The 72,089-nt window shown below is 43.4% G+C and overlaps 2 protein-coding genes across 2 annotated transcripts in view; both read left to right on the top strand.

Annotated features, from left to right (window-relative positions):
- The window catches only part of LOC141086344 (keratin, type I cuticular Ha4-like), a 15,424-nt gene extending 12,764 nt beyond the window's left edge, over nucleotides 1-2,660 (top strand). Inside the window, exon 6 of the mRNA XM_073572282.1 lies at nucleotides 2,448-2,660. Within this exon, the coding sequence (XP_073428383.1) occupies nucleotides 2,448-2,660 (213 nt within the window). The remainder of the gene's footprint in view (nucleotides 1-2,447) is intronic.
- A 60,504-nt stretch (nucleotides 2,661-63,164) lies between these two features.
- Nucleotides 63,165-67,518, top strand: LOC141086343 (keratin, type I cytoskeletal 19-like). Its single transcript, XM_073572281.1, has 6 exons — nucleotides 63,165-63,767; nucleotides 63,926-64,008; nucleotides 66,173-66,329; nucleotides 66,416-66,577; nucleotides 67,054-67,179; nucleotides 67,276-67,518. The coding sequence occupies exons 1-6, from the start codon at nucleotides 63,165-63,167 to the stop codon at nucleotides 67,516-67,518; spliced, it is 1,374 nt and encodes a 457-aa protein (XP_073428382.1).
- Nucleotides 67,519-72,089: the final 4,571 nt, after the last annotated feature.

Raw genomic sequence — 72,089 nt, 5'->3', positions numbered from 1 at the left:
ACATGCTACATACAAACCACATATATACTACATACATACAATACATTCATACAATACATACATAGACATACAGTACATATAACATAGAGTAACATACTTACCAATACTTGTCACATTGTTCCCCGAAGCCATTGTCTTTTCCGGAATAAATATTAACATAACAAACCACAAAAATACTCACCCACGATCCGAAGCAGTCCACGAGTGTGTCCCACGACGATCTTGGGTAGAGAACTGCAGCATCAGATGATGTTGCCGTTCTCTACGGGCTGCAGGAATCCAATGACGGAAGGTAGGCATCCTTCCGCACTGCATTCCTCCGCCACTTAAAAAAAAAAAAGTCCCTAGTCTCACTTTATGCCATTGCTGCGTGGGAAATTCCCACACAGCAATGGCATAAAGTGAGACTAGGGACTTTTTTTTTTTTTTAAGTGGCGGAGGAATACAGTGCGGAAGGATACCTACCTTCCGTCATTGGATTCCTGCAGCCCGTAGAGAACGGCAGCATCAGCTGATGCTGCCGTTCTCTACCCAAGATCGTCGTGGGACACACTCGTGGACTGCTTCGGATCGTGGGTGAGTATTTTTGTGGTTTGTTATGTTAATATTTATTCCGGAAAAGACAATGGCTTCGGGGAACAATGTGACAAGTATTGGTAAGTATGTTACTCTATGTTATATGTACTGTATGTCTATGTATGTATTGTATGAATGTATTGTATGTAGTATGTATGTAGTATATATGTGGTATGTATGTAGCATGTAGTATGTATGTAGTATGTATGTAGCATGCATGTAGCATGCAGTATGTATGTAGCATGCATGTAGTATATATGTAGTATGTATGTAGCATGTAGTATGTATGTAGTATGTATGTAGCATGCATGTAGCATGCAGTATGTATGTAGCATGCATGTAGTATATATGTAGTATGTATGTGGTATGTATGTAGCATGTAGTATGTATGTAGCATGCATGTAGTATGTATGTGTTATGTATGTAGCATGTAGCATGCATGTAGCATGCATGTAGTATGTATGTAGTATGTATGTAGTATGTATGTGGTATGTATGTAGTATGTATGTAGTATGTATGTGGTATGTATGTAGCATGCATGTAGTATGTATGTAGTATGTATGTAGTATGTATGTGGTATGTATGTAGCATGCATGTAGTATGTATGTAGTATATGTGGTATGTATGTAGCATGTATGTAGTATATATGTAGTATGTATGTTGCATGTAGTATTTATGTAGTATGAATGTAGCATGTATGTAGTATGCATGTTGTATGTATGTAGCATGCATGTAGTATATATGTAGTATGTATGTAGTATTTATGTAGTATGAATGTAGCATGTATGTAGTATGTGGTATGAATATAGCATGTATGTAGTATGCATGTTGTATGTATGTAGCATGTAATTTTTTTTTTTTTTTCTTTTTTACATTCAACACATTAGCCGGATGATGGGACTACTACTGTCCCATCATTGGCTAATGTGTCAATCACTGTCATGGTAGCAGGCATCGCCCGATGGGACTTGTAGTCCCATCGGACGATGCCTGCACAGACCCCCGAAGCCTGCACAGACCACCGGCAGGCCGGCACAGCCCCCCCGGCAGGCCGGCACAGCCCCCCGGAGCCTGCACAGACCACCGGCAGGCCGGCACAGCCCCCCGGAGCCTGCACAGACCACCGGCAGGCCGGCACAGCCCCCCGGCAGGCCGGCACAGACCACCGGAGCCTGCACAGACCACCGGCAGGCCGGCACAGCCCCCCGGCAGGCCGGCACAGACCACCGAAGCCTGCACAGACCCCCTGGCAGGCCGGCACAGCCCCCCGAAAGGCCCGTACAGACCCCAGAGAGGCTGTACAAGGCAAAAACAGGGTTTTTCTTATTCCGATACCGGAAGTCCCATAGACTTGAATGGGACTTCCGGTATCGGAATCGGCGATACCGATACTTTTTTTAAAGATCGGCCGATCCATTCCGATCCGATACTTTGAAGTATCGGACGGTATCGCTCAACTCTAGTCACCATGCATACTCTGGATTTTTTCATCCACAGAAGTAATGCTTCCTGGAAAGAGTATCTTCATAATACTTCATCTGTTGGAGTATGCAACATTATGTTTCTCTCTGACTCATGAAAACTTCCATATGACACTTGTATGAACTCATACAAAAGTCCAGAGGTCCATGGGTACTGTATGGCTGCTATGTACAACTAGAAGGTTTTATGGAGGCATATTTCTTTCCATTGTGCGCTTTTGCTGTATTTATAAACAATGTAAAACCACAATGTATTTTTAGAAATTATTTTTCTCTTTGTATAGAGGTAGATGGTTTTACGGATTTTGATAGTTTGGCTTAAAAGAATTTTACTATCTATATTCAAGTTTTTAATTGTTCCTTCTTTTGTATTAATGGATTATTTTGCAGATATCATCTCTACAGGACACCCTAGCTGAGAAGAAAGCATATTTTTCATCAGATATAAATCAAATGCAGATTGCTATCAACACTGTTGAAGACCAACTACAGCATATTCGATATCAACTACAAGACCTTCATGAGACAAATAAACTTCTGAACAAACACAATATACAACAGGAAATAGCCACCTACCATCAACTCTTGGATGAAATCATATAGTATGTGACATACGTGACATAGTGCTCCATCCGAAAAGCAGGAAATTCACTAAACGGAACCTGTCATCAGGGTACCTAGCAGGTATTACGAGCGCTTTATCAGCCTTCTAATACTCACTTTAATGAGGCCTGTGTAAGCCCTAAATGCTAAATGTAAGTGTTTAAAATCAAAGTTTAATTGACTCTGCTCTCAATGCCTAGTCGGGGACCATCATCAATTAATGCCACTGTACGTAAGGAACAAGTTCAGAGCAATGTTATTGACATCCTTGCGTGTGCAGGTAGGAGATGTGGAACAGCTTAATCTCCTCCACCCCTACTTTCCCCGGGATGTAAATCACATTGCCGGCATCACTGCATGGCTTTCCATCTCCCATCAGGCTAATACACCGACTTACTCACCACTCCGGGCCATGCTGTGAGTTCTGTCCTCCCCCTGCTCCATGCTAAAAACCACGATTCTGCTTGATGTGTGCTTACTTGCTGGCTGTGTGCACTTCCTGAGTCTAAGGCTATGTGCCCACGCTAGCGTTTTTAAATGCTCAGGAAACTGATCCCCTTCCCAGAAAACGTGCGTCTCTTTTCCGCGCGATTCTTGCGCATTTTGTGCAAAAAAAGTCGTGCTTTTTTGACGCTTTTTTTGACACGCGTTTTCTGGGAACATTGAGGATGGCTAAAAATGCTCAGCAATGCAGAAATTAATGAGCATGCTGCGTTTTTAGCCGCTAAGCGATTCCTGAGCGGTTAAAAACGCATGCATTGGCACAAAGCCAAAATCGCATGCAAATTAATTTGAAGCATCTTCTAAGCATTTCTGCAGCATCTGAGCCCGCACAAACGCTGCGGAAACACTTAAAAAAACGCAACATGGGCACACTGCCTAAAGAGACATTGTGTGCATTCCTAATGTGTCCCCAGCCTATTGCCAAGAGGTACCGGGTACTAAAGGCATGTCCACTAACAGGAAGATGCCTGAGCAACATTCTCACTCAGTCTGTGTTCTGCCACTGAGTGATCCTGTCCTGTCTCGTCCCATTTTATTTACCCTGGGGGCTGTATACCCAGGCTTGAATCGTTCATCCTGAACTTGTTCCTGTGTCTGACCTTGTCTGAAATAAGTCCTATACCTGAACCGTTGGTATCCTTGTCTGGAGCCTTCCCTACCCTGCTGTGTCTATCCTTGTTCCTACTCCTTTTACTCGTACCACCACTTGTCCCTATCTAGTTGTTGCTGCACAACGTTAATGCCCCTGTTGTATACTTGGTACTTTATTTTAAGTACTTGTGTTAATCTGGTTCTGTTCTGCTCCCGTTTGACAACCTGCGGCTCTGCTCTGCTCCTGTTCCACATCCTGCAGATCTGCTCTGCTCCCATCCTGCATCCTGTGGCTCTGCTCCCGTCCCTCATCCTGCGGCTCTGCTCTGCATCTGTGGCTCTTTGTTAGTCCATTCTGAACTGGTTCCTCCTATATCCCACTCGTTCCTGCCAGTTTTCCTGTCCTTCCCGAAACAGTCCCTGTTCCTCCAGTCTGAACTGGTTCCTACCTATTCCCATATCCTACTCGTACCTGCCAGTGTTCCTGTGCTACCCGAAACAGTTCCTGTCCCTCTAGTCTGGACTGCTTGCCAGAGTGCCAGCCATGCCCGCCTCCCTGCCAGAGTGCCAGCCGTGCCCACCTGTACATCATCTGTGCCGGACACTAGTTACCAGTCTAAACATCAGCTATCCACAGTACTTGCCCGCTCCTGTCATTAGTGTCCTGTTCCCCAGTGGGATCAGCTACTACTGCCAGATGCTGCCCTGGAGTGGTACCTGTCAGCTACCTGCCGCACAAGCCTGACCTCACCATTAGAGGCTCCAGTGAACACCAAGGTTTCTGCTTAGTCACGCCCCTTCAGGGTTAGTCTGGTTTGTGGCACAGTGGGGCCACAATTCTCACTCGTACCATCCAGTCTGGGTGCGAGCATTACACACACTTTTGTGGGCTTGCTTCCCACTGCACAGTGATATTGCTTGACAATGGTCCTGTACTAGATAGTGAAAGCAGGGATGATTCAATTTAGTTTTTAAACACTTACAGTACATCTTATACTGTCCTCATACACGTTAGCACGGTGTGTAGTGAGACACGTAGCTAAACCCTCTGTCTTCTTTAAGAATTAATAGTCTGCAATACACAGTAATATGAGGTAATACAGTAACATGTTTTAATACATAGGTCAAAATTACCGACTTATTACAGCAAGCGTATTGATAAACACAGGACTGTAACACACAGATAGTGCTTACCAACTATGCTTAGAGAAAGTCGTTTAAGGAGCGTGAAGAAAACGAATTGTGAGATTTCTCCTCAGACGCATGGAGGAACAATGGCTGCTGTTCCCTTCACAGTGTCATAATAAGACCACAATGCAACAGGAACAATCCCACAATGCCCTAGGAACTTCCCATAATACATTGCAAACTAAACTAGAATCTATACATTAAACCACCAGCAGATGATGCTGCTACCTTACAATATGAAATATAGGAAGGATTAAAACACACAAAATATACAATGTCTGTAATAACGGAGACATAAAAATATGATTAAACTTTCTAGACAGCAATTATATGGCTGGACAGAACACATCTAGTGCTTTGAACTAATTCAAGCATCATTAAAAAGGGTATAGCAGGCTGATAAAGCGCTCATAATACCTTCTGGGGGTAAATCCCAATGACAGGTTAATAACTTTTTAAGTGGATTAAAGCATTTAAGTGACGTGATTGTGAGGTGGCCAGGGTGATAGTCATGGCGAGGTGCTGTTGTGCTCCTACACCCTGGCAACCCACAAAGAAAACAATGTTCCATCTGATGTGTAGTGTGGGAATATTGCACAAAACTGACGTTTGCGTTTGCAGAACCTGCTGATCTCATAGTCCCATCTCTGGATGATATGACACACTTAGGAACAGACGCTGTATTCCGCTTTACCAGTGTAATTTTACTTGATAACAAACAATCCATGGCAAAATGGATTCAAAACCTGAGCTTACCCTCTCAATGCTGGCTCCTCTACCCTCTGAGATGCTCGTCCTGGCTCTGCGGTCCCATATTCAGCCTGACCTTTTCTTCTCAATACTGGCTCCTCTAACCTCTAAGATGCTCGTCCTGGCTCTGGGGTCCCCATATTCATGCGTCCACTTTCCCGTACTGGGTCCCACTGGGTCCCATTCCGGCTCCCCTTCACTGGGAGATGAAAAAGGTTCCTCTGTCCTAATTCCAGCCATTGGCCACGGATTTTCTATGGGATACCGTCGTACCAAGTGGCGGCTAACCTCATTCTGTTTTTCTCTAGCGTTCCGTGCCTTTCCGTACTGTGTGGCGCTCTGGCTTGTTCTTCCTTCTCCTGAATCACTTTCTACTACTTTCTTAATGCTACAACTATAATACACTACTGTACATTGCTCCCATTGACTGGCTGAGAATCCGGAAGTTTCCTCTAGAAAAACTCACTCACTCTTACCCCTCCCAACTTGGAAACCCCCTACTTTAACCATTCTTATACTGGCATGGTTATTTTCCTGATTCTATTGTGCCCCACTATACTAAACCCAATCCTATTCTAATTTATAGTTACACTCTTATCTTATTCTTTACATCTTTCCCTAATCTTCTAACAATATCTAAACACATAAAACTAGATGTAAAATCCTTATACAATATAACAACCACATTATTGTTAGTAAAGTACACATAAGTATAATATACATTATCACACATTAATTGTATGTACATGAACAGTAAGGGGAGATGCACATGACAGCTTCTGTCACACTCTTACATGATCCAGCCCTGACTATACTTTTGGTGCTCATTGGCATCCTGCAAAGTGATTGCAGGGAGTCAATGGGTCTAGCCAAGTGCTAGATAAAGGTCCCCATGCGTGTCATGTGATTTGTGCCTGATCATCATAGTAGACTGTCATTTTTACATTATACAAGCAATTCAAAGGTATTGCTGTACCTAAGGGATCTAACACATAATGTAAAGAGTAGAAAAAAAGGTATTTAAAAAAATATATAGCATAAATAAAAATATATATATTTAAAAAATATATAAACATTTGAATCACTCCCATTTTCCTCAGTTATCAAAAAATATGTAAAAACTAAAAAAATGTATATTTGGTATAGCAGCATACAGGAAAATTAGATCTATCAACATATAAAATTAATTAAGTCTAACAGGAAATTATGTAAAGTGAAAAAATATCATATTCATGACTTTAATGAGCGGTACCACGTGACCGCTGAAGGCAGGCGCCGGAGACCGTGGGAGAACGGGGCCGCAGAGAATGCGCCAGGAGGGGGTAATATGCGATATTCACCTGTCCCCGTTCCCACGCTGTTCGCCGCTGTCTGCCACGTCCTCTGTCAGTGATGTTCAGGCATCTGCAGCCACACACTCCGGTCCCGAGTGCCGGCGGCAGGGCTGGGTATTGAAGCAAGAGACTCTCACGAATTTCTTGCATTGCACTCGCAAGTGTGACCCCGGCCTTAGTATGAATATAGCGATATCAAACATGTATAGTTGTTTTTTAGTTTAGCAGTAAAAAAAAATCCAGCTTATTTTGCCATTTTCAATTTTTTGTCGATGCAGCTGCTTGAGGGCTTGTTTTTTGTGCCCCAAGCCAGTACTTTTATTTTTACCATTTTGGGAATGTACAGTGCTTTTATGCAGTGTTTCAGCAACTGTAAAAACATAATTCTGTTTTCATTGTTTTTCTTATTACTCGGTTTCCTGGTTACCATAATTAATTTTATATTTTGATAGGTGGGACTTTTACTGATGCAACAATTTCAAATACGTGTATTTTTTGTATTTTTGTATTTTTTTGTTTTTTTATTTCCTTATTTTTGAAAATGGAAAAAGTTGGTGATTTGACTTTTTATAATTTTTAAAAAAAACACATTTTTTACGTGCTAAAAAAAAGAAATTGGACAGCACCTCCCAAAAATAATACCTTTATCTAATGCCAATAGGCAAAAATATATAAAACTGAACATGAGGTTCTTAGTTTAACATTCTGATTACACTGTATGACGATATGGTGAACCTGTAAGTGTGTCAGAACTTATTTATTGCCTTATTTATTGCCTTAAAGGACCGGCATCGTGCGCTAAACACCGTCGCAGCGACAGTGCACCAGCAGAGTGGGCGGCCTGGTGCCTCCAGCACCCAAGCTGCAAGACTGAGTCCCCATGACTCCAAACCACACCACCCCACAAGCACAAAACCACATCAATAATGGCCACCACGCAGCATCAACACCAAATGAAAAGAGCATTGAAACTCATCTTCCTCAAGCTCTCAAGTGAGAGCAAAAATAGGCTCGACCCCCTTTGCAGTCTCATTGAAATTTAAAATCACATGAGCCAAATGGGAGGCGTGCTGGTCCAGAAAATATTTTTTACTTTCTACTGTATTTGTTAATCATTCGTGTAATCACTGCTTTGTATTTCGAAAGTCATGGTTTCCTGTGAATGCCAGCCATAGCCTTCACGGAAGTGCGGTCATGAGAGGCAGAGGGTTCTTCAACTGACCACGGTCATCAAGGCAACCAATAGCACCCCACAATGGCATCACCGGAGCGTTGGTGGTCGCATTAAATGACAAGTCCCACCGCGCTGTGAATGCTGCTGTTAGAGATTGACAGCAGCGTTTAACAGGTAAATAACCCCGTTCCACCAGTGGCTGTTAAAGTCAGATGATGGCTGAAAATCACAGCCATCATCTGCCAGGAAAGAGGAGGCTCATCTTGAGAGCCCGTATCATAGTCAGAGAGCCAACATATAACGTAAGAGTAGGCCATATGTCTGTAAGGGGTTAAACAACTGAGCTCTGCAGTCTATAAGGAAAGCGGTACTAAAAATTGCCGGAAGAGAATTTATAATACTTATATATTAGTAATGGAAACAAATAATGTTACCAACACATTAGTAGAGAAAAAAAAGAGTCAATGAGGAAGGCGGTAATAGTAATTGCAGAAGATGAATTTACGGCTGTTAGAGACAGATGATGTCTGAATATCACAAGTGTAAGGAAGGTGACCTGACGGGCGGACGGACGTGTCAGAATAGAGGAAGATAGGTTTGCACAGTTTAGACAGGTGTCAGTTACTACAGTGGGGAAACAGCTAGGAAAGTGTAGTGGACGTGCAGTACCTTGGGTTGGCCATTAGATGGCAGGGAGGAGTGTGAGCAAAGGACTTGACATCAGCTTAGGGCTTTAGAAACCGTTGGTCATGGGGGCGGAGTTACAGTGACAGGGGACCTGGAGAGATATAAATACTGAGGGAGGGTTCCAGAAAGTTCCAGTCCCCAGGGGGAGCTCCAGTGACAGGAGGACTACGACAGTTTGTGCACTGTGAGCAAAACCAAATCAGGGGGACTGAGGAGAGAGAACGTCAGGGGGGTGGTCCTGACAGGAATACCGCCATGTAGACGAGACACAGAAGTTATTTTGACGAGGCACAGAGGTTACGGATACCGTTTTAAGGAAGATGTTGTGACCAGTAAAATTACTGTTGGTTTACGGGCCTAAGTTGGCCACAGTGACGGACCTATCAAAAGCATCAACAAGAGTGAAGGGACGGGACGTATATACACGTCCCTGGTGAAAGTACGGTGTTCTGTGGAGTATTGTAACCGGTGAGCCTTGAAGGGAATTGCGGAGTGCTGTGAGGCTGTCAGGCGGACAGCAAGCGAATAAACTTGGACCTGTTGTACCCGAAAACGGCCTCTACTTGTCTCTGTTTGTCTCTGCGCGGTATGATGAGGGACCACCCCCCAGCTCGGCCCGCACCTCTACACAACCATCATCTGCCGTGAAATATGCTGCTCGGCATGTGAGCCCAGGTCAAAGTCAGAGAGCCGACATTTAACGTAACTTTGCAAGGGGTTAAAACAGTCGAGCTGTGCATTCTATGAGGAAGGTGGTACTAACAATTGCCGGAGGAGAATTTATAATACTTATATGTTATTAACGGAAACAAATCATGGTTAGAAAAAAAATTAAAAAAAAGGTAAAATAACCATGTCTTAAAAATTATTATAGAATTACTAAGATATATTTATCTTTTTATCTGAGTTGAGATATTTTGGGAATCATGAATGAAAATTATTCTTCTATATGTCTCAATTTCCTGAACCATAGTGAAATTTTAAACAAAGACAACTAACTATTGTTTCCATTTAATTTTCAGCATGGAACCTCCTCCATTAAATAAGGATCATGGTAGGTAGAAAAAAAAACACCTTGACATGCAAGCTCTAATACATTCATTAGTCACAGGAGTGTAATGCGAGTGTCATGCGAGTACAATGCGATTTTTCACACCTAGCATCCAATTTATATCTGATTGCAATGCGATTTTATCATTCATGAGCTTTTATATACAGCAATTCTTTGTCATTTACACATCATTTTCAAACAAAATATTCATCAAAACACACACAGCACGGCAGATGAATTGCCGGCTTTTCTTCTATCTATCTATCTAATATAAATACACACATACTGTATATATATTATATATATATATATATGTGTGTGTGTCACTGACATCTATATATCTATGTATTCTATGTGTATACAGTATATCTTTTCTATCTATTCTATTTTAATCTCACTGTGATTTTCCTGTATGCGGCACGTGAATTGCTGGCTTTTCTTCTATCTATCTACACACGTGGTCAAAATTGTTAATACCCCTCGTTGAATGACAGAAAAACCCACAATGGTGACAGAAATAACTTTAATCTGACTAAAGTAATAATAAATCAAAAATCTATGAAAATGAACAAATGAAAGTCAGACATTGCTTTTCAGCCATGCTTCCACAGGATTTTAAAAGAAATTAAAACTCATGAAATAGGCCCGGACAGAAATGATGGCGCCCTTAACTTAATATTTTGTTGCACAACCTTTTGAGGCAATCACTGCAATCAAACGATTCCTGTAACTGTCAATGAGACTTCTGCACCTCTCGACGGGTATTTTGGCCCACTCCTCAAGAGCAAACTGCTCCACTTGCCCCGTGTTTGAAGGTTGCCTTTTCCACACGGCATGTTCCAGCTCTTTCCAAAGATTCTCAGTAGGATTTAGATCAGAGCTTATAGAAGATCACTTCAGAATAGTCCAATGTTTTTCTGTTAGCCATTCTTGGGAGTTTAGCTGTGTTTTGGGTCATTATCCTGTTGCAAGACCCATGATCTGCGACTGACACCAAGCTTTCTTGCCCATTTCTCTCTAGAATCCCTCAATAGTCTTGAGATTTCATTGTACCCTGCACAGATTCTAGACACCCTGTGCCTGTGGAAAAAAACAGCCCCAGAAAATAACAGAGCCTCCAACATGTTTCACAGTAGGGACAGTATTCTTTTCTTGATATGCTTCATTTTTCCATCTGTGAACATAGAGCTGATGTGCCTTGCCAAAAAGTTCCATTTTTGTCTCATCTGTCCATAGGACATTCTCCCAGAAGCTTTGTGGCTTGTCAACATGTAGTTTGGCAAATTCCAGTCTGGCTTTTTTGTGATTTTTTTTCAACAATGGTGTCCTCCTTGGTCGTCTCCCATGAAGTCCACTTTGGATCATACAATGACCGATGGTGCAGTCTGAAACTGATGCTCCTTGAGCTTGAAGTTCACCTTTAATCTGTTTATAAGTTTTTCTCGGCTCATTTGTTACCATTCGTATTATCTGTCTCTTTGATTTGTCATCAATTTTACTCCTGTGGCCACGTCCAGAGAGGTTTGCTACAGTCCAATGGATCTTAAATTTCTGAATAATATGTGCAACTGTAGTCACAGGAACATCAAGTTGTTTGGAGATGGTCTTATAACTTTTACCTTTAACATGTCTGTCTATAATTTTCTTTCTAATCTCCTGAGACAACTCTTTCCTTCGCTTCCATATTGAGTGTGATACACACCATGTCACCAAACAGCACAGTGAGTATCTGTACCCTCTATACAGGACCACGCACTGATTCCAAGATTGTAGACACCGGTGATGCTAATTAGTGGACACACCTTAATTTAACATGGCCCTTTTGTCAGATTATTTTCAGGGGTACCATCATTTCTGTCCAGGCCTATTTCATGAGTTTAATTTTTTTTTAAATTCCGTGGAAGTATGGTTGAAAAGCAATGTTGTTTATTTTCATAGATTTTTTATTTATTATTACTTTTGTCAGATTCAAGTTATTTATGTGACCACTTTGGTTTTTCTGTCATTAAACGAGGGGAACCAATAATTTTGACCACGTGTGTATATATCTATCTCATATCTATCTATCTATCTATCTATCTATCTATCTATCTATCTATCTCATATCTATCTTTCTATCTATCTATCTTTGTAATACAAATACATATATGTGTGTGTGTGTGTGTGTGTGTGTCATTGACATGTATATATCTACGGTATGTATTCTATGTGTGTATCTATCTATCTCATATCTATCTATTTATCTATCTTTGTAATACAAATACATATATATGTGTGTGAGTCACTGACATCTACATTTATCTATGTATTCTATGTGTGTATCTGTATTCTATTTACAGTATTCTATTCTAACCTGTCAGTGTGATTTTACTGTACGCGGCATATGAATTGCCGGCTTTTCAAAGGACACCGGTGCATAAAAATTGGACAGCACTTGCATGGTCCGAGTGCTGCACTATTTTTTTTCTCGCACCCATAAGCTTGCATTGGCGAGTCTCGGCTGAGTCTTGGTGACAATTGCCGCATGCTGCGATTTTACACGCATGCAGAATATGCCCAAGAAAATAAACGGTGACGTGAGCTGCCCCATAGAGTAACACTGTGTCAAGTGCTATGCGATGTTTTCTCGCATGGCACTCGCCCGAATTCTACGGTAGTGTGACGCCGGCCTAATCAGGCTAAAAACTGTGCATTTGGAAATGTATACTGTAATTTGAAGGGAATGTGTCAAGTAAAAGAGGAATCATGTGTGCTTTGTTCATAATTTTGCTATTTATTTTTTATTCATAAAACATTTTTCCCTCGGGCATGGCCATATTGGGGATACACATTTTTTCTTATCTGTATAGACAATGTGGCGGGGTTAGAGATGAGCAAATTGAATCAATGAAAATTAAAATGTATCAAATATTCGGAAATTCGCTAGACCTTAAAAATTAGAATGATTTGCATTTTGATATTGTGAAATTATTCCCCACACTGCAGAAGATTGCATCAGCCAAAGAAGCAACACATAACCTGTGTGGCAATGCTCACCCATCTGATTCACTAACGGCTTTATGGTATAACTTACTCCAGAAATGTTACTCCAGTCGATCAGCGGAGTGAGATTTCTGGTGAGGCACCCTGCAATTTTAAGATGCGCCTCTTAATGAATTAGACCCCGTTCCTCGTAGTTAAGACAGCCTTTCATAATGAGACGGTTCTTTGCCTATGGGAGAAGAGCATTATTTCAAGACTTTTATGCAAAATCAAATCTATTGTGACTGTAAAATTTTAAATTCCCCAAAATATGTTTAGAATAAAAATCAAATTAAGAAAAAAAATGCCAATTTTGTTGATACATTCCAGTTATGAATTATTATGACACGCACAGACCGAAAATTTGCCTAAAATGTATGTTCTATTTTTTAGGGCAAACCCAAAATGAGAGAGAAGAACATACAGACAGCGAGAACGCGGAATCTTTCTGATGAATCTATGATGTACTTTGCATACAATACACTGTTTCATTTCATCTTCATAAACCATTCACCACTATCCATCTATCTAATATCTATCTATCTATCCCATATCTATCTATCTCTCTATCTATTCATCTATTTATTCCATATCTATCTATCCCATATCTATCTATCTATCCCATATCTATCTATCTCTCTATCTCTTCATCTATTTATTCCATATCTATCCCATATCTATCTATCTATCTATCTCTCTATCTATTCATCTATTTATTCCATATCTATCTATCTCATATCTATCTATGAACATATCTATCTTTTTCTATAGAATATCTTTAGGATTTAAATGGTTCATAGTATGTGAAAAATGTAGTGGGAGTTTGCAAGATCGACATTGTTGTCTTAGGGAACTTGTTTTTTCTTGTTCAATTCAGTGAAGACTAAGTGTGGCATGAGGGCAATCACAGGGTATGCTAGAGAGTGAGCAAAAAGCACTTGATGGCACCTATATGTGGTGCATAAAGTTTATGCTTACTAGCGGAAATGGGGAACATGCAGAAGTTCTCCAGATCTTTCTCCTCCTCGCCTCTCGTTTATTGATGGCCGACACCTGGCTTCCAGTACTCACCAATGATGAAGAAGAGAAGCGGAAGCGTACTGAAAAAAACTATACATCAAGGGACACAGTAACATAAAGAGTGATGCGTCACTAAATTTGTGCTGTCTTCGAAAATAAAACCGCACAAATGACATGCATTGTCGACTCTTTTGGGGCCATTACTGTGAAGCTGATTAAAGGAAAAGTGCACACAAAAACCTGACAGTTCTGTAGTGGACAGAATTTGTTTTATAAAAAATCTTCAAAAATTCTCCACTGATAATCACTGGAAGGGGTCTCTATACCCCCAAGGTGCCCTGTGGCTTGTAATCAGAATGTATATCTGAGAAAGTTAATCCCCGTCCCATATGTTGTCTGGAGACATGGGTGTTCAGTGGAGTTCATTTTTTTGAAGGTGACTACATTTTTGAAAACTTTTTCTCCTTTAACCCTTGTTGACTGCTCGACACAGTATAGCTTTAAGGTAAGTTATTGCCGTACTTTGCAGCCATTATGCCCTAGTAGCCGAACCTTTGGGCAGAATGGAAATATAAAGTACCCATAATAAATGCAAATGATGGATATTTTTAATTATACTCTTTGTGAGGCTTATGATCAAGAGACAATGATCCACGCTGAAGTGGCTTCCCATAACGTATATACTACAGTGTATGATTGGCGGCTTTAAACCCATAGAGTTTTATTTCCTTAATTACATAGGGAAAAGAAGCATGGTTAACAAGGCCAGATCTGATATACTAGGTCCATTGTTTTCTTTACGGTATTGCCCAGTTGGAGACTAGAATGAATTAAAACTGCCTTAGCCTTGCCATATGCAGTATAATACATAGCTGTAACACTTTTTTTGTTTAGTAGTGTCCCAGAAAAATAAAATGATTACGAGTTGTCCTGTAACCAATAGTGATCAGTTGTAATATATAGAGAACCCAACAGTCAGTGTTAAATTCCCCAACAGCGCCACTAGAGGGAAAAATGAAGCATTGAGCCGTGCCCATTGGAATCAAAGGAATAGTCATGTAATGTACCAATAAGTTGTATCCTCCAGAATGCGAGCTGCACATTCTAGACTTATAAATGGGACTAGAAATGGAGGATCACCCTATGAACTCAATCAATTTATTTTTTTTAAAGCCAGACAGCCTATGAGAACTTAAATTGGAGTGCCTTCATGTTATCTCATGTCATGTTGGTGCTCCGACTAGCTTCGTGTTCTTAGGACATTAGTTAGATGTCTAATTTCGAGACCCTGTTCCAGAGAAGCGTTTCCAAATATCTAAAGTGAATCGTTTGATCCAACTGGTTGGTTGAAGAACCTTCTGTGAGGTACCAGTCTGTTTTGTTAGAAGGCAGATATGTACAGAAGAAAATGGCTTTCCTATTACAAGGGCAGATGTTACCTGATATCCATTCGTCCTTTTGAACTTGCGGAAGCAAAATATACAACAGATCCCAATAAGAAATGTTTATGGAGACGTAGAAAACAATGTAAAATGTACCAATGTTTTGAAGAGTTACTGTAGTTTATAATGTTCAACATGAGATCACATCTCCGCTATCTCAGAGACAAGAATGTTTTCTGATTTTTTTTTGTTAGTAATGGACTGGAATGTCAATAATATTCTGTTCTTTCTGGAATACAATTGTTCTTGTTTGATTCTATCATGTTTGCAAATAAAGATTTCTTTTCAGTCTGGATAAAAGTGTGTGGACAAAAAGTTAACTCACCAACATACGTTAATAGCTTAAATTTCAGGAAATAGAATAATTCGAGAAGTCTTGGTAACTGTTTTAGGTTGCACTTCAATTATGAGTCTTGGGTTGTACTTTGATGATAACAGGTTTCACACAGCACATTGAAGAAGTCAAATTTCCGACGGGACTCTAATGATTCTAATTCTCAGGCTGCACTCTGCAGAAATCTGATTTCAGGCTGTACTCTGATTATGTTAGGTCTAGAGTTGAGCGAAACGGGTCGGTCAAATTCAAAAATAGCCGACTTTAGCTAAAGTTGGGTTTCGCTGATCGAAACCCGACCATAACGTGAGGTCGGCCATGAGGTCGCCGATCAGAGCGCCAAAGTCGCGTTTCAAATAATGCTTCCAGCGCCTTTTCTCAGCCAATGAAGGTGGACACACACTGTGGGCAATGCGATGACATGGGCAGCGGCCACCACCATCTTAGAGAAGGGCATTGATGTGATTGGCTGGCTTTGTGAGGCATCACAGTGGGTATAAAAGGCTGTGACCACCGACCTCCACCTTACTTCTGCCGATCTTAGAATAGGGAGAGGTGCTGCTGCTGATTCTGAACAGGGAGAGCGTTAGGCAGGGAAGAAGAAAAAAAAACTGCTTCTGCTGATATCGCTTTTCACTGTACAGTTAGTGTGCAGTGAAAGGGGAGGGTTCTTGTTGTGTGCAGCAGCGCTGGTGGTGATTAGGCTGCCTTTTAAGGCTACCTGCTAGCTGCATTGCTGTTTGCACACTACTGTTCAAACTTTTCAAAGCACTCCAACTTTTATTATTTTGTCCTGGTGAGTTACTGAGAGTTCATTTTTTCACACACCATATAGCGGTGTACGCTCCTTACACACTACCGTGTACCTCCTTGTATCACGGACAAATAGAAGCTGTGCGTGACTCTGAAAAAAAAGCTGAGGAGTTTTTCCAGACCTACACCTTAGAATGCTGTCCGCTTTTCAAACAGTTTCATATATCTGCTGTTTGATGACGGTCAAAACTAGACAGAGACAGCGTGTGTCAGTCCCTATACAAATAGATGGAGATTGACAATTTTCCATACAGACACCGTATAGCGGTGTACGCTCCTCAAACACTACCGTGTACCGCCTTATATCACGGACAAATAGAAGCTGTGTGTGACTCTGGAAAAAAAAGCCGAGGAGTTTTTCCGTTTTTCCATACCTACACCTTAGAGTGCTGTCCGCTTTTCAAACAGTTTCGTATATCTGCTGTTTGATTACAGTCAAAACTAGACAGACACAGCATGTGTCAGTCCCTGTACAAATAGACGGAGATTGACAATTTTCCATACAGACACCGTATAGCGATGTACGACTCCTCACACACTACCGTGTACCTCCTTGTATCACGGACAAATAGAAGCTGTGTGTGACTCTGGAAAAAAAAGCTGAGGAGTTTTTCCAGACCTACACCTTAGAATGCTGTCCGCTTTTCAAACAGTTTCGTATACCTGCTGTTTGATGACGGTCAAAACTAGACAGAGACAGCGTGTGTCAGTCCCTATACAAATAGATGGAGATTGACAATTTTCCATACAGACACCGTATAGCGGTGTACACTCCTCAAACACTACCGTGTACCGCCTTATATCACGGACAAATAGAAGCTGTGTGTGACTCTGGAAAAAAAAGCCGAGGAGTTTTTCCGTTTTTCCATACCTACACCTTAGAGTGCTGTCCGCTTTTCAAACAGTTTCGTATATCTGCTGTTTGATTACAGTCAAAACTAGACAGACACAGCATGTGTCAGTCCCTGTACAAATAGACGGAGATTGACAATTTTCCATACAGACACCGTATAGCGATGTACGACTCCTCACACACTTCCGTGTACCTCCTTGTATCACGGACAAATAGAAGCTGTGTGTGACTCTGGAAAAAAAAGCTGAGGAGTTTTTCCAGACCTACACCTTAGAATGCTGTCCGCTTTTCAAACAGTTTCGTATACCTGCTGTTTGATGACGGTCAAAACTAGACAGAGACAGCGTGTGTCAGTCCCTATACAAATAGACGGAGATTGACAATTTTCTATACAGACACCGCATAGAGCTGTCCGATTCTCAAACAGCATTGCATATCTGCCTTTCGCATTACAGTCACATCTATACAGAGTCAGCGTGTGTGTGTAACACTCCGTAAATACATATACAGAGATTGTTAGTTACACAAAAAACGTATACAGCTGTACACTTCTGATACAGTTCCGTATATCTGCTTGTTGGATTACGGTCCAATACATACTGTGAGAGCGTCTGTGACTAACAAAATATTTACGTAGGTTTAATTTTTTTAATACACAGCTGGACGCTCCTCATACAGTACCATCTCTCTGCTGGTATTTTGGTACATTTTCCCAAACATGAGGAAGTATGGTGGAAGAGTCCATGCTAATACTGCATTGATTAAAAGTGACAGGAGACAGCAGTTGTCAACTATGGTTACAAACTACTTCTCCTCCCATATCGATGGTCTCCCTCACAGGTCATTCCACTTTGACTATTGGGCCTCTAAACTGGATGCCTGGCCTGAATTGGCACAATATGCCTTACAGGAGCTCGCTTGCCCTACTGCTAGTGTGTTATCTGAAAGAGTCTTCAGTGCTGCTGGATCAATCCTGACAGAAAAAATGACCCGTCTGCCTACCCAAAATGTTGATGATGTAACCTTCATTAAAATGAACCATCCATGGGTTTCAAAGGATTTTGTCCCACCTTCCCCTGATGACACATAGGTTGCAAGAAAACTGCCTCGCTTTTGTCCTCCTCTTTCTCGGACTTGTCCAATTCCGCCCTTTGCAGCAGCTGAATGTTCAGCCAACACATCAACATATGCCAGTTTTTAAACCTACCTAAGTGGGCTGCCCACCCCCCCAATGGCTCGAGTCAACACCTGGCGCACCCGGGCAAGTGCCGTTTCTCTGAACAGGTGGATAGGCCCTCAGATGCCCGATGGCACTGGCACAGGGCCCCTTATAGTATGGGGGGGCCCACTCACCGTTAGACACACCAGCGTACTATGAGGAGCTATGTGCCAGTACCGTCGACCACGAGTGTGCCCCCCTGCTTGGTCATGGCCATAGCACTTGCAAGTTGCAATACTTACCTCTCCCTGCTCCACTGCTGTGTAGTCTGGGCAGTTAAATCCTTCACAGGGACGGCCACTAGAAATTTGGTTTATTAATCGATGATGGGTAAGATGTAGCTATGGCCTTTCCTGCTGGCCTCTACCTTCAGATGATCAATGGCTAGCATTTGTAATGGACGTCAACTTACAAGCGGATACAGTGGTGCTTTATGATCACCTTTTACAGTTGTGATAGTCACAGACGTGTGACATTCCTGCCACCATTTTTCAATGTCTCCTCTCATGCCAATCCAATAGAATCACCTACGGTCTATGGCTTCTGTCTTTTGCACTCCAAAATGACCAGACACATCATGATAGGCAGTGAGGATCATGTCTACATCTCTCCCTGTGATCACAGTGTGATGGAGACGAGTAACGGTGATGTGATCCACGCTACTGCGATAAACCAATCCTTTCTTCACAAAGAACCGTTTTCGCTGTCTCCACAGACACAGTAATTGAGGGTCTGCATCGCCTCTGCAACATGTACCGGGAGGTTTTACCGCGATGAGTAATTCCCAAATTTCTGCTAACACTTGACTTTCTGTTTGTACTTGTATCCTTGTAGTTTCCAGTAGCGGAGAGTCTGGACTGGCTTACTGAGATTGAAATATATACGAAGATTTAAAAGTACCACAACACTGTATACTGTTGTGCGCTTCGACTACCTTTCCCTTTTTCTACTTGTTTTGCAGTTTTGGGGTCATGTATTATCATTTTTTGTACCATTGCATTTACTATGCGTGTGCGGCGTATCCATCCCCTTTTTTCTTAGTGTCATGTCCGATATCTGATCATATGATTGTATTTTGAAATGTACACCTTTTTTGCACCTGTACTAATAAAGAGCGAGCATTTTTGATATTATAACCATTTATGTTTTTTGACTCTTTGGCGTTATACTCCGATTTCTATGTAGGTTTATATATTTCTAAGGGAGTTGTCCTTTTATTTATGCCATTATGAACGTCCTTTTTTCTAGATAGGAAAAAGTATTATGTTCATTGCTATGTTGGATTATGTTAAATTGAGTAAGCATCTGAGACTGAGTACGGGACTATGTATACGGAGATTTCAATTGTACCCTATAATATATATATATATACTTGCTATCTTGTTATCCAGTACCTTTTTTTACAACAATTTTTATTATGGTCAAACCCAGACTGAGTGAGCGTCTGAGGGTGACTCCGGAAATATATACTGAGATTTCAAATTTGGCCAACACTGTATACAGCTGTATGCTTGTGTTACATTACCCATTTACAGCTTTTCATATTCTTGTGTAATCCATACTGGGCCTGAGAGCATTTGTGTCTGCCTCCTGAAATGTATACGGAGATTCAGAATTTTTACACTATACTATATATACCTTGTATCTGGTGATACTGTACCCTTTTTCACCTTTTTATTTTATTGGGTAATCCATACTGAGCCTGTGAGCATCTGTGTATGACTCATGAAATATATACGGAGATTTACTGTTATCCCTAGACTGTATAGAGCTGTAAGCTTCTGATACAGTACCATATATCTGCTGGTATTTTGGGTCAATTTTCTAAAACATGAGGAAGTATGATGCAAGAGAACGTGGGCGTGGGGGACCAGCTGGTACTGATGGTGGTGCATCTGCTGGTAGTGCCAAAAACACAATAGCAGCTAAGGCAGGAGGTGTTCAGCCTCCGTCATGGTGTAGCTTTGGAAGGCCTGTAAGGCTTCGTTTTCTGGGAGTATGTAGACTGCTTTTAAAGCCGGAGCATCAGGAACTGTTTTTGGCTTACATTGCTGAAACAGCCTCCAGCTCTATCGCCTCCTCTTCTGAAGTTTAAAAAAATGCAAGCACTGAGTCATAAGTGCGGGCTTCTGGTCAGGAGCATCCACTTTCCTTGTGTCCTTCACCCACACCAAAAGTGAAGGATGCGGCAGCACACCATTCAGATTACTCCATGGATCTCTTCACATACCATGCCTGGGTTAAATATGGGGCCCATCATATACTGGAGCATTCAAAATGGGGGACATCTAACACTGGAGCATCATCCATGAGGCCCATCATATACTGGAGCATTCTAAATGGGGCAGATCAGACATTGGAGTAGCATCTATGGGGCACATGATACACTGGAGCTTTAGAAATGGGGCCCATTATATATGGAGCATTATTAGGGCCCATAAGACACTGGAGCATCATTCATGAGGCCCATCATATACTGGAGCATTCCAGATTGGGGACATCAGACACTGGAGCAGCATTTACGGGGCCCATTATACACTGGAGCAAAATGGAGCCAATTATATGTGGAGCATTATTTGGGCCCATAACACACTGGAGCATCGTCCATGGGGACATATACTGTAGCATTATGTGGAGCTCATTATATACTGTATGGAACATTATATGTAGCCAATTATTCTGTATGGAGAAATATATGGGGCTCATTATTATGTATGGTGCACAATGTGGTGGCCATAATACTGTATGGAGTAATGTACTATCCTTTTTTTGAGCTATTGTACAATTTAAAATAGATCAGTCATGTCATGTAAGCAGTGAAGTATTTGTCATTGTACTATACACCCTTTGGCCCAGGGCCCACGAAAACACCCCCACAACTTTAGCCAAATAACCCCCAGTTTTCAATGCGTAACTGTTATTATGAAGTAAATTAAGGTTGACAAGCTTCAGTAATAAGAATTGATGTTTTTGGCATTGAAATGGGCACTGTAGGTGTGTTTACTGTCCTCCAATCCCTGCCGACTTTGCTTCCCCATTGACTTGCATTGGGTTTCAGTCGGCCTCCGACTTTTCCCTATAGTCGGCCGATTTCGTTCGACCCGACTTTTGAGAAAGTTGGGTTTCATGAAACCCGACTCGACGATAAAAAGGCAAAGTCGCTCATCTCTAGTTAGGTCTTTGGTTGTGCCATTGTAAGGAGGTGGAGAAGAACCTCATTGCCTCCCCTCTCTCCTTGGTGCTGATCTGGTGCGCTTTATGCAGTACCCGGATGTTGTACTTGTGTCTTAATGTTTAGCTGTGTTGTTGTAATGTATTCTTGTGTGAAATTACCTTTAAATTGTTTATATGGATTGCATTAGCTTAGAGACAGCAAAGAGTTAAGGTGTGGGCTGAACTAGCAGCCAGAAAAGGCGGCAGGAAGCTCTAGCTTCCAGTCAGTGCCTGGGCATGCCTGCCCAGGGCAAGGCGTTCAGCAACAACCGGGAACTTGCCAGACCCCTGGAGGGGAAAGAGACTGCTTCTCTGGACCCATGGGCAGTGAAATGAGCACAAGACTGCATGGTGTCCCGCCAAGGACTGAAACGAACTGGGGACTGTTTCTGTGGATTGTCACTGAGGACTGTGACTGTAACTGCTGCTGCCGCCATTGCTGCCGCTGATATGGTGGTGAAGAGTAATAGGGAAAGAGCAGGAAGTTTTATCAGATTTGCTGCAACTACTTTTTCTCCCTTCCTCCTACCTTGTATATTTCAAAATAAATAGTTTTCCCTGTTGGATTATAACTGTGTTCCTGGATCCTGATTCCCTTTGCTGCAGCGATTGTGGAAAAGAGGTAAATTGCCTGGGGTTGCAGCTGTCCTGTCTGTTTCATGTGCAAGGGGCCAGGGTGTTTGTGGACTGCTGTTTAAGTGGACTCAACCTGCGACTACTACCCCGTGCCACCTTGTTACACCATGATGAAGTCAGGTTTCAGGCTGCACTTCTGATTATGATAGAACTTAGGTGTTACTCACATATTAATGGGTTGTTGGCCGCAGATTAATCTCTGTACTGTCCAGCCAATATATATTTATTGTGGAACAAAGATAATACAGCTCACTGATAAGCACTGTTTTTTAAAGACCTATGGTCCAGGATTTTAATTCCACCAAGGATAACAACTGCAAGGAGTTTGTACACTCTCTTCATGCTTGCATCACTTTCCTCCGATAACTCTGGTTTCCTCCCGCAGCCCCAATACTGCAAGGAAATTTAAATTCAAGAAGAGGACGAAATTTAGCTAGTAAATTCTAGTGAGGAAGGAGATGACAATGCCTGTAAAAAGCTGGCAAATATGATGGTGCTATATATGATGATGGTACCATCTCTATGCTGATGACACCCAATTATACGCTTCTTCTCCTGACATCACGCCAGCCTTTCTAGAAAACACTGGCGATTGTCTAAACGCTGTGTCTAATATCATGTCCTCACTATATCTGAAACTGAACCTGTCAAAGACTGAACTCCTAGTGTTTCCTCCCGCTACTAATGTACCTACACCCGACATTGCCGTTTCCGTCTGTGGTTCCACTATTACTCCCCAGCAACATGCCCGCTGTCTTGGGGTCATACTTGATTCCGAGCTTTCCTTTGCCCCCCACATTCGATCACTGGCTCGCTCTCGTCATCTGCACCTCAAAAACATTTCTAGAATTCGACCTTTTCTTACTTTTGACTCTGCAAAAACTCTTACTGTTTCTCTTATTCATTCTCGTCTCGACTATTGTAACTCTCTTCTAATTGGTCTCCCTCTTACAAAACTCTCCCCTCTCCAATCTGTCTTGAATGCTGCAGCCAGGATCATATTCCTCACCAATCGTTACACCGATGCCTCTACCTTGTGCCAGTCATTACACTGGCTACCCATCCACTCCAGAATTCAGTATAAACTTATTACCCTCACCCACAAAGCCCTCCATGGCTCAGCACCACCCTACATCTCCTCCCTTGTTTCAGTATACCACCCTACCCGCGCCCTCCGTTCTGCTGATGACCTGAGGTTAGTATCCTCAATAGTCAGAACCTCCCACTCCCGTCTCCAAGACTTTACACGTGCCGCGCCAATTCTTTGGAATGCACTTCCCAGGTCAATACGATTAGTCTCCAATCCCCACAATTTTAAGCGTGTCCTGAAAACGCATTTATTCAGACTGGCCTATCGCCTCAACACATTAACCTAACCTATCCCTGTGTGGCAGAGCCAAAAGTTTTACCATAACCAGGTTCCCAGCATCATGTTCCCACATGCTTTATGCATCCATTAGCCCTCTGTGTCTGTACTGTTACACACTTAACATTATGGCTGGTCCATACAATCAGGGCAACTGTTAGCACCCACCTTTCGTGTCTACCTCTTTCCTCATAGACTGTAAGCTTGCGAGCAGGGCCCTCACTCCTCTTGGTATTTGTTATAATCTACTGTATGTGATTGTTATGCTGTAATGTCTATTGTCTGTACAAATCCCCTCTGAAATGTAAAGTGCTGCGGAATATGTCGGCGCTATAAAAATAAAATTTTTTATTATTATTATTATTATTATTATTATTATTATATAAGCAAAGATATTAAATACACCAGAACCAAATGGACTTACTGTAGGCTCTGGGACAATAATCAACCAAAAGCTCCTGATAAAAATGATAACATTACAAATTATGATGAAATTAAAAGTGGATGTGCAAATGTTCTCCATAGATAGAGGGGGAGCACTCATAAAATTCCCTCTAGTCCTGCACCGCTACGAATGAGAACACAGAAACTTGAAGATCAATCAAATATACCAGACATCACTTAACACAGCCATACCTGCAAGTATGGATGCATAATTTAAAGGTCTCATTTGGCCGAGTGTAATTTGGAAACTCTTAACATCAGTGAAATGTGATACAGTGACAGTGTATTTCCTCACATAATCACATTAATGTTACTGCTCCCTTTGGGCTGGAGGCCACAGACTATGGTTTAGTCTAGTGGAGGCAATGGTTAAACGTGGCAGTAGTTTACATTTCTTCTTCAATGCGATCTTACAGTCATATGAATCCATTTTAGCAAAATCCTTCTGTACTACTTTCTGCACTATGGCTGCATCGGCTACTTTTTCCAGATGTTCCTGTGGTATTTGTAGGTACACAGGATGCAGTGATGAGGTGGAGACGGAGAAAGATTAAATTTAACTTTTATATATGGGTTGTTTGAGTAACTGGCAAGCTGACAATAGTTGTCCTCACAGGGACTCAAACAACAATACACACAGATCACACGATATTAACTACGCAGTCGGGGCCGGTAACTATATGGCCACGGTATGGCCAACTATGAGTCCAGGAACTATAATTAGCTAACAAAGAAGTGTTGCTTATCCTTCTCTGACATCCTGCAGAGTGGTTGTCCGGGAGGTGTCCGTTCGGCGTCTCAGCCGCTGGGCCCAGCCGACGAGGAGTTGACGTAAGCTTCTGGCGTTCCTACACACAGGTGAAGCGGGGGCACAACAGGCCCCAGGAGAGTCCCTCAGCATTGGGCTCCCTGGCGGGGGGGCGAGAAGTTGGCGGCCGTTGCCCTGAGCGTATAGGTCGGAGCCGCGAACCGTAATGGGGCAGTGGCCGTGGCGGGGTGCAGCGTCTGGGCCGCAGCCACAGTGCGGACCGGGGCAGAGGCGGCCTCGGATGGCAGCACCCAGGCCGCAGTCGCAGGTCGGAGTCAGGCAGTGGCGGCCGCGGGTGGCGGAGGGCAGGCCCCATCCATGGAACGGAGTGAGGCAGTGGCGGCCGGGGGTGGCAGCAGGCAAGCCGCAGCTGCAGGCTGGAGTCCGGCAACGGCAGCCTCGGGCGGCAGCGGGCAGGCGGCAGCCGCAGACTGGATTCAGGCAGCGGCGGCCGCAGGTGGCAGCGGCCGAGCTGCAGCCGCAGTCAGGGGCGGCGGCGGTGGTCACGGGTCTCGGTGTCTGGAATGCGACCGCGGTCGTCCGGTCGGCATCCCCCTGCTGTGCTGCTCGATGCTGTCCTCTCCCTTATACCGATGAGTCCCCGTCCTTTCTCCCTGGTAGGTGATGAATCCTTCTGGCTCTCTGGCGCCACCTAGGCTTCCTGCTCTCTCTCCCGCTCTGTCGAGTGCCCCCTGCTGGTGTTCTGCATTCCTTTTATATCCGCTCCTCCCCCACTCCTTCTAGAACTGTCTCTGGCCCGTCCTCTAATTATGTGTCCCGGAAACAGTTCTCCTAGGAACCTTGGTGACAGCCCCCTTGTTTCCGGCCTGATTACAAAGCGAAAACTCTCCCCCTTACACTCCCCCATCCTGTGTGCTCACCAGTCCTGGGGTGAGGGCTTAGGGGGGCTGGTATTTGTCTTTTGATATTGATGTATTTTCTGCCACACGAACTGATCCTGCTCATAGCGTTCAGGGGGTTTTCCGGCTGTAGACCGCCCGGAGCGTCGCGGTTCGACTGTGGTGGAGTCTTCTGGGGTGGTGGAAGGTGGTTGAGTGACTGGGGTCATCGGGATATTGGTCTTAGAAGTGTCCGCTTGTACTATCGGAGGGTCCTCCTCGTCGTCATTGTTCCATATAACGGGCGGAGGCTCTGGGGCCTAAGGAGAGGCCTCGGACTGCTCGAGGCCTGTGGATATACAGCATATTGCGATGTACTGTTCGGGTGGGGAGATCCTCCTCTCTTTCAGATTGTATCTCATACACCGGCCCATCTGGACTTATTCGTCGCAGTACTCGGTAGGGATTTTCTTCCCAGCAGTGCCCCAATTTGTTTTTGGGGCGCTGGTCTCGTACGAGTACGCGATCCCCTGTCTGGAATTCGGAGGGTTGGGATGGGGTCTTCCCTGGATGTTCCAGGTCCTGAAGTTTTGTTTGGACTAGTCGGTGCAGGGTTTGCAGACGATACCGGTGATTTCGGACCCATGAGGAGACTCCTGCCCATGGTTGCTCCTCCTTTGGGTCCAACTCCACCTCGGTGATGCCCTTGCCTTCGCGGCCGAAGAGTAGCGAATATGGGGTGTAGCCGGTGACTCGGTGTACCCGGTTGTTATATACCCAGACCAGTTCGGGGATGTATTCGGGCCAACATGTCTTTTGGTCGTCTTCCAGGGTACGTAACATTTGAATTAAGGTCTGGTTAAACCGCTCTCAGGCCCCATTCCCCTGCGGATGATATGGCGTGGTTCAGGATTTGTCGATGCCGTATAGACGATGTAGTTCCTCCATTACTTTCCCCAGGAAGCAGGCACCTTGGACTGAATGAATTAGTTGGGGGCAACCGTATACTTGAATAAAGTTCCCACAGATCGCGTAGGTGGCCGAATTCGCTGTTTGATCTCGGTTTGGGGTCACCACGGCAAATTTGGTAAAATGGTCCACCATGACCAGACAGTGCTCGTACACCTGGTGAACCGGACCGATGGTTAAATAGTCAATAATCAGTAGTTCGAGGGGTGCTGGTTTTATTATCGTTTGTACAGGAGCCCATTGATCAGGTGGTTTAGTTAGCTCACACAGGCGGCATGCACGGCAAACTCCTTCCACTTCGGCTTGTAAACGGGGATGGTAAGCCATCTGTTGTAGCCACTGAAAAGTCTTTTGTGCCCCAAAATGAGCCCCTTTTCGTGAGCCTCACAAGCAAGTTCAGTGAGCTGGGTCCCCGTCACCACCTGCTATGCTACGGTTGGTTCTGTGAGTGGCACTGTCTTTCAGTGCAATAATCCACCTTTGATTATCAGTTTCTCCCACTGGCGTAGCATTAGCAAAGTTTCTCTAGACAGCGTCTTTCTTTGGGCGTCATTGGGCAGCTGTCTCATGGCTACCCATCGACGTAGAGGACCGATTTCTCCATCTTCCTGCTGCTGTTGCATCCATTCATCCCAGGACTGTTCTAAGATGCCCCTAGTGGGTCCCGTATGGGACTGTTCTCGTGTCACTGCCGTGATTTAGGCGGGACCTAGGGAAAACGGCGTTTCTTCTCCTTCTAGCTCTTCATATTGGCTCCACCCAGGAGTCATGTGTCAAATTCGGGAGAGGGCATTGGCGTGTACACTCTCCGCTCCCCGTTTGTAAATGATTTTGTGTTTGAACTTGGCCATCCGGGCCACCCACCGTTGCTCCAAGGTCCCCAGTTTGGCATTTTCGAGGTGGGCCAGCGGGTTATTGTCAGTTCATACCACTACCTCAGAGCCTGCCAGGTACTCCACAAACCGCTCAGTCATGGCCCACACTACCGCGAGAAGCTCAAGCTTAAAGGAGCTGTAATTGTTAGGATTGCGTTCAGAGTTGTGAAGTGATCGGCTACCGTAGGCGATCACCTTCTCCTGGCCTTCTTGCACTTGGGACAACACAGCTCCAAGCTCGTGCAAGCTCCCGTCGGTGTGCAGGATGAACGGTTGTGAGAAATCCGCGTAGGCCAACACTGGGGCTTCCGAGAGTGCGGTCTTGAGGTCTTGGAAAGCTTCTTCCTGTGGTTCACGCCATTGGACCTTCCAGCTATTGGCTCGGGCAGGGGTTCCCTTCAGCAGGTCTTGCAGGGCTCTGGCTCGGCCGGCAAAGTTTTTTACGAAGCAACGGTAACATCCGGCCAGCCCCAGAAAGGCCCGCACATCTTTTACTGTCTCAGGCATAGGTCACTCTTGTATTACACTGACCTTCTCCATAGACGGTCTCACGCCTTCGGTGGAAACGATATGTCCCAGGTATTCGATTTGCATTCGAAACAGGTGGCATTTCTAGGGTTTTACCTTCAACTCGTACTTTTGCAGCTGACCAAGCACCTGCCCCAGACGGTGCATCCAGGTATATCAAGATGGCCTCGAAGTTGAGGTCGACCAGACACCGCTCTATCAATCGCTGGAAGGTCCCTGAGGTGTTTGCTAGCCTGAGCGGCATACGATTGAATTCGAACAGTCCCATAGATAAGATGAAGGTGCTCTTGGCATGATCTTTTTCCAACATTGGCACCTGCTAGTATCCGCTGGCCTGGTCCAGGGTAGAAAAGTACGTCGCCTTTCCCAGGGCCGACAGGGACTCCTCTATATGGGGAAGCGGGAATGAGTCTTTGATGGTACAGGTGTTCAACTTTTGGTAATCCACACAGAACCGCAGCGTGCCATCTTTCTTTTGCACCAACACGATGGGGGCTGCCCAGGGGCTCTGGCTTTCCCAGATAACCCCTTTCCACAGCATCTGACCCAGTAGTGTTTTTACCTCTTGGTATAGTTGCGGGGAATCTGCCAGTATCGCTCTCTGATGGGGGCCATTCCTTCAGTGGGAATGTCGTGCGTGATTGCCATGGTGCACACAAAATCGTCTTCATGGCTAGCGAATACCTCTCGGTACCGGCCCAGGAGTGCTTCTACCTGGTGTATTTGGGTCGGTGCTAGGCCGGAGAGTTCTGCTTGCATTTTCTCCAAGATTGCTCGCCCTTCCTGCTCAGGCAGGGACCCTGTGGACTGGATGGAACATACAGTTACAGCCTATGGATCCCCTGCATTCACCTCTAACTGTAACACCGAGGTCGGGAGCACTTCCTCCAGGGGTTTCACCAGTTTCACCATTTCGGTGCGGGGACTTAGGGCGATGTCTCGATCTTCCAGGTTGACACAGCGTACGAGGGCTGTCCCCTTCCTCGCGGTGGCCAGGGCACGGGCCACTAGGATTCCAGGGGGTAGGTGCTCCGAGAAGCATGGCTCCACCTGCACCTCTACTCCCTCCAGAGGTACATGGGCCCGGACCGGCAGAGCAACCACCGTCTGTCCTGGTGGAAACACGAGCTGAGGAGCCCCAGGCACGCTCACTCTTCCCAGCACCTCCCCCTCCTGGTAGACCTCTTGGACCCACGCCCCCCGAACCAGCCGTTGGAAGACTTGCCCTTGGGGAGTGCGGGGGCTCCATTGTTTCAGAGTCTCTTGTCTGGTTCGCTAAGGAGCAGGCTGCCAAATTCTCTCAATATATTCATGCCCAGGGTGACAGTGTGTCTATCGCTCACGTCTCCCTGGGTCAGGACCACACCTCGCCAGTCTAGTTGTTTGCCGCACATCGAGACTTGCATCCAGGCTACTCCGACGACAGGGACTGGTAGATGGTTGGTGGCCAGTAGCTTTATCACGGACCCCAACTGGGGCCTTATGGCTTCGGGAATGTGCTGCCGGAAATAAGTCTCTGGCATGGTTGTAACTTGTCACCCTGTGTCTACCAGGCAGCGCACCGCATGTCCTTCGAACTATGCCCATATCAGCGGACACTTTGCAATTAGACCTTCGGGACTTCCACCACCCTGCGTTGTGGATTTTGGCTCCGAGCGGCATCCCCCAGCCCAGAGCCCTTTAGTTTAATGGCCACCGGGGTGGGTATTTACCACGCCAAGGGCAATCTTGGGCGAAGTGGCCCAGTTTGCTGCAATCAAAACAAACCAGAGGCCGTGGGAGCGGGCTGCCCCGGGGATTACGAAGGCTCCAGGGTGCCACGCCCGGCCCTGGCTGGCTACTCGTAGTCTCGGCCCTTCTCTTCACCTCGGCCAAATCGCCCCTAATGGTCTTCAGCTCCTGACGCATTTCTTCCACCCATTGGGACTCACCAATGGCGTTCATGGAGGCTTAAGTGCTCCGGGCCTTCCCCACAGGGACTGTCACCCACTGTTACATAGTAGCATAGTAACATAGTTTTGAAGGCTGAAGGAAGACCTTATGTCCATCTAGTTCAGCCTATATTTAGTGCAGTTGTTCTGCATTGTTGATCCTGGGGAAGGCAAAAAACCCACAGAGTAGAAGCCAATTTTCTCCATAGGGAAAAAAAATTCCTTCCCCTAAGCTGGGTCAACCATCTACCTATAATAATATGTTATTCGTAACCTTCTATACTGTTTCTCACAAGAAAAGCATCCATTCCTTTCTTAAATTCATTCAGTGAGTTGGCCATCACCACTTCCTCAGGAAGAGAATTCCAGAGCCTCACTGCTCTTACCATGAAGAACCCTCTTCTATGCTTGTGCAGAAATTGTCTTTCCTCCAAACGAAGAGAATGCCCCCTTGTTCTTGTCACAGTCCTTGGTACAAACAGTTCATTGGATAGATCTCTGTATTGCCCTCTGATATACTTGTACATATATATTAGGTCTCCCCTAAGTCTTCTCTTTTCTAGAGTAAATAGACCTAATTTTGATAACCTTTCTGGGTATTGTAGTGAACCAACTCCATTTATCATTTTAGTAGCCCGCCTTTGAACACTTTCAAGTTCAGTAATGTCTTTCTTGAGCACCGGCGTCCAAAATTGCACACAATACTCCAAGTGTGGTCTGACGAGTGATTTGTACAGAGGGAGAATTATGTTTTCACTTCATGTCCCCAGACTTCTTCTAATGCATCCCATGACTTTATTTGCTTTGGTGGCAGCTGCCTGACACTGCGCACTCCAATTTAGCTTCTTATTGACTAAGATGCCTAAGTCTTTTTCCATGTCTGATTTCCCCAGCAGTATCCCATTTAGTAAGTAATTGTAGCATCTGTTTCTCCTTCCCATGTGCATAACCTTACACTTACCTGTGTTAAACCTCATTTGCCATTTTTCAGCCCAATTCTCCAATTTACTCAAATCTGTCTGTAGTTGCAAACTGTCCTCCTTTGTGTTAACTACCTTACATAGTTTTGTATCATCTGCAAATACTGATATTTTACTGTGTAAGCCATCCACTAGATCATTAATAAATATATTAAATAGAAGGGGGCCAATACAGAACCCTGTGGTACCCCACTAGTAACCCTGGCCCAATCTGAGTATGCACCATTAATAACCACTCTTTGTTTTCTATCACTAAGCCAGCTACCTACCCATCTACACACTTTTTCCCCTAGCCCAAGCTTTCTCATCTTACTTACCAATCTTTTATGTAGGACAGTGTCAAATGCTTTACAGAAGTCGAGCTAAATGACATAAAATGATTCTCCTTGGTCCATTTGTCCTTGGTCCATTGTCCTCTGAAAGCCGGAGGAGTGTCTGCTCCAGTAAGGGGGGAAATAGGAGAGCAGGGCAGGCCAGACAGGTTCTGGTAGTGGGAGACTCAATTATTAGGGGAACAGATAGGGCAATCTGTCACAAAGACAGGGATCGTCGAACGGTGTGCTGCCTACCTGGCGCTCGAGTCCGACACATCGCTGATCGGGTTGACAGATTACTGGGAGGGGCTGGAGAGGATCCAGCGGTCATGGTGCACATTGGCACAAATGACAAAGTTAGAGGTAGGTGGAAGATCCTTAAAGATGATTTCAGGGAATTAGGCTGTAAGCTTAAAGCAAGGACCTCCAAGGTGGTATTTTCGGAAATACTTCCTGTACCACGTGCCACGCCAGAGAGGCAACGGGAGATTAGGGAGGTTAATAAGTGGCTCAGGAATTGGTGTAGGAAGGAGGGGTTTGGGTTCCTGCAGAACTGGGCCGACTTCTCAGTTGGCTACAGGTTCTACGCTAGGGACGGGCTGCACCTCAATGGGGAGGGTGCAGCTGTGCTGGGGGAGAAAATGGCTAGAAGGTTGGAGGAGTGTTTAAACTAGGGACGGGGGGGAGGGTATTCCTTTTATAGGAGGGGAAGACAGTGCAGATAGAGACCTGGGCACAAATAATGACATTGGGGGTGGAGGTGGCATGGGGGGTGGGGTTAGAACAGTTAATAATTTAAGAAAGAATAGAGGTACAGAGAGATACATAAAGTGCATGTATACTAATGCCAGAAGTCTCGCCAACAAAATGGAGGAATTGGAGTAAATGTTGTTGGAACATAATTATGACATGGTGGGGATATCTGAGACATGGCTGGATGAGAGCCATGACTGGGCTGTTAATTTACAGGGCTATAGTCTGTTCAGAAATGACCGTACAAATAAGCGAGGGGGAGGCGTGTGTTTATATGTAAAATCATCCTTAAAACCCATCCTTCGTGATAATATATATGAATCTAATGAAAATGTAGAGTCCCTGTGGGTAGAGATAAGGGGAGGGGGGAAAAATAATAAATTACTGATAGGGGTTTGTTATAAATCTCCAAAAATAATGGAAGCTACAGAGAATATCCTCATAAAGCAAATAGATGAAGCAGCGACTCAAGGAGAAGTCATTATTATGGGGGACTTCAACTACCCTGAAATACATTGGGGAACCGAAACCTGCAGTTCCAGCAAAGGTAATAGGTTTCTGACAACGATGAGAGACAATTACCTTTCACAACTGGTTCAGGACCCAACAAGAGGGGGGGCACTGCTAGACCTAATATTAACCAACAGGCCAGACCGCATATCAAATGTAAGGGTTGAGGGTCACTTGGGTAATAGTGATCACAAATTAATAAGTTTTCATGTATCCTTTAATAAGATGTGTAGTAGAGGGGTTACAAGGACACTAAACTTCAGGAAGGCAAATTTCCACCGGATGAGAGATGATCTTGGTGCAATTAACTGGGACGATATCCTGAGACATAAAAATACACAAAGAAAATGGGAGACGTTTATTAGCATCCTGAATAGGACCTGTGCACAATATATACCGTATGGGAATAAACATGCGAGAAATAGGAGGAAACCACTATGGCTAAATAGAGCTGTAAGGGGCGCAATAAGAGATAAAAATAAAGCATTTAGAGAATTAAAGCAAGTAGGTAGTGATGAGGCATTAAATAAATACAGAAGATTAAATAAATTCTGTAAAAAGCAAATCAAGACAGCAAAGATTGAGACAGAGAGACTCATTGCCAGAGAAAGTAAAAATAATCCCAAAATTTTCTTTAACTACATAAATAGTAAGAAGCTAAAAAATGATAGTGTTGGTCCCCTTAAAAATAGTCTGGATGAAATGGTGGATGAGGATGAGGAAAAAGCCAATATGCTAAATGACTTTTTTTCAACAGTATTTACACAAGAAAATCCCATGACGGATAACATGATCAGGGATAAAAATTCTCCATTAAATGTCACCTGCTTAACCCAGCAGGAAGTACGGCGGCGTCTACAAATCACTAAAATTGACAAATCCCCGGGCCCGGATGGGATACACCCCCGAGTACTGCAGGAATTAAGCACAGTCATAGATAGACCACTATTTTTAATCTTTAAAGATTCCATAATAACAGGGTCTGTACCACAGGACTAGCGTATAGCAAATGTGGTGCCAATATTCAAAAAGGGGACAAAAACTGAACTTGGAAATTATAGGCCAGTAAGTTTAACCTCAACTGTGGGTAAAATCCTGGAGGGTTTTCTAAGAGATACTATACTGGAGTATCTGGAGAAGAATAACCTTATGACCCAATATCAACATGGGTTTACAAGAGACCGTTCCTGTCAGACTAATCTGATAAGCTTTTATGAAGAGGTAAGTTCCGGACTGGACCAAGGGAATGCAGTGGACGTGGTGTACATGGACTTTTCAAAAGCTTTTGATACGGTGCCACACAAAAGGTTGATACATAAAATGAGAACAATGGGGATAGGGGAAAATATGTGTAGTTGGGTTAAGAGCTGGCTCAGGGATAGGAAACAAAGGGTGGTTATTAATGGAGCACACTCGGACTGGGTCACGGTTAGCAGTGGGGTACCACAAGGGTCAGTTTTGGGCCCGCTTCTTTTTAACATATTTATTAATGACCTTGTAGGGGGCATAGAGAGTAGAATTTCAATATTTGCAGATGACACTAAACTCTGCAGGGTAATTAATACAGAGGAGGACAATTTTATATTACAGGAGGATTTATGTAAACTAGAAGCTTGGGCTGATAAATGGCAAATGAGCTTTAATTGGGAAAAATGTAAGGTCATGCACTTGGGTAGAACGAACAAGTTGTATAATTATGTGCTTAATTGTAAAACACTGGGCAAAACAGTCACTGAAAAAGACCTGGGTGTATGGGTGGACGACAAACTCACATTTAGTGGCCAGAGTCAAGCAGCTGCTGCAAAGGCAAATAAAATAATGGGATGCATTAAAAGAGGCATAGATGCTCATGAGGAGAACATAATTTTACCTCTATATAAGTCACTAGTGCGACCACACTTAGAATACTGTGTACAGTTCTGGTCTCCGGTGTATAAGAAAGACATAGCTGAACTGGAGCGGGAGCAGAGAAGAGCGACCAAGGTTATTAGGGAACTAGGGGGTCTGCAATACCAAGACAGGTTATTACACTTGGGGTTATTTAGTTTGGAGAATCGAAGGCTTAGGGGTGATCTTATTACAATGTATAAATATATGCGGGGACTATACAAAGACCTTTCTAATGATCTTTTTACTCTTAGACCTGTGATGGGGACAAGGGGGCATCCTCTACGTCTGGAGGAAAGAAGGTTTAAGCATACTCACAGACGCGGATTCTTTACTGTAAGAGCAGTGACTATGGAACTCTCTGCCATATGATGTTGTAATGAGTGATTCACTACTAAAATTTAAGAAAGGACTGGATGCCTTTCTTGAAAAGTATAATATTACAGGGTATATACACTAGTCTCCTTAATATTGCGTTGATCCAGGGAGCTAGTCTGATTGCCGTATGTGGAGTCGGGAAGGAATTTTTTTCCCCAATGTGAAGCTTACTGTTGCCACATGGGTTTTTTTTGCCTTCCTCTGGATCAACATGTTAGGGCAAGTTAGGATAGGATATGGGTTGAACTAGATGGACTTAAAGTCTCCCTTCAACCTTAATAACTATGTTACTATGTTACTATGTTACTATTTGAGAGCTTACATCCGCATAGAAGCTGATCAGGTTAGTTTGACAGGAGCGATCCTTCATAAATCCATGTTGATATGGAGTTAAACATTTATTAACATTAAGATATTCCATAATGGTATCCCTTAGAAACCCTTCAAAAATTTTACCCACAACAGATGTTAAGCTTACCGGCCTATAGTTTCCAGGTTCCCTTTTACACCCCTTTTTGAATATTGGTACCACATTTGCTTGCCGCCAATCAAAAGGAACAGACCCTGTTTCTATAGAGTCTTTAAATATAAGGAATAGAGGCCTGTCTATCACATTACTTAACTCCCTTAATACCCGAGGGTGAATGCCATCAGGGCCTGGTGATTTGTCAATTTTAATCTTACTAAGGCGGTTCTGCACTTCTTCCTGGGTTAGGCAGGTAATACTTAGAGTTTACATTATCACTCTGCATTTCCCCTGGCAAATCCTTTTCCTGTGTGAACACTGTTGAGAAAAAAGTATTTAAAACATTTGCTTTTCCCACATCGCTCTCTATGATTTCAACCTCATTGTTCTTTAAAGGGCCGACACCATCAATTTTAATCATTTTACTGTTTATATAATTAAAGAATACTTTGGGGTTTGTTTTACTTTCCTTAGCAATAAGTCTCTCAGTTTCCACTTTTGCTAAATGTATTTGTTTTTTACATATTTTATTTTTTTCTCTATAACTTTTTAATGCTTCTTCATTGCCTTCTTGTTGTAGCATCTTAAATGCCTTGTCCTTGCTATTTATTGCCCTTTTTACGTCCTTATTTAGCCACATTGGTGTTCTCCTGTTCCTAGCCCTTTTATTTCTGTACGGTATGGCTAGCTCGCAGTGGGTGTGTAAAACTGATTTAAATATTTCCCATTTATTTTCTGTGCTCCTATTTTTGAGGACATTGTCCCAATCAATTCGGCGAAGGTCCTCTCTAAGCTGATCAAACTTTGCTTTCCTGAAATTCAGCATTTTTGTAACCTCTTTCCAGGGCACTTTACTGAAGGACAAGTGGAATTGTATTATATTGTGGTCACTGTTCCCTAGGTGCCCATCGACTCGTACTTCTGTTATTCTATCTGGCCTGTTGCTTAAAATTAAGTCCAGAAGGGCTGTCCCTCTAGTTGGGCCCTGCACAAGTTGTGACAGATAATTATCCATGGTCACTGACGGAGAAAGCTTAAATTAAACTTTTATATATGGGTTGTTTGAGTAACTGGCAAGCTGACAATAGTTGTCCTCGCAGGGACTCAAGCAACAATACACACAGATAACACGATATTAACTACCCGGTCGGGGCCGGTAACTATATGGCCGCGGTATGGCCAACTATGATTTCAGGAACAATAATTAGCCAACAACGAAGTGTCACTTATCCTTCTCTGACGTCCTGCAGAGTGGCTGTCTGGGAGGTGTCCATTCGGCGTCTCAGCTGCTGGGCCCAGCCGACGAGGAGTTGACGTAAGATTCTGGCGTTCCTATGCCCAGGTGGAGCGGGGGCACAACATGCCCCAGGAGAGTCCCTCAGTGTTGGGCTCCCTGGCAGGGGCTAGAATGTGGCAGCCGTGGGCCTGAATGTATAGGCCGCAGCTGTGGACCGGAATGGGCCAGTGGCCGCCGTGGGGTAAAGCATCCGGGCCACAGCTGCAGTGCAGACCGGGGCAGAGGCGGCCGCGGATGGCAGCACACAGGCCGGAGTCGGGCAGAGGCGGCCACAGGTGGTGGCGGGCAGGCCTCAGCCGCGGAACGGAGTGAGGCAGTGGGGGCTGCGGGTGGCAGCGGGTAGACTGCAGCTGTAGACTGGAGTAGGACAATGGTGGCTAAGAGTGGCAGTGGGCAGGCCGCAGCCGCAAGCTGGAGTTGGGCAGCGGCGGCCACGGGCGGTAGCGGGCAGGCCGCATCGGCGGTCAGGGTCGGGGCTGCGGTGGTCACGGGTGTCTCGAGTGCGACCGCGGTCGTCCGGTCTGCGTCCTCTGCTGTGCTGCTCGATGCTGTCCTCTCCTTGATACCGGTGAGTCCCCGTCCAATCTCCATGGTAGGTGCTGACTCCTTCCGGCTCTCTGGTACCACCTAGGCTTCCTGCTCTTTCTCTCCTGCTCTGTCGAGTGCCCCCTGCTGGCGTTCTGCATTCCTTTTATATCCGCTCCACCCCCACTCCATCTAGAACTGTCTCTGGCCCATCCTCTAAATATGTCCCCCAGAAACAGTTCTCCTAGGAACCTTAGTGACAGCCCCCTTGGTTCCGGCCTGGTTACACAGCGGAAACTCTCCCCCCTACATTCCCATGAGTTAAGAAATAGAATTCCTTCTCTAAATCTTCTTCACTAGGTTGGTACTTTAAGTCCATCACTGTATGTCTAACCCACAGCAGTCTCAGGACTGCTTATAGCTATGCATCATTACGGTTCCCAACTATGCACCTGATGTGACGTGATGGGACTTGCATAGTCAGGAACCATGATGGTTTTGTCCCGGACACTATTTGTCACCCTCATGCTGACGTCTTCATCACTCCGTAGCTCCTCCTCCTCAGGAGCTGCATTCTCCGCACTAACATAAATTAAATTATAACACTCAGGCTGGAGTCACAATTACCGTATAAAAAAAAATCGGTCCGATTTTGACGGCCGAGAATGGCACAAATGTTCCCTAAACAGTGATCTGTATGTTAACCATTTGCAATGCGAGGATGCGATTTCCTCGCATCTAGTAACAGTGTGACATCCGTATGGCAGTTCTCTCTATGTAAAAGCTCATGCTAAAATCATATTGTAAAATACACCTATAAACATTGTTTTAATACCAAATAATCTTCAAAACATACATATATATTTATATATATATATATATATATATATATATATATTAAAAGCCAGTAGATGCCGCGTACTGTATAGAATGGAATATGTTAGAATTGAATAGATAGAACATACAGTCATGGCCAAAAGTATTGACACCCCTGCAATTCTGTCAGATAATACTCAGTTTCTTCCTGAAAATGATTGAAAACACAAATTCTTTGGTATTATTATCTTCATTTAATTTGTCTTAAATGAAAAAACACAAAAAGAATTGTCCTAAAGCCAAATTGGATATAATTCCACACCAAACATAACAAAGAGGGTGGACAAAAGTATTGGCACTGTTCGAAAAATCATGTGATGCTTCTCTAATTTGTGTAATTAACAGCACCTATAACTTACCTGTGGCACCTAACAGGTGTTGGCAATAACTAAATCACACTTGCAGCCAGTTGACATGGATTAAAGTTGACTCAACCTATGTCCTGTGTCCTTGTGTGTACCACATTGAGCATGGAGAAAAGAAAGAAGACCAAAGAACTGTCTGAGGACTTGAGAAACCAAATTGTGAGGAAGCATGAGCAATCTCAAGGCTATAAGTCCATCTCCAAAGACCTGAATGTTCCTGTGTCTACCGTGCGCAGTGTCATCAAGAAGTTTAAAGCCCATGGCACTGTGGCTAACCTCCCTAGATGTGGCCGGAAAAGAAAAATTGACAAGAGATTTCAACGCAAGATTGTGCGGATGTTGGATAAAGAACCTCCACTAACATCCAAACAAGTTCAAGCTGCCCTGCAGTCCGAGGGTACAACGGTGTCAACCCGTACTATCCGTCGGTGTCTGAATGAAAAGGGACTGTATGGTAGGAGACCCAGGAAGACTCCACTTCTTACCCCGAGACATAAAAAAGCCAGGCTGGAGTTTGCCAAAACTTACCTGAAAAAGCCTAAAACATTTTGGAAGAATGTTCTCTGGTCAGATGAGACAAAAGTAGAGCTTTTAGGGCAAAAGCATCAACATAGAGTTTACAGGAGAAAAAAGAGGTATTCAAAGAAAAGTACACGGTCCCTACAGTGAAACATGGTGGAGGTTCCCTGATGTTTTGGGGTTGCTTTGCTGCCTCTGGCACTGGACTGCTTGACCGTGTGCATGGCATTATGAAGTCAGAAGACTACCAACAAATTTTGCAGCATAATTTAGGGCCCAGTGTGAGAAAGCTGGGTCTACCTCAGAGGTCATGGGTCTTCCAGCAGGACAATAACCCAAAACACACTTCAAAAAGCACTAGAAAATGGTTTGAGAGAAAGCACTGGAGACTTCTAAGGTGGCCAGTAATGAGTCCAGACCTGAATCCCATAGAACACCTGTGGAGAGATCTAAAAATGGCAGTTTGGAGAAGGCACCCTTCAAATATCAGGGACCTGGAGTTGTTTGCCAAAGAAGAATGGTCTAAAATTCCAGCAGAGCATTGTAAGAAACTCATTGATGGTTACTGGAAGCGGTTGGTCGCAGTTATTTTGGCTAAAGGTTGTGCAACCAAGAATTAGGCTGAGGGTGCCAATACTTTTGTCCGGCCCATTTTTGGAGTTTTGTGTGAAATGATCAATGTTTTGCTTTTTGCTTCATTCTCTTTTGTGTTTTTTAATTTAAGACAAATTAAATGAAGATAATAATACCAAAGAATTTGTGTTTGCAATCATTTTCAGGAAGAAACTGAATATTATCTGACAGAATTGCAGGGGTGTCAATACTTTTGGCCATGACTGTATATATCTTTATATTTCATAGAGACAGATTTCAGAATAGCTGATAATTCATTTGTCGGCTTCTGTAAAATAATTGCAGAACCCGACAGGATACAAACAGTAAATCCATGCGGAACAGTTTGATTTATATATGTCAGTGTCTAATACTGTTAGTAGTATGTGTGTGTAAAATTTGGGACCTGTATGTATTTACTAAAAGAATGCATTCACGGAAAAAACTGGCGTGGGCTCTCGCGCAATTTTCTGCACCAGAGAGGGAAAGCCAGTGACTGAGGGCAGATACTAATAGTCTAGAAAGGGACTATGGTTATTGCACCCCCCTGGCTAAGAAATCTGCCCCCAGCCACCCCAGAAAAGGCGCATCTGTAGCATGTGCCAATTCCAGCACTTAGCCTCTCTCTTCCAATTGCCCTGTAGCTGTGGAACATGGAGTAATAAGGAGTTAATGTCACTTTTGTATTGTAAGGTGACATTAAGCCTGGCTTAGTAATGGAGAGGTGTCAATAAGACACTTATCCATTACTAATCCTAAAGTTTGTAAAAGGTTAAATAAACACACACCTATGCAGAATAAAGTATTTTATTGAAATGAAAGAACACACAGGTTTGCTCTCTTTATTCTTCTGCTAATCCAAATGATGCCCGCGATCTCCTGTAATAAATAAAAAATAAAAATCCAACAATATACCATACCTGTCTGGGGAACAGTCTCATGGCGTAATCCATATCTGGGGTTTAAATAGTTTACAACCAGGAGTGGTGCTAATGCGACCTCCCCGGCTGTAAACCACTGAGGAATGAATGAGAAGCTGCTGGTGTCAGCATCAGTGACGTCACAGCAGCCGCCCAGCCTGACCCGAGGTCAACTCTCGAGCGTGGGTAAGTGACAGTTCATTTTTCCATGCTGCCGAGTTCATCGCAGGTCAGGCTGGGAGGCTGCGCAGCATTAGTGACAACAGCGCTAGTCACTGCCCCGGAAGAAGCAGAAGGGTGAAACGCGCATCGGGGCGCAGGAGGCCACTATTAGACCACAGGCACCCTTGTTTTCATCACTTTAAAGAGGTAATGTTACCCATGCTTTTTGATATGGATCCTACAGTTGTGGCCAAAAGTATTGACACCCCTGCAATTCTGTCAGATAATACTCAGTTTCATCCTGAAAATGATTGCAAACACAAATTCTTTGGTATTATTATCTTCATTTAATTTGTCTTAAATGAAAAAACACAAAAAGATTTGTCCTAACGCCAAACTGGATATAATTCCACACCAAACATAAAAAAGAGGGTGGACAAAAGTATTGGCACTGTTCGAAAAATCATGTGATGCTTCTCTAATTTGTGTAATTAACAACACCTGTAACTTACCTGTGGCACCTAACAGGTGTTGGCAATAACTAAATCACACTTGCAGCCAGTTGACATGGAATAAAGTTGACTCAACCTCTGTCCTGTGTCCTTGTGTGTACCACATTGAGCATAGAGAAAAGAAAGAAGACCAAAGAACTGTCTGAGGACTTGAGAAACCAAATTGTGAGGAAGCATGAGCAATCTCAAGGCTACAAGTCCATCTCCAAAGACCTGAATGTTCCTGTGTCTACCGTGCGCAGTGTCATCAAGAAGTTTAAAGCCCATGGCAATGTGGCTAACCTCCCTAGATGTGGACAGAAAAGAAAAATTGACAAGAGATTTCAACGCAAGATTGTGCGGATGTTGGATAAAGAACCTCGACTAACATCCAAACAAGTTCAAGCTGCCCTGCAGTCCGAGGGTACAACAGTGTCAACCCGTACTATCCGTCGGCGTCTGAATGAAAAGGGACTGTATGGTAGGAGACCAAGGAAGACCCCACTTCTTACCCCGAGACATAAAAAAGACAGGCTGGAGTTTGACAAAACTTACCTGAAAAAGCCTAAAACGTTTTGGAAGAATGTTCTCTGGTCAGATGAGACAAAAGTAGAGCTTTTTTGGGCAAAGGCATCAACATAGAGTTTACAGGAGAAAAAAAGAGGCATTCAAAGAAAAAAACACGGTCCCTACAGTCAAACATGGTGGAGGTTCCCTGATGTTTTGGGGTTGCTTTGCTGCCTCTGGCACTGGACTGCTTGACCGTGTGCATGGCATTAAGAAGTCTGAAGACTACCAACAAATTTTGCAGCATAATATAGGGCCCAGTGTGAGAAAGCTGGGTCTCCCTCAGAGGTCATGGGTCTTCCAGCAGGACAGTGACCCAAAACACACTTCAAAAAGCACTAGAAATTGGTTTGAGAGAAAGCACTGGAGACTTCTAAGGTGGCCAGCAATGAGTCCAGACCTGAATCCCATAGAACACCTGTGGAGAGATCTAAAAATGGCAGTTTGGAGAAGGCACCCTTCAAATATCAGGGACCTGGAGCAGTTTGCCAAAGAAGAATGGTCTAAAATTCCAGCAGAGCATTGTAAGAAACTTAGAGTTGAGCGACTTTGGTCGGATCGGGTTTCGTGAAACCCGAATGAAACAAAATAAGTTTCAGATGAAACTCGTCCGACTAGAGCAAAACAAAGTCGGAGTTTCGTCCGAAACCCGACCCCAATGCACGTCAATGGGAAATAAAAGTCGGATGAAACTCCGACTTTTTTTGCTCTAGTCGGACGAGTTTCATCTGAAACTTATTTTGTTTCATTCGGGTTTCACGAAACCCGATCCGACCAAAGTCGCTCAACTCTATAAGAAACTCATTGATGGTTACCGGAAGTGGTTGGTCACAGTTGTTTTGGTGAAAGGTTGTGCAACCAAGTATTAGGCTTAGGGTGCCAATACTTTTGTTTGGCCCATTTTTGGAGTTTTGTGTGAAATGATCAATGTTTTGCTTTTTGCTTCATTCTCTTTTGTGTTTTTTTCATTTAAGACAAATTAAATGAAGATAATAATACCAAAGAATTTGTGTTTGCAATCATTTTCAGGAAGAAACTGAGTATTATCTGACAGAATTGCAGGGGTGTCAATACTTTTGACCACAACTGTATCTGGGAATGGGTTATGTTTCTTGTTGTCTTGAATCATATCGGAAATAAGGGGTCACACTTGGGTATTTTGTGAGTATATACGCATTATCCTTACTGGTAAATCAATAGAATAGATGCTTTGAACACTTATTTAATCCTCTGTTAATGGGTATTTGTCATTGTGAATTCAAAAATAGGTATTCATCATGGGCGGACATACCACATGTTCAGCTTGTGCAGCTGCATCGGGGCCTGGAGGTGGAGGGGGGCCCCTGAAGGGTGGCTAATAATGAGGGCAATCTGGCCTGTTTATCCGGCCCTGAGGCTCCGGGGGGCCCCTGGCCAGATTGCCCTCATGTGCAGCAGGCAGGGAGTGATCTCTGCAGCTCCGCTGCCTACAAAAAAAAATGGCAGTGGAGCTTAAAGGATCCGTCCTGCTTCCTGCTTGCGCTTACTCTCACACAAACAGCAGCGCCCCTGGATGACGTCATTATTCAGCTGCCGGCTGTGCCAGAGAGAGGAAACTGCCAGCGACAGTCATAATGCTTCAGCTGCGGGAGAGCGTGAGGAGAGGTGAGAGGTGCTGTGTGTGTGTTTTGTTGTATGTATGTACTGTATGTGTGTTGTGTGTGTAGAGATCAGTGGTGGTGTGTGTGCGTGCATGCGTAGCGCTGCAGGGGAATGTGCAGAGAGGTGAATGGTGCCATGTGTGTCTGTGCTTGTGTGTAGGTGAAGGAGAGGGCAATGATGGGGTAATGGGGAGAAGGCATTGATGGGGTGATGGGGAGGGCAATGATGGGGATGGTGGGGGAGAAGGAAATGATGGAAGTGGTGGAATGGGCAAGGATGGGGATGGTGGGGGAGGAGGAAGTGATGGACTCAGTGGAATGGGCAATGATGCTGGTAGGGGAGAAGGCAATGATGGAGGTGGTGGAAAGGGCAAAAATGGGGTGAAGGGGGGAGGAAATGATGGAGGTGGTGGAATGGGCAAGGATGGTGTGGTGGAAAGGGCAATGATGGGGATGGTGGGGGAGGAAGAAATGATGGAGGTGTTGGAAAGGGCAATGATGGGGTGGAGGAGAAGGCAATGATGGAGGTGGGGGAGAAGGCAATGATGGTGGTAGTGGAAAGGACAATGATGGGATTGATGGAGAGGGCAATGATGGGACAGTAGGGGAGAAAGCAATGATGGAAGTGGTGGAAAGGGCAATGATGGGGTGGTGGCAGAAAATGCAATGATGGAGGTGGTGGAAAGAACAATCATGGGGTAGTGGGGGAGAATGCAATGATGATGGTGGTGGAAACGACAATGATGGGGTGGTGGGGGAGAACGCAATGATGGTGGTGGTGGAAAGGAAAATGATGGTGGTGGTGGAAAGGGCAATAATGGGGGTGGTGGGGGAGTAGGAAATGATGGAAGTGGTGGAATGGGCAATGATGGGGTGAGGGAGAGGACAATGAGGGGTGTGGGGGATTGGGATGGGAGGAAGGGGGACTTATAATGGACTTAAGAACAGGGGGAGGTGGAGGAAGACACAATTATCGCTTATTATGTCTAACACAGTCCCTTAGTACAAATATAGTGTGCTCACTTATTATGTATAATACAGTCCCTTAGCATATAGTGTACTCACTAATTCTGTATAACATCATCCTTAGTTACATAGTTTCCTCTTTTATTACGTATAACACCGTTCCTTATTACGTACCATCCTCTCTAGTTATATATGGTGCATCCCTTATTATATAGCTTCCTCTGCTGTTGTGTACAGTGCTTTCTCTTACATAGTTTATTCTTGTTAATCTTGTTATTCACAGTGCCCTCTTTTATTACATAGTCCCCTCTCTTTTTATATATGTAATGACTGCTGATGGAGGAGCCGGTGACCAGATGACAAGTCCATCAGCTCCTCCATTCAAAAAAAAAGCTTTCCCATGCTCCATCAGCCATCATTGCAGTATACATCTAACAAGACAGGACGGTATGTAATAAAAAACAGGGCTCTATATAATCCAATATGTAAGGGACGGTGCAGTAGATAACAAGAGAGGGCACGTATAATAAGGGACGGCAATATCTCTATATATAAAACTGAATGTATGTATGTGTGTATCACCAACCAATCATTTCGACAGAGCTGTTCAAAGGAAGCTGAGCTGTGATTGGTTGCTATGAGCAACAGTTTTCCTTGCAACCAATCACTAAGCATCTCACATTTCACCAGAGCTGGTTAAAGGAAGCTGAGCTGTGATTGGTTGCTACAAGCAAGTTTTCCCACTTGACAACATCTCAGCAGACAGTGACACAGTGGGAGAAATCTAGCATCCTCTGAAACATAAGCTCCCAGCCATTGTCTGCCCCCCCAGAAAGGAGCACAGAGCACATGACAGAAATGAATAACCCCTCCCGTGGATCATTGGTATGCAAGTTAGGGCAAATACACTTAGCGTTTTGGTATTGACCCCAGGCCTTTCTTAAAGGGATCTGCAGTATGGAAGGCAGGGCAAATCCATCCAGTGCTTTGGTTCTGACCCCAGTCCTCTCTTAAAGGGATCCTCAGTATGGAAGTCAGGGCAATTGCCTCCAAATGCTCTGGTACTGATCTCAGGCTCTCTTAAAGGGATCTCCTGTATGGAAGTTAGGGCAAATCCCTCAGCGCTCTGATTCTGATCCCAGAGTTCTATTAAAGGGATCATTGGTATGCAAGTCAGGGCAAATCCATCCAGCGCTCTGGTTCTGATCCCAGACTTTCTTAAAGGGATCCCCGGTATGGAAGTTAGGGCAAATCGACTCAGCGCTCTGGTTCTGACCCAAGGCCCCTCTTAAAGGGTTCCTCGGTATGGAAGTTAGGGCAAATCGACTCAGAGCTCTGGTTCTGACCCAAGGCCCCTCTTAAAAGGGTTCCTCGGTATAGAAGTGAGGGCAAATCCAATCTGCACTTTGGTACTGACCCCAGTCCTCTCTTAAAGGGATCCCCGGTATGGAAGTCTGGGCAATTGCCTTCAAATGCTCTGGTACTGACCCCAGGCTCTCTTAAAGGGATCTCCAGTATGGAAGTTACGGTAAATCCCTCAGCGCTCTGATTCTCACCCCAGGCTTCTATAAAAAGGATCATTGGTATGGAAATCAGGGCAAATCCACTCAGCGCTCTGGTTCTGATGCCATGCCTCTCTTAAAGGGATCCCCGATATGGAAGGTAGGACCGTTCCACTCAGTGCTCTGCTTCTGACCCCAGGCTGACGGGATCATGTGGGATATTAGGGGTAGTAGTCTAGTAGTCCGGTGGCTCTGGCTGACGGGATGATGTGGGATATTAGGGGGAGTAGTCCAGTGGCTCTGACTGATGGGATGATGCAGGATATTAGGGGTAGTTTTCCGGTGGCTCTGGCTGACGGGATGATGTGGGATATTAGGGGTAGTCGTCCAGTGGCTCTGACGGGATGATGTGGGATATTAGGGGTAGTAGTCTGGTAGCTCTGGCTGAAGGGACGATGAGGGATATTATAGTGAATGTGGCTATGCGGAGTGGGCGAGGCTCTACACTAAGCTTTATATATATACTAACTGAAGAGCCCGGCGTTGCCTGGGCATAGTAACCAACTGTGGTTAGTTATAACAAATTATAATGATTATATTGCACACAAAAACCGTGCATCTAATCCTATCCTGTGTGATACTGACTGCTGAGCCGTGTATCTAATCCTATTCTGTGTGATACTGTCTGCTGAGCCGTGTATCTAATACTATTCTGTGTGATACTGTGTGCTGAGCTGCTTATCTAATCCTATCCTGTGTGATACTGACTGCTCAGCCATGTGTCTAATCCTTTCCTGTGTGATACTGACTGCTGAGCTGTGTATCTAATCCTATCCTGTGTGATACTGAGCTCCCGCTGCAGTCTGTGTCAGAGAGTGGTCTGTGTTGGCACGGTAATAAATTGTGTTATTTCCAGCTTTACAGAAGGACGATAACACCATAAAAATGATAAGAATAATAGGCCTCAGTTACTACAACTGTCTCCAAAGAAAACTGTTGCTGAAGCAACCAATCACAGCTCATTTTTCATCTTTTAAACAGCTCTGGGCCAGCGTGGCGACTTTTGTGTTTCGACTTTTGTGTTTCGACTTTTATGTGGCGAGGTTGGTGTATGAGTGGTGAAATGTGTGCTGAGGGTGGTATATGTGTTGAAGCACGTGGTGGTGTGTGGCGCATTTTGTGTATGTGTTCATATCCCCGTGTGTGGTGAGTATTCCATGTCAGGGCCCCACCTTAGCAACTGTACGGTATATACTGTTTGGCGCCATCGCTCTCATTCTTTAAGTCCACTTTGTTCACATCTGGCAGCTGTCAATTTGACTCCAACACTTTTCCTTTCATTTTTTCCCCATTATGTAGATAGGGGCAAAATTGTTTGGTGAATTGGAACACGCGGGGTTAAAATTTCACCTCACAACATATCCTGTGACGCTCTCGGGGTCCAGACATGTGACTGTGCAAAATTTTGTGACTGTAGCTACGACGGTGCAGATGCCAATACATACATACACTTTTTCCCCATGATGTAAATAGGGGCAAAATTGTTTGGTGAATTGGAACGCGCGGGGTTAAAATTTCACCTCACAACATAGCCTATAACGCTCTCGGGGCCCAGATGTGTGACTGTGCCAAATTTTGTGGCTGTAGCTGCGACGGTGCGGATGCCAATCCCGGACATACATACATGCATACATACAAACCCACATTGAGCTTTATATATTAGAGATATATATATATATATACTAGATGGTGGCCCGATTCTAACGCATCGGGTATTCTAGAATATATATGCAGTTTATTTTTTTTTGAAGATTTAATAATAATGCAATAATGCACCCCCCAATCCTGATATGTATGGTTCTCTCACCCCCCCCAATCCTGGTATGCATGGTCCTCTCACCCCTCTTTCCTGGTATGCATGGTCCTCTTACCCCCCTTTCGGTGTATGTATGGTCCCCTCACCCCCCAATCCTGGTATGCATGGTCCCCTCACCCCCCATTTATGGTATGCATGGTCCCCTCACCCCCCCCCAATCCTGGTATGCATGGTCCCCTCAACCCCCTATCCTGGAATGCATGGTCCTCTCACCCCCCAATCCTGGTAGGCATGGTCCTCTCACCCCTCTTTCCTGGTATGCATGGTCCTCTTACCCCCCTTTCCTGGTATGCATGGTCCTCTTACCCCCCTTTCGGGGTATGCATGGTCCCCTCACCCCCATTTCTTGGTATGCATGGTCCCCTCACCCCCCTTTCCTGGTATGTATGGTCCCCTCACCCCCCAATCCTGGTATGCATGGTTCTCTCACCCCCCAATCCTGGTATGCATGGTCCTTTCTCCCCTCTTTACTGGTATGCATAGTCCTCTTACCCCCCTTTCGGGGTATGCATGGTCCCCTCACTCCCCAATCCTGGTATGCATGGTCCCCTCACCCCCATTTCTTGGTATGCATGGTCCCCTCACCCCCAATCCTGGTATGCATGGTCCCCTCATCCCCCCAATCCTGGTATGCATGGTCCCCTCACCCCCCTTTCCTGGTATGTATGTTCCCCTCACCCCCCAATCCTGGTATGCATGGTCCCATCACCCCCCAATCCTGGTATGTATGGTCCCCTCACCCCCCAATCCTGGTATGCATGGTATCCTAACCCCCTTCTTGGTATACATGGTCCCCTCAACCCCCTATCCTGGAATGCATGGTCCTCTCACCCCCCAATCCTGGTAGGCATGGTCCTCTCACCCCTCTTTCCTGGTATGCATGGTCCTCTTACCCCCCTTTCCTGGTATGCATGGTCCTCTTACCCCCCTTTCGGGGTATGCATGGTCCCCTCACCCCCATTTCTTGGTATGCATGGTCCCCTCACCCCCCTTTCCTGGTATGTATGGTCCCCTCACCCCCCAATCCTGGTATGCATGGTTCTCTCACCCCCCAATCCTGGTATGCATGGTCCTCTCTCCCCTCTTTCCTGGTATGCATAGTCCTCTTACCCCCCTTTCGGGGTATGCATGGTCCCCTCACTCCCCAATCCTGGTATGCATGGTCCCCTCACCCCCATTTCTTGGTATGCATGGTCCCCTCACCCCCAATCCTGGTATGCATGGTCCCCTCATCCCCCCAATCCTGGTATGCATGGTCCCCTCACCCCCCTTTCCTGGTATGTATGGTCCCCTCACCCCCCAATCCTGGTATGCATGGTCCCATCACCCCCCAATCCTGGTATGTATGGTCCCCTCACCCCCCAATCCTGGTATGCATGGTATCCTAACCCCCTTCTTGGTATACATGGTCCCCTCACCCCCCAATCCTGGTATGCATGGTCCCCTCAACCCCCTATCCTGATATGCATGGTCCCCTCACCCCCCAATTCTGGTATGCATGGTCCCCTCACCCCCCAATCCTGGTATGCATGGTCCCCTCAACCCCCTATCCTGATATGCATGGTCCCCTCACCCCCCTTTCCTGGTATGCATGGTCCCCTCACCCCCCAATCCTGGTATGCATGGCTCCCTCACCCCCCTTTGCTGGTATGCATGGTCCCCTCACCCCCCTTTCCTGGTATGCATGGTCCCCTCACCCCCCTTTCCGTGTAGCCACGTAGCGGCCCTCTGTCTGCGACCAATCAGCAATGCTCTCCTCCCCCCTCTCTCCTCTCCCCCCCCCGCTCTCCTCTCCACGCGGCCAGCATTGCAGTGTCAGTAATGTTTAGCGCTAAAGACCGTAGATGACGTAACTCCCGCGAGAGGGGACGTCATCAGCGGTATAAGTCGCAAAGCATTACTGGGACTGCGATGCCGAGTGCGTTGGAGAGAGAAGGAAAATAGTCTGAGGGCCGCCGGAAGGTGAGTATGTTTGTTTTTGTTACCCATGGCCACCTTCCGACGGCCTCCAATGTCCTTTCCACACTCCCGGCCTCGCGATCCCAGTAATGCTTTGGGACCGAGAGGCGGGTGGAAAGGAAATTGGAGGCTGTCGGTGATACTAATTTTTAAAAAATCTTTTTAATGGAATAATCTCTGCGGCTGATTGAGCGCTGTCCCCGACTGCGCTGGCCGCTGATTGGCCGCGACCAATCAGCGGCAGGCGCAGCTTACCATTACAAACAGCTGCGCCTGTCACTGTTTGGTTGCGGCCTGGCGGGGGCCTGGCCGCCGCGACCAATCAGCGGCCCGTGATTTCGGTTACACACAGACACGATAAGGCGTTTATATAAATAGATAGATATAATCATTATAATTTGTTATAACTAACCGTAGTTAGTCACTATGCCCGGGCAGCGCCGGGCTCTTCAGCTAGTACATAATAAAGGAGACTATGTAATATATATACATGTGTATGTGTGTGTGTATATATATATATATATATATATATATTTATACACACAGTTAGGTCCACATGTATTTGGGCAGGGACAGAGACAACATTTTTCTAATTTTGGTTCTAGACATTACCACAAAGAATTTTAAGCAAAACATTTCAGATGCAGTTGAAGTTCAGACTTTCAGCTTTCATTTGAGGGTATCCACATTAAAATTGGATGAAGGGTTTAGGAGTTTCAGCTCCTTAACATGTGCCACCCTGTTTTTAAAGGGACCAAAAGCAATTGGACAATTGACTCCAAGGCTATTTCATGGACAGGTGTGGGCAATCCCTTCGTTATGTCATTCTCAATTAAGCAGATAAAAGGCCTGGAGTTGATTTGAGGTGTGGTGCTTGCATTTGGAAGATTTTGCTGTGAAGGAAATATGCGGTCAAAGGAGCTCTCCATGCAGGTGAAACAAGCCATCCTTAAGCTGCAAAAACAGAAAAAAACACTCTGAGGCTATGTGCACACGCTGCGGATTGGTCTGCGGAACCGCAGGTAAAACTGCAGGTAAAATGACCTGCGGTTTTACCTGCGGATTGGCCTGCGGTTTTCCCCTACGGTTTATCACCTCTACAATGGAGGAGATGGTAAACCACAGCAGAATCCGCAGAAAAGAAGTGGCATGTCATTTCTTTCTGCGGATTCAAAACCACAGCTTTTCTGCAGTTAAAAATCCGCAGCATGTGCACAGTAGATTGTAAATCACATAGATTTACATGCTACTGTACACTATCTGCAGAACTGCTGCAGATCCGCTGCGGCCAAAACCGCAGCGGATCCGCAGCAAAAACCACTGCGTGTGCACATAGCCTAAGAAATTGCTACAACATTAGGAGTGGCAAAATCTACAGTTTGGTACATCCTGAGAAAGAAAAAAAGCACTGGTGTACTCATCAATGCAAAAAGACCTGGGCGCCCACGGAAGACAACAGTGGTGGATGATCGCAGAATAGTCTCCATGGTGAAGATAAACCCCTTCACAACAGCCAACCAAGTGAACAACACTCTCCAGGAGGTAGGCGTATCAATATCCAAATCTACCTAAAGAGAAGACTGCCTGAAAGTAAATACAGAGGATTCACTGCATGGTGCAAGCCACTCATAAGCATCAAGAATCAAAAGGCTAGCCTGGACTTTGCTAAAAAACATCTAAAAAAGCCAGCACAGTTCTGGAAGAACATTCTTTGGACAGATGAAACCAAGATCAACCTCTACCAGAATGATGGAAAGAGAAAAGTATTGCGAAGGCGTGGTACAGCTCATGATCCAAAGCATACCACATCATCTGTAAAACACGGTGGAGGCAGTGTGATGGCTTGGGCATGCATGGCTGCCAGTGGCACTGGGTCACTAGTGTTTATTGCTGATGTGACACAGGACAGAAGCAGCCGAATGAATTCTGAGGTATTCAGAGCCATACTATGTGCTCATATCCAGCCAAATGCAGCCAAACTGATTGGTCGTCGTTTCATACTACAGATGGACAATGACCCAAAACATAAAGCCAAAGCAACCCAGGAGTTTATTAAAGCAAAGAAGTGGAATATTCTTGAATGGCCAAGTCAGTCACCTGATCTCAACCCAATTGAGCATGCATTTCACTTGTTAAAGACTAAACTTCAGACAGAAAGGCCCACAAACAAACAGCAACTGAAAACCACCGCAGTGAAGGCCTGGCAGAGCATCAAAAAGGAGGAAACACAGCATCTGGTGATGTCCATGAGTTCAAGACTTCAGTCACTCATTGCCAACAAAGGGTTTTCAACCAAGTGCTAGAAATGAACATTTTATTTACAATTATTTAATCTGTCCAATTACTTTTGGTCCCTTTAAAAACAGGGTGGCACATGTTAAGGAGCTGAAACTCCTAAACCCTTCATCCAATTTTAATGTGGATACCCTCAAATGAAAGCTGAAAGTCTGACCTTCAACTGCATCTGAATTGTTTTGTTTAAAATTAATTGTGGTAATGTCTAGAACCAAAATTCGAAAAATGTTGTCTCTGTCCAAATATATATGGACCTAACTGTATATAATATAGCTTTGTCACCATAAAAGGAAGGGAGCCCAGACACATTTCTTGCACAGGGTCCCAAGCTGTCAGTGTCAGCCCCTGGTATTCAAGTTACATTTCATGTGTGATCGGCTTAGAGCAAAATATTGGATTACTTCCTGAATTTAATTTAATATTGATCTGAAATTTTGGTCTGTTGTTCCCCCTTGGGGTATATTTATGCGTATAATGGATATGTGGTCTTTTCATTTATCTTTTTAATCTGTTCAATAAATATACATTTTTAATTTATTCATGGTTCACTTCATTCTGGTGGTTGTATAATTACTGCCCCTTTGTTCTGTATTTCATGTTCACATGTAGCATAATTGATACATATTTACATTTGTTTTTTATTGCACAGAAATTCTGCTGTGTTTAACCCCTTAGTGACAGAGCTAATTTGCACCTTAATGACCAGGCCAATTTTTACAATTCTGACCACTGTCACTTTATGAGGTAATAACTCTGGAGCGCTTTAACGTATCTCGCTGATTCTGAGATTGTATTATTGTGACATATTGTACTTCACATTTATAAGATTATCTCAGCACAGGTACCTTTTTTTTTAAAACACATCCAAATGTGGAAATTATTATTATTCTAAGATCTATTAATTAAAGAGTAGATTAAAATTAACATTGTTTGTGGGAAAACCCCTTTAAGAACACATCTAATTGAGCATGTGCACATGACATCTTTTTCAGGTGGATTATGTACGGGATCTGCATTGAAAAGCTTCGCTAAAGTGCACCTGTAAAATGGACTAGGTGGTAGAAGACGCCATGTGCATGTAAACAGGTTACTAGAATGCAACACACAGATAGAGATGATGTGGAAGTAACCAATAAAGCTATTTATTTTCCTAACACAGAAAGGAAGGTGTTAACGCTTTCACCTCCGAACAAGTTTTCCCCTTTATGACCAGGCCAAATTTTACAATTCTGACCAATATCACTTTATGTGGTAATGACTCTGGAACACTTCCTTCAACGGATCCCACTGATTCTAAGAGGATTTTTTTGTGTGACATATTGTTCTCCATGATAGTCATAAAATCTCTTCAATATGACTTGCATTTATTTGTGAAAACAATGGAAATTTGGTGAAAATTTGAAAAAAGTTGCAATTTTTAATTTTTGTGCCCTGAAATCAGAGAGTCATGTTGCACAAAGTAGTTGATAAGTAATATTTGCCATATGTCTACTTTATATCAGCCCAATTTTTTAAACCTAGAAGTTATAAGGGTTAAAATTTGACCAGCGATTTCTCATTTTTCTAATGAAATTTACAAAATCATTTTTTAGGGACCACATCACATTTGAAGTCACTTTGAGGGGTCTATATGACAGAAAATACTCAAAAGTGACACCATTATAAAAACTGCACCCCTCAAGGTGCTCAAAACCACATTCAAGAAGTTTATTAATCCTTCAGGTGCTTCACAGGAATTTTTGGAATGTGGAAAGAAATAATGAACAATTAACTTGTTGTCATAAAAATTTTACTTTAGACCCCCAATTTTTTATTTTTGCAAGGTAACAGGAAAAATGGATGACAAAATGTGTTGTGCAATTTCTCCTGAATACGCTGATACTCCTGTTTAGGTGCACAGCAGTGCTTGGAAGACAAGGTGCGCCATTTGCCTTTTTGAATGTAAAATTGAACAGAAGACATGTCACTTCTGGAGAACTCCTGATTTACCTAAATAGGGGAAATCCCCCATAATTGACACCATTCTGGAAACTAGACCCCTCAGGGAACCTATCTAGATGTGTGATGAGCACCTTGAATCCCTAGGTGCTTCACAGAAGATTATAACATTGAGCCGGGAAAATAAAAAAAATCACATTTTCCCCACAAAAACATTTTAGCCCCAAATCTTGCATTTTCACAAGGGTTACAGGAGAAACTGCATTATACAATTTGTTGTGCAATTTCTCCACAGTACGCAGATACCCCATATGTTATGGTAAAATACTGTTTAGGCTCATGGCAAGGCTCAGAAAAAGAAGTGACATTTTGGAACGCAGACTTTGATGGAATGGTCTGCTGGTGTCATTTCTAGGAGCCCTGATGTGCATAAATAGTGGAAAACCCCAACAAGTGACACCATTTTTGAAGCTAGACCCCTCAGATAATGTATCTAGATGTGTGGTGAGCACCTTGAACCCCCTGCTGCTTCACAGTAGTTTATAATATAGAGCAGGGAAATAAAATCACATTTTCCACACAAAAAAATGTTATTTTAGCTTCAATTTATTTTTTATTTTCACAAGGATAGCAGGAGAAAATGGATCCAAAATTTCATGTGCAATTTCTCATATGCCGCTACCCAATATATGATCAAAAACTACTTTTGAAGCACAATGCAAAGCTCAGAAAGGAAAAAGTGCCATACTGTAGTTCACATTTTGCTGGATTAGGTTGAGGGTGCCATGTCACATTGGCAGAGCCCCTGAGGTGCCAGAATAGCAGAACCCCCTTATTTTGCAAACTATACCTCTCAATGAATTCATCTACGAGTGCAGTGATCATTTTGACACCACAGGTTGGTCACATAAGTTTATACCATAGGGAAGTGTAGTAAAAATTACCACCAAAATTTTATTTTAGCCCCAGATTTTACATTTTCACAAAGGAAAATGGGTAAAAATAGCACCAAAAGCAGTACTGTTATACAGGAAGCATCCTGGAGTGTAGAATTTCCTAGATTAGTTTGTGGACTCCATATACAGCACCCTTAAGTGCTAGAAGAGGAGAATCTCCCCTCAAGTAACCCCATTTTGGAAATGATATATTTGGGAATTTATCTACAGGTGTCATGATGATTTTGACCCCATGGCAGTTTACCAGAAACAAGCAGCAGTGGATGTTGCTGAGTGAAAATTGCAAACTGCCATTATAGTGACCAGTACATTGTTACATTGTAGTGCCCGTACATTGTGCCCAGCTCATGCACCTGTAAATTAGGTGAGCTGTCATCGATACAGAAATGCCAAACATGTTTATGCTAAATGTGGATTAGGCACACTGGGGCGGCACACTGGGTCTCAGAAGGGAGGGGGCATTTGGATTTGGGAGCAGATAATTTGCTGAGTTTTTTCGGGGGGCAAGGCTATTTCGCTTTTCCAGAGCCTTTGTGCTACCAGTAACGTGGAAACCCCCTATATTTTCATTAACAGATGAGGGGCGTGAGTGGGGACTTGCTTTTTTTGATGATTGAGTTGAAGCTTTTATTGGGAACATTTTACATAACAATTTGGATCAAATTTATCCGGTGCTCTACTCTAAGCACCCATATCGGGATTTCTCTTTAAATCTTCAAGTGACATAATTCAGACTAAACCCATGAGAGAGGCACTCACTGTAATGAGGCAGTAGAGTTACTCTGGACACCTTTGTTCAGTGGTGTATGTCAGAGATGCAGAAAACCGTGGCCAACGCTACTTTTATGCATACCTAAAAAGCCAGATACCGCCTGATCACAGGTCAGACAACATCCACAGTGCCTCTATCTGCCTCATTATAGAGAATCCTCCGCCGGGGGTGCTGTCTGAATCATGTATTTCAGAGATTTACATGGAAACCCCAATGTAAATGCTCAACGCAGGACGTAGGATACATGTGAGCCAAGCTTCGCTGTGATCTTTGGGAGGCAGAATGAAAAACATCAACAGCAGGTGAAGAATTGGTTTTGTTTAGTTTTTATGCTGTGCCTCGTGTGGTAAAGTGATTAGACAACTTTATTTTTTTGGTCAGCGATACCAGATTTATAATGGGTTTTTATATTTGGCTCCTGTAACACACTAAAATATGCTTTTTATTGCAAAGCATCGTCATATTTTGAGAGCAATAATTTTTCCATATATCTGCTGACAGATTCATGTGAGGGCTTGTTTTGCGAGGCGAGTTGATGCTTTTATTGGTACCATTTTTGGGCTCATGACTTTTTTGATCGCTTTGATTCCGAATTTTGGGAGGCAGAATAAACAAAAAACAACAATGCAGAATTTTTTTTTTTATGTTGTTCCACGTGTGGTAAAATGCAAAAGGTCAGTGCAATTACAGCAATACCACATTTATACTGTATATTTATTTATGTTTTGGAGCTTTTACCCAATAAAAACTATATTATAGAAAAAATAATTATTTTTGCATTGCTTTATTTTGAGAACTATAACTTTATTTTTGGGCTGATGGAGCTGTATGGCAGCTTGATTTTGAGTTTCAGCGATACCATTTTTATTTATATTCGACTTTTTGATCATGTTTTATTCCACTTTTTGCGCAGAAATGTGATGATAAAGCATCATTTTCTGCCTAGATTTTTTAAATTTTTTCACGGTGTTCACTAAAGGGGATAACTTAGTGGAACAGTTTTATAGGTCGGGTCGTTCTGGAAGCAGTAATACAAATATGTGTACTTTTATTTTTTTTCATAATAATATTTATTTATTGGTACAATACATATACATATATATGTACTGTATATATTGAGAGGCAGCGACCGGTGTTATTCGCGAGGGTCACTATGTGTCCCCCAGACGTGCTCAGAAGCATATTAGACCCGATGGAGTGCCTTGTGGTCACAGAAGGACACCTGTGAGTCACAAGGCAAAATAAAAGTAAGCATGGACCTGGTCAAGCTATTTGGCCAAGGCATTATTCAGGAAAACCCGTTATGGACCTTTATTTTTGAAACGGACTGCAGGAAGGTAGTGGTGCTGGCCCGTTTACTCCAGACCGAATCTTACAAGTGGCCCATGGCCACAGATTCCAGGTTAAAACCCCTGCGCCAGGGATTTGGGTGGGTCAGTTTGGAGTTTGCAACTTGCGGAGCAGTGGGCTCTGCAGAAGCTCAGCCTGTGTGGGTTATCACAGAGCCAAGCAGAGCAAACTCCTAGCACCCTGCAGCATGATACAGTCAGTGCAGTTGCCTGCAGCAACTGGACACTCTTATGAACTGTCTTGTTTCCTGGCTGCGATCCAGAGGATACCATATACCATACACAGTGTTAGTTAGGACAATTAAACATGTTTTGCTATGAACTTTTACTGTGGTCACTGTCTGTCACACTGAACCAACTCTGCTGCACTACAGTTGGTGGAGAATGCAGGCAGTGTGAATTGAGGCATACCCCAATGCAGCTGCATGTCTGTCATTAGGCCTGCCACACTGCAACCCAGACCTGCGGACATAATGGAGGAAATCTTGAGGCAGCTGGTCCTCACTCAGCAACAGCAGCAACAGACCAATAACCTGTTGCTGCAGCAAATTGCAGTCCTGTGTGAGGCACCTCCAGCACTGACCCCGGAACGTCACGAGACCTGAGACAAGCTCGCTCCACTTTGAGGAAACTGAGTCTGGAAGACAACATGGAAGCTTTCCTTACCATCTATGAGTGCACAGCAGAGCATGAGAACCTGCCAACTTCCCAGTGGGCTGAAGTGGTGGCTCCGTTCCTGAGGGGTAATGTGCTAAAGGCCTACCTTCACCTCAGTCGGAAAGATGCCCAGGATTGCGCCAAGATAAAAGGTGAGATCCTTGTCCAACTGGGGGTTAACACCTATGTGAGAGCCCATAGGATGTTTTCAAGGACTTTTTTGGAAGCCCAGTCTGTCCCATCTCAGGTTTATGACTTGCTGCAGCTTGTGAAAAGGTGGCTCCAACCTGAGATTTTGACTCCTGCCCAGATGGTGCAGAGGGTGGTGATCGACTGGCTGGTGTTGGCTCAGCCAGCAGCCATACAGCGTTGGGTGGGGCAAGGGGACCCGGGCACTCTGGACCAGGTGGTGGAACTGTTTGAGCAGTACACGGCATGCTCAGGCAGTACAGGGCCGCGTATATAACAAAAAGGACACAGCCCGCTCCTTTAAAGCAGGAGAGCAAGTGTTGGTTTTGGTGCCCACCACTGAAAGCAAGCTTATGGAAAAGTTGCAAGCGCCGTATTAAGTTCGGGAAAAAGTGGGGGAAGTAAACTACCGAGTTTACCAGCCCGGGAAAAGGAAACCCAAACAGTTGTATCACGTAAATTTGTTGACAACGTGGAAGGACCGGTATTGCATACTTCCGACGTGTCATCTGGGAATCCTCTGATGTCGGTCCGGACGGAGGCTGAGGGAGCGGTAACCAGCAGTGGTGAGAGGTGTGGAAATTGGTACAGGAGAATACATAATAATTCTCGGGATTACTCGGTAGTACCTCTGTCATCCAGCAAGACATTGTCACCGAGCATCACATAAAGGTACGAATGAAACCATACCGTGCGCCCATGGCCTGGAGACAAGCCATTGTGAGTGAGGTAAAACAAATGCTCTAACTGGTGGGAGTAACTGAGGAATCCCATAGTGACTGGCCTGCCCAATTGTGCTAATCCTGAAGCCGGACGGATCATTACGATTCTGTAATGACTTCCACAAATTAAATGAGGTGTCGAAGTTCAACCTGTACCCAATGCCCCGGGGGGACAAGCTGATCAAGTGACTGCGTCAGGCCCAGTACTTTACCATGCTCGATCTGACCAAGGGTTATTGTCAGGTGCCTCTTAGGGAGTCGGCCAAGGAAAAGACCGCCTTTACCACTTTGTCGTCCTGCCCTTTGGACTACATGGGGCCCCTGCCATGATCCAGATGCTGATCGATATAGTGCTGGAACCCCATTGGAAGTATGCATCAGCATACTTAGTTGACATCATCATTTTTAGTTCTAAGGTACAAGTGGTGGTAGATTTGCTTAGAGCCGCGGGCTTGACGGCAAATCCCAAGAAATATGCGATAGGACTCAAGGAAGCATGGTACTTAGGTTATGTGATCGGCCATGGAGTTTTCAAACCCCAAATAAATAAAATCGAGGCCATTCAGAACTGGTCCTGACTTGTGACCACCAAACAAGTGAGAGCATTTCTCGGTATCATTAGTCCCAACTTTCATAAACACTTCATTGTCCAGACAGATGCCTCTAACGTGGGCCTGGAAGTTGTCCTTTTGCAGGAGGTGGACGGAGAGGAGCATCCGGTCACCTACCTAAGTGGGAAACTCACCCCGGCTGAGAAAAATTATTGCATAGTGGAGAAGGAGTGCCTGGTCATTAAGTGGGTCTTGGAGTCCCTACACTATTATTTGCTCGGTTGACCATTTTGCTTGGTGACAGATCACTCACCCTTGGTCTGCTGAGGAATCCCAAGGAGAGAAATGAGTGGGTCACCCAGTGGTTCCTGTCTTTGCAGAATTTCACTTTTACAGTGGAACATCGAACCCCCGCAGGGAAATGTGGATGCCCTGTCAGGGCTCCCCCTGTATGGTGACAAATGTTCAACCCCACAAGTTTGAACATGGAAGGGGAATATGTGCGGCAGCGACCGGTGTTATTTGCGAGGGTCGCTATAGGTCCCCCAGGATGCACTCAGAAGTGTATTAGACCCGCTTGAGTGCCTTGTGGTCACAGCCTGTGAGTTACAAGGCAAAAAAAAAAAAAAAAGTATGCACCTGGTCAAGCTATTTGGCCAAGGCATTATTCAGGAAAACCCGCTATGGGCTTTTATTTTTGAAAAGGACTGCAGGAAGGTAGTGGGGCTGGTCCGTTTCCTCCAGGCCAGTTCTTACAAGTGGCCCATGGCCACAGATTCCAGGTTAAAACCCCTGCAGCAGGGGTTTGGGTGGGTCAGTTTGGAGTTTGCAACTTGCGGAGCAGTCGGCTTTGCAGAAGCTCAGACTGTGTGGGTTAACACAGAGCCAAGCAGAACAAACTCCAGGCACCCTGCAGCATGATAGTTGCCCGCAGCAACAGGACACCCTTCTGAACTGTCTTGTGGATACCATGTGTTGTACACCATGTGAGTTTGGACAATTAAACACATTTTGCTGTGAACTTTTCCTGTGGTTACTGTCTGTCACACTGAACCAACCCCGCTGCACTACAATATATATATGCATGCAGTATTTGTATTATTTTGTGATTTTTTTGGAGCATTGCTATGCCTTTTAACCTGTCAGTGCTGCAGAGACAAGTTTGTTAGATCATGCACTGCACTTGATCTAACTAACTTCCTAGTGCCTGGTGCCTCAGATGTCGTCATGATGACATCGAGTCACCATGGCAACAATCGGGACCACATGATGACATCTCAGGATTTCCAATCTCAGGGCAGAGGGGCTTTTTTCCCTCTGCCCGCTCACTAAATGTTGCAATCGAGTTCGATTGCAGCATTTAGAGGTTTAAAGGACCAGGAGAGACACGGAACCGCTCCTGGCACTGAGAGCTGAGCTTCAGCTGTCAGTATCAGCTGACACCCGGCAGCGATTGCCGGCACGCAGCCCCCTGTGCGTGGGCTATCGCCATGACATACATGCCCTTCTTGATCATGACGTACATGTACTACAAATGTTGGGAAGGGGTTAATTATGGAAGCAGTCAGGTATCAAGACACACAATACTAGCAGTAATGGCGGTAGCAACAATTCAATAGTTTTAATATCTTATTCTCTATTCTATCTACCTATCTTTCAGCATGAATGGTGATTTAATGTCTTTATCTTTCACGGCAGTACTCGTAAGGATAGGCTCGTCATTTCAATAGTCCTTCAAGCAGTTTCTATTATTATACTGGTTCTAACGGGGGTCACCGGTAAGTCCCGCTAGGCCACAAGTCTTCAGTAGTCAGTCACTTATTACTCTATGTGTGCTCCTCACACTGACCGGCCTTGGTCCCTTCCATTGCATGGCCCTGGCCCACACTCTGTACCATGCAACTATGCTGGAAGTAACAGACCAGTTCACTTGCGTCTCTTGGTCACAATGGCAAATGTGCGGCCCCGAATGAAGTTCAGAGAACGCCAATGAACCGCACATTCGACTATCCACCGCCTTACATGCACATACCCTAAAAAGCTTTTCAGGTGTTTTATAAACAATGCCTAACCACAATATAAATGATAAAATAGGCAACTTTCTAATATGCATAGGGCCAGATTCATTAAGGGGTTTACGCCAGGATTCTGAAATAAAACACCTTGTAAAGTCAAAACATTTTTGGACATCTCTAAAGTTGTGCAAAAATATTGCAACATTTGACATTTATATACCAGTCTCGGCCACCTGCCCCTTACCGAAGGGCTCGCTGGAGTTGCTCGCCATTTATTGAATTCAGCATATTTTCTCAGTGGTGTACGCCTCCATGAACCTCACCACAAATGCTACTCCACTCAAAGACTGGAGTAGCATTTCTGCCTCAAAAAATGCAGACACTTTTGCTGAATTTGTACAAGCTGCTTCAAATTGGTGTGAAAACGACAAAAGTCACAACTTTTTTGCGCAACTCCGTCTTGCGCAAAAAACTTGCAACTTTTCAAAACATTTTACATCAGTTTTCTATGTGTAGAAAGAAAAAAAAAGATTTGAATGATGGAAGTCAGGGATGAAAAACTGGATAAGAAGGGATACAAAAAGACGGTTGCTGCAAGCGGTTAATCTTTGAGATTTTTCAGTAATCTGACAAATATACAGTATAATAAGTTGCTCCTAAATAATAAAGTAACTGTCATGAAATCTGACATGTTGAAACCTAATAAAAATCTTTTTTTCACTCGCTGTCACAATTTCAAACATTGGTATAAATATTGGGATAATCCTTTATAAATGAAGATAGGTTACATTCATAAACTGTCTAACACCAGGTTTTAGCAGCCAGTAGGTTAGAGGGGTGGCCCTTACAACGGCATGAAGTCTATCATCCTTAAGAATGTGTAGACTCCTACGTTGCTTACTCATAGTTACAATTGTGGGCTCTAAGGGCGTTTTTATTTGTTTCTATAATGCCCACATAAATATGATGTTCTTCTAAATTACTGGAATGTCCACTTCTGGTGTGCATCAACACCATAAAATTATAGAAACACTTTGTTCTTTGTAGTCATTTTACATTAACATGTTAGACAAAACAATTTTAATTGAATAGTAAACAGATTAATGTAATGCTACATAAAAAAATGCATATAAAATGCACATAAAGATTATTAGTTTAGACATACCACCCACTTAGGGTTTTATAAAAGGAGGAACTTTAAGAGCAAACCATTCAGTTCCACATTTTAACCAGGTTGCAGTAATATTTGTATTACTGAGAGGATCCAGCACTGGAGTCAACATGAGCCACAACATGAAGCATTGTCATTCTTCAGCTGGATCCCATAAAGCTAGCTCTCATGTCGAAATCCATCACCCAAAGATTTCAAGTCATGCCGCTTCCCATCATGGAGGATCACATATGTCTCATCATGGAAGTCATAAGATGTCTCATCATGGAGTTTCTCATATGTCCCATCATGAAGGTTCCCACATATCTCATCATGGAGGTCATTGTAAGCCTCTTCATGAAGAGGGTCATAAGTCCCATCATGGAGGTTTCTATACATCTCATCATGGAAGCAATAACAAATCTCATCATAAAGGATTTCACCTGTCCCATTATGGAAACGCCCACATGACCAGTGGTGCAAGTCATCACACATCTCATCATGGAGACCATCATATGTCTCATCATGGAGGCCATCACACCGGTCATCATGGAGGCCATCACACGGCTCATCATGGAGGCCATCACACGGCTCATCATGGAGGCCATCACATGGCTCATCATGGAGGCCATCACATGGCTCATCATGGAGGCCATCACATGGGTCATCATGGAGGCCATCATGCGGCTCATCATGGAGGACATTCCATGTCTCACCATGTAGGCCATCATATGGCTCATCATGGAGGCCATCACATGGGTCATCATGGAGGCCATCATATGTCCCATAATGGAGGACATCACACATCTCATCATGGGGGCCACACCATGTTACATCATGGAGGACATCATATGTCTCATCATGGAGGCCATAACATGTCCCATCATGGAGGACATCACACATCTCATCATGGAGGCCATCATGATTCACATCATGGAGCACATCATATGTCTCAACATGGAGGCCATCACAAGTCTCACCATGGAAGCTCTCATGTGTCTCATCATGGAAATCAGCACACATCTCACCATGGAAATTCTCAGAAATCTCACCATGGTGGTCATCACAAAAAAGAAGTGTCTTTTTCCAAATATTTTAGCCATGGCTATGATAATCATTCTAGAAGCTTTGGACACCACAGTAGTCACAAGTCTGATGGTCTTTTTGATGTAAATGAGAAGGAAATCATGCAACTTTTGAATGAGCGTCTATCATCCTATCTCAGTGAGGTTCGCTCATTGGAGATGGAAAATGCTCAACTGGAAAGAAAAATTTGTGAATGGTACGAAAATAATCCTCCCAAAACACCTCCTGATGGTACTCAATACTACAGAATCATTGATGAACTCCAGGACCAGGTAAGACAAGTTTTGCTTGTAAAATACTCTATAAAACTCCAAAGAAATATAGATAAATGATTGAATTACTTTTTGCATGTATTTGTAGCTACTTATTGTACTTAAATGTCAATACAGCAGCAAGACAAATGTTAACTTTTTTTAAATGTCTTGTTTAGATTATGGCAGCTGCTATGGGAAATGCGAATGCCATGCTTCAGATTGATAATGCCAGGCTGGCTGCTGCTGACTACAGGAGCAAGTAAGGGCACATTGAATACTTTTCATGCAGTTCTCATAGTCATCATAACATACTGTAGATAACAATGTAGATGGATGGCATGCTTAGATAATAGGGAGGATAAAAGGCAAAGTAACTAGGTGCCCTTATTGCCTTGAATTTGCAAATATTGGTATTCCAGTCTTCAAAATTTGTCAACAGTTGTCAAATATTTAATTCTCGCATGTTTGGACATACATTATATGACAATGTTAATATAGAAGGTCTTTAAGTTTGTTCTCCAATCCTAATTAATCCATGCTTTACTTTATGAGTCCTGCATTACGAGTCCAAAATTGCCATATTTTTGGTAGAATTTTCCACCTAGAACAAAGATTTAGCTTTAGTATGTTTTGCCTTTTGTCTGGACACATCTGACTTCTCATTAAAGCCACTTCCACTATTCACCACCAGATATACAGTGGGGAAAAAAAGTATTTAGTCAGTCAGCAATAGTGCAAGTTCCACCACTTAAAAAGATGAGAGGCGTCTGTAATTTACATCATAGGTAGACCTCAACTATGGGAGACAAACTGAGAAAAAAAAATCCAGAAAATCACATTGTCTGTTTTTTTTTTCATTTTATTTGCATATTATGGTGGAAAATAAGTATTTGGTCAGAAACAAGCAATCGAGATTTCTGGCTCTCACAGACCTGTAACTTCTTCTTTAAGAGTCTCCTCTTTCCTCCACTCATTACCTGTAGTAATGGTACCTGTTTAAACTTGTTATCAGTATAAAAAGACACCTGTGCACACCCTCAAACAGTCTGACTCCAAACTCCACTATGGTGAAGACCAAAGAGCTGTCAAAGGACACCAGAAACAAAATTGTAGCCCTGCACCAGGCTGGGAAGACTGAATCTGCAATAGCCAACCAGCTTGGAGTGAAGAAATCAACTGTGGGAGCAATAATTAGAAAATGGAAGACATACAAGACCAGTGATAATCTCCCTCGATCTGGTGCTCCACGCAAAATCCCACCCCGTGGGGTCAGAATGATCACAAGAACGGTGAGCAAAAATCCCAGAACCACGCGGGGGACCTAGTGAATGAACTGCAGAGACCTGGGACCAATGTAACAAGGCCTACCATAAGTAACACACTACGCCACCATGGACTCAGATCCTGCAGTGCCAGACGTGTCCCACTGCTTAAGCCTGTACATGTCCGGGCCCATCTGAAGTTTGCTAGAGAGCATTTGGATGATCCAGAGGAGTTTTGGGAGAATGTCCTATGGTCTGATGAAACCAAACTGGAACTGTTTGGTAGAAACACAACTTGTCGTGTTTGGAGGAAAAAGAATACTGAGTTGCATCCATCAAACACCATACCTACTGTAAAGCATGGTGGTGGAAACATCATGCTTTGGGGCTGTTTCTCTGCAAAGGGGCCAGGACGACTGATCCGGGTACATGAAAGAATGAATGGGGCCATGTATCGTGAGATTTTGAGTGCAAACCTCCTTCCATCAGCAATGGCATTGAAGATGAAACGTGGCTGGGTCTTTCAACATGACAATGATCCAAAGCACACCGCCAGGGCAACGAAGGAGTGGCTTCGTAAGAAGCATTTCAAGGTCCTGGAGTGGCCTAGCCAGTCTCCAGATCTCAACCCTATAGAAAACCTTTGGAGGGAGTTGAAAGTCCGTGTTGCCAAGCGAAAAGCCAAAAACATCACTGCTCTAGAGGAGATCTGCATGGAGGAATGGGCCAACATACCAACAACAGTGTGTGGCAACCTTGTGAAGACTTACAGAAAACGTTTGACCTCTGTCATTGCCAACAAAGGATATATCACAAAGTATTGAGATGAAATTTTGTTTCTGACCAAATACTTATTTTCCACCATAATATGCAAATAAAATGAAAAAAAAACCAGACAATGTGATTTTCTGGATTTTTTTTTCTCAGTTTGTCTCCCATAGTTGAGGTCTACCTATGATGTAAATTACAGACGCCTCTCATCTTTTTAAGTGGTGGAACTTGCACTATTGCTGACTGACTAAATACTTTTTTTCCCCACTGTACATGTATCTCCAGCAACACTATACTTATTACTATTCTATCTAGAAAAAGAAGTAGCAATATTCTAGCCAGCACACAGAAGTAAAATAGGGTTAATCAAATACATTTTATTCCACAAAGGTATGAGGTCGAACTTGGCCAGAGTAACAGTGTCGAGATGGATGTAAATAATCTGACAAGAGTTTTGGAAGGATTAAATGGGGAGAATAGTGAGCTCGAGATGCTTGTCCAAAGACTTCAGGAAGAAAAGAACTGTCTTAAGATGAACAGTGAAGAGGTAAAAAAAAACTTTTGGAATGTGAAAAAAAATTTCAAAAGTTATGCTACAGTATATTATAATATCTGACTCTTGCCTCCTTATAGGAGATAGAATCTCTTCTCTCCCAGTTGGGTGCCAGAATCAATGTGGAAATGAATGCTGCTCCCTCTATTGACCTAAATGAAGCTTTGTCCGAAATTCGTGAAGAATACGAAAACCTCATGGAAAGAAATCTTAACGAAGCAGAAAATATGTTCCGCCAAATGGTAAACTAGCTGATAATATTGCTGTGTATAGACTATGACATAATTTTCAGTCCCGTTTGCTCATATTCTAATGTAAGGCATGATTTGCGGAAAGGTGGAAATGATGGCCCGAATTTGGTGCAGAAGACTTGTTGATGGAATGAGAAAAACAAGACAAAATGACTTTTTAATCATTTAGTAACTCAAAGCTGGTTTAGGCACATGAGGTTATCAACCATTAACAGTTCATTTCATTGGAGAGCTACAGTCATTTTAAATGTTACGTGAAATATATATTATATATAGCATGGCCTCAATTGTATTAGTGACTTTCTGACATACCTTGCTTTTAAATTTTACAGTTTCTTTCAGTCCCTATGTTGATCTTTATATCACAGTGGTGATGTTCTTATACATATAAGTTAGTGGACATTAGCATTGCAATTTAATACATATGACATAGTGAAGTATTTTACAATATTATCTTTTTGTTGTAGAGTGGGGAGCTGAGTCGTGAGGTGGCTTCTAGCTCACAAGAGCTCCAGTCTGTTGGAACTGAGCTTATTGAAATGAAGCGTTGTGTGCAGGCCCTCGAAATTGAGCTGCAAAGTGAACTGAGTTTGGTAAGATGTTTTATCTGCATTTAATGACTGGAAGTAATTAATAACTATGCAGAAAGCAGCAAGTAGATGATCACATTACACATTACTAAATTTCAGATATCAGCATTGGAAGACACATTGGCCGAAACTGAAGCTACGTTTGGATCAAAGCTTGCAGAATTACAGTGCTTGATCAATAATATGGAATCTGAACTTGCCACAATTCGATCCAATCTAGAACGTCAGAACTATGAGTATAAGGTTCTCATGGACCAGAAGACTCACCTGGAGATGGAGATTGCTACATACAAACGCTTGCTTGATGGCCATGATATTGAGTATGTTCAGAGAGAAGAATAATAATAGTTACAGTAACTCTTGCACTTTTCTGAACAAGGAATTCACCTATACAATGTCTATATGAGATCATAGGGACAATCCATCAAACATCTTTAACCTGTAAATAACTTCCCTGTCAAAATATTGTATTGTTACCAAAAAATATCAGAACATTTCCAGTCACCATCATTTCGATCTGTGATCACCCTTCTTTATTAGAACTGGTTCCGAATCTCTTCTGTAATAATTAAAAAAGTTGCATAGTTCTTCTAGACTAGGATGAAGGACTCCCTCATCCTACACTATTTTATTGTATAATGTAGGATTAGAATATAAGCCAGTCTATCGTGTAAATGCCATATTCATACATATTGATACAGGAAAGATATATATCTTTGTACCGTGTTAGCCAGTAGATAGAAAAATATTCAGGATTGAGAGTCCTCAGTGGCTGATACCTTTTAATGGCTAACTGAAAAGATGGTAACACAATGCAAGCTTTCGAGACTACTCAGGTCTCTTCTTCAGGCTAGACTAATGCAAAATCTGAAGAGTCACATATTTATGCACAATACAACACAGAAAAATGCAATAGATGAGACAAGTGACGTGAAGCAGAACTATCAATATGGGAGAGGGAGAAGCATAAATATTGGACTATGTGACTCTTCAGATTTTGTATTAGTCTAGCCTGATGAAGAGACTTCAGTAGTCTCGAAAGCTTGCAATGTGTTACCATCTTTTCAGTTAACCATTAAAAGGTATCAACCACTGAGGACTCTCAATTCTGAATATATTCATACATAGTAATCAGTCAATATTAAAAGCCATGCATGCAAAATGTATAAACTTAATTTAAGATGTCATCTATTTTGCAGTATTTCCGGGCATGGCATGAATGGCATGTCACATGGGAATCATGGTAAGTCCTGACTAAATGAATGAACTTTCACACTAATATATGGATAATACCAGGTTTTGTCTCTCCAGAACATGCTACTCATAAAATAAGAATATAGTACACTGATAGTCAACACTATCATTGAAATGGACACGTGACATTATGTGAAAAGGGGTATGATTGTATAAAAGTCTAAATATGGTGTTCCATGCTACCACAGACATGATTGGACAATATACCTCCTCCAATATTCTAGGAATCTTTGGGAATATAATGGAATGCCAAAAGCACAGCTGTAAAACACAAGGCTTTTGCTTATGAGTCGCTATAAAGAAGACTTGGTTGAGCGCCTTGTTTCCATATATCTGACCAATCATTTTTCACCTACAATGTTGTATTGAAACACCAGAAGTTTTTTTCTTTCCATAGGATGACTTCCAAAATTCCATACATCCTGTGCATTATTTGTTATACTGAAATGTTACTTCAGCCTGATTAAAAAAAACGCAGCATTTTTTAATTGGTTATGGTCACCAGACTTTCCAAGCTTGTCATTAGCCGAGTTTGGCTCAAAGATGAAACAACTGGTTGGACATAGTTAATATTTAGGTAATACCAGCCTAAGAGATTTTGTACATGGCCACATTAAATATATCCATACAACAGAAATCTTTGGGTCCATGACCTCAAATTTTATAGAGATACTTAGTGTCTTGCTCATGGACTCACCAGTGGATGTTGGATCAGATATCATATCATGGAGGAACTCTAAGCAAAAAGCATTGCTTCTAGGAAATAATACAATGGAAAGCAACATATAGAGTGACACAGAATTAAATTTACCTTTTTACTATCTTCCTTTTCATGTGATATGTCCAGTATAGCAGCACAGCTCTGTAAAGTAAATCAAGCTGAGCTGTAACCAATAAAACAAGCTGAAGACATATTTGGCAGTGCTTTTTTGTATTAATTATTCTGACAACTCCTTGAATATGGGAGTATATGGAAGCTTTGTACAATGTCTATGAGACAACTTAAGTTACTTTAATTGATTTTCAGTATTTTAGGTCTATGGTATTTGTATTGATTAGAATATTCAATAAATATTACATATCACTTTTCAGGTCACCACTTTGGGAGCTACCATTATGTAAAACACCACAGTGGAGAACATCATTCCTCTGGTAACCACCATGGAGGTCACCACTCTTCAGGACACCATAGTGGAGGACATCACTCTTCAAGCCATGAAAAGTGTTAGATGCATACGCTCCTGGGGAAACACTTCAATAAATCACCCAAATAAAGTAAAAGAAGATGCCCAATTTCCCCAATTATATTATAATATTATTACTATTATCTATTACTATATACCCTCTCTATCCATCATTCATCTTTAATTATAAATGGTAAAAGAAAGTGATAACTAATCCAATGGTTTGGGGTGCTACTTTATTTTGAAAAAGAGGGCAGAAGAAGAGGTGAACCATGGGATGAGCCAGATGAGTGAAACCATGTGGTTCCTCGGTGGTAACTCATTTCAGAGGGTTGGTATATTACATGTAGGCTAAATGGCCTCTATATCAGATGCTGACCCTCAAACTGTTTCACATGTCACCTCCCACTTCATTGTTGCAGGTGTACTAATTGGATTCAGAGGTTACATTCCCCAGATGTCTTTCAATCAATTATGTAGGGTTGAAAAGAATGCAAAAAGCACAATGATGCAAAATGCAACAGACATATAAGGTGGGGAGTGACTCTTGAAAAAATTTAGAGAGTAATTTGGAGAAGAGTTTAAAAGAAACACAATGGAAAATAATTGTGATGTGTAAATTCTTAATACAGCACTCTAGTAAGGCTTTACATTTAGGGAAACTAGGCAGCTGGTCAATCTCCTAAAATTTTCTATGGAACGCAACTGCCTAACCGTTGACCAGTAGACTGAAAGGTTTCCTTAAATACTTGAACAATTGTCTTCCAATCTTCATTGATGAATAGGAGATGAAGAAGAAAAGTAGTGTAATATGCGCTGTACTTACACTGCCAACAGTATAAGTATGTACCCCTATCTGTGTTACCAATGTGATTTTCTGTGATCACAGAGATTTTCTCTTTTACGTGTAGCTGATATATATTTTTATATGTAGTTCATGGATCACATACAAAATGAAGACTGGACTGTAATGTCAATATCTTGTTCTGGAACATTATCTAGTGTCTATTTTATCTAATAAAATCTATTCCTTAATTTATCAAGCATAATGAGATTGAGTCTTATGTGTTATGTATTAACGATATTTAACGGCAGTATACAAACAGGGGTAATGGATGACTAATCAAATCTTTGCTTTTTAACCAAGTTTCAATTTTAGGTAAAAAAAATTCAGTGGCAGTTATTTCCTTAATACTGTATATCTTTATGGAAGAAAGACCTCCATTTTTCTGATCATAGACAAAGATTAGAATCTCTTCACTTGTAGCTGCCAATATTGAGTCTGCTGTATAAATTACATTGTTGTGTTCCTGATCAGACGGACAGAATTTGATCCTGGTATCTAAACCTGGTAAATGTTGCCCTGGTACATACTGTAAATCAGACCAATCAATACATTTAAACATTCCATAAATTGGTATTCTTTATTTAGCAGCCTCATCTGCTAGCCAGAGAGGAATATGACTGCAACAAACATCTTCCAAGGTTGATTTTGCTTGTGTGGCTTGTGACCCTTACTAAGTTAGTAGCCAATAGCCCATACTAGGATTGTGCAGTGACTCACATGGAGAATTAAAGGTTCAATTGGAACAAACATTTACATGAGGCATGAAGCAATTCTCCATAACTAATATGGAGAGGCAAAGTGACCAAAGAACATCTATTCTGTCATTTTGATTCATCTTTTTTTGTGTGTTCACGGTATGGGATGCATATTATGATATATTATTGTTCAGACAGTTATGCATACCTCTTAAATACTGCAGTCACAAATAACAGTTGCATCTAAGAGGCACCCATGCTGTATGGAACGGGTTGAACTCTTGACCCAACACCATAGAAGTGTATCGACCCTGACATGGGCATTACATTAGTATTATATGTCTGCCAATTTTTACTGATGTGTACTGTTAATAAGTTATTAGCGGATATTTTGAAATTTAAATTCACTGACTTTGCCGATTTTTTAAAAAAAATTTAGTTTGTGGTGAATAAATTTGTGAGAATCTCACTACTGGAGAGCTTGTAATTGATTGGAAAATACACATGGAGGAAAGGAGAGAGCGCAAGAGAAACCTACTGTTAAAAAAGCTTACACTTTAGGCTATGTGCACACGTTGCGGATTCTGCTGCGGATCCGCAGCGGATTTGGCCCTGCGGACCTGCAGCGGTTTCCACAGCGGTGTACAGTACCATGTTAGCCTATGCAAAACAAAAAACGCTGTGCAGATGCTGCGGATTTTTCCGTGTGGTTTTGCCGCGGATTACAATCCACAGCATGTCAATTGTTTGTGCGGAATCCGCAGCGGTTTCACACCTTATGTTTATGAGATGTGAAACCACAGAGCAAAACCGCAGGCTAATCCACAGATATACCGCAGGACTTTTGTCCTGCGGATTTACCTGCGGATTTCACCAAATCCGCGTGGAAAAATCCACAGATCAATCCGCAGCGTGTGCACACAGCCTTACAAG

Source organism: Dendrobates tinctorius, unplaced genomic scaffold, assembly GCF_039654945.1.
Source record: "Dendrobates tinctorius isolate UK_male_01 unplaced genomic scaffold, ASM3965494v1 ptg000032l, whole genome shotgun sequence".
In the NCBI taxonomy this organism is placed as follows: Eukaryota; Metazoa; Chordata; class Amphibia; order Anura; family Dendrobatidae; genus Dendrobates; species Dendrobates tinctorius.
The sequence above is the reverse complement of the archived record's forward strand: the minus strand, read 5'-3'. Positions and strand labels throughout refer to the sequence as shown.

Coding starts and splice junctions, on each gene's coding strand:
- LOC141086343 (XM_073572281.1), top strand. CDS start 63,165: ATGGGTCATCATGGAGGCCATCATATGTCCCATAATGGAGGACATCAC. Junction 63,768..63,925: donor TTGATGAACTCCAGGACCAG/GTAAGACAAGTT, acceptor TGTCTTGTTTAG/ATTATGGCAGCTGCTATGGG. Junction 66,330..66,415: donor TTAAGATGAACAGTGAAGAG/GTAAAAAAAAAC, acceptor GCCTCCTTATAG/GAGATAGAATCTCTTCTCTC.